The 68770-nt window shown below is 45.2% G+C and overlaps 9 protein-coding genes and 1 pseudogene across 10 annotated transcripts in view; 5 read left to right on the forward strand and 5 right to left on the reverse strand.

Annotated features, from left to right (window-relative positions):
* Positions 2661 to 10758, forward strand: LOC8055211 (something about silencing protein 10). Of its 2 annotated transcripts, none has more exons than XM_021465035.1 (17): positions 2661 to 3011; positions 3174 to 3295; positions 3413 to 3454; positions 3575 to 3624; positions 4982 to 5081; positions 5549 to 5802; positions 6838 to 6914; positions 7236 to 7320; positions 7946 to 8119; positions 8417 to 8569; positions 8644 to 8721; positions 8809 to 8948; positions 9051 to 9159; positions 9716 to 9978; positions 10064 to 10130; positions 10217 to 10285; positions 10380 to 10758. In XM_021465035.1, the coding sequence occupies exons 2-17, from the start codon at positions 3187 to 3189 to the stop codon at positions 10509 to 10511; spliced, it is 1902 nt and encodes a 633-aa protein (XP_021320710.1). In that variant the 5' UTR covers positions 2661 to 3011; positions 3174 to 3186; the 3' UTR covers positions 10512 to 10758. The 2 variants fall into 2 exon arrangements, with proteins under 2 accessions (XP_021320710.1, XP_021320711.1); XM_021465036.1 differs by having other exon boundaries at positions 9054 to 9159; positions 10380 to 10670.
* On the reverse strand, positions 10976 to 13608 carry LOC8067009 (annotated as a pseudogene).
* Positions 13477 to 14928, forward strand: LOC8055212 (small heat shock protein, chloroplastic). Its single transcript, XM_002444764.2, has 2 exons — positions 13477 to 13951; positions 14077 to 14928. Exons 1-2 carry the CDS (start codon positions 13675 to 13677, stop codon positions 14607 to 14609), a joined length of 810 nt encoding a protein of 269 aa, XP_002444809.2. The 5' UTR covers positions 13477 to 13674; the 3' UTR covers positions 14610 to 14928.
* Positions 18756 to 22287, forward strand: LOC8067010 (COP9 signalosome complex subunit 6a). The gene is made up of 9 exons (XM_002444765.2): positions 18756 to 19216; positions 19345 to 19433; positions 20157 to 20250; positions 20842 to 20903; positions 20976 to 21054; positions 21194 to 21286; positions 21485 to 21585; positions 21772 to 21827; positions 21939 to 22287. The coding sequence occupies exons 1-9, from the start codon at positions 18877 to 18879 to the stop codon at positions 22021 to 22023; spliced, it is 999 nt and encodes a 332-aa protein (XP_002444810.1). The 5' UTR covers positions 18756 to 18876; the 3' UTR covers positions 22024 to 22287.
* On the reverse strand, positions 22596 to 25315 carry LOC8067011 (F-box protein At-B). Its single transcript, XM_021465087.1, has 4 exons — positions 24940 to 25315; positions 24611 to 24813; positions 24396 to 24501; positions 22596 to 24164 (listed from the first exon to the last, which is right to left on the reverse strand). Exons 1-4 carry the CDS (start codon positions 25192 to 25194, stop codon positions 22839 to 22841), a joined length of 1890 nt encoding a protein of 629 aa, XP_021320762.1. The 5' UTR covers positions 25195 to 25315; the 3' UTR covers positions 22596 to 22838.
* Positions 26584 to 30393, reverse strand: LOC8055213 (pentatricopeptide repeat-containing protein At1g80150, mitochondrial). Its single transcript, XM_002445894.2, has one exon. It carries the CDS (start codon positions 30200 to 30202, stop codon positions 28805 to 28807), a length of 1398 nt encoding a protein of 465 aa, XP_002445939.1. The 5' UTR covers positions 30203 to 30393; the 3' UTR covers positions 26584 to 28804.
* Positions 46916 to 57018, forward strand: LOC8067012 (probable WRKY transcription factor 3). The gene is made up of 6 exons (XM_002444767.2): positions 46916 to 47508; positions 48274 to 48741; positions 48959 to 49129; positions 55118 to 55869; positions 55957 to 56142; positions 56248 to 57018. The coding sequence occupies exons 2-6, from the start codon at positions 48328 to 48330 to the stop codon at positions 56780 to 56782; spliced, it is 2058 nt and encodes a 685-aa protein (XP_002444812.2). The 5' UTR covers positions 46916 to 47508; positions 48274 to 48327; the 3' UTR covers positions 56783 to 57018.
* On the reverse strand, positions 57610 to 60346 carry LOC8067013. The gene is made up of 3 exons (XM_002445896.2): positions 59116 to 60346; positions 58083 to 58243; positions 57610 to 57941 (listed from the first exon to the last, which is right to left on the reverse strand). The coding sequence occupies exons 1-2, from the start codon at positions 60239 to 60241 to the stop codon at positions 58122 to 58124; spliced, it is 1248 nt and encodes a 415-aa protein (XP_002445941.1). The 5' UTR covers positions 60242 to 60346; the 3' UTR covers positions 57610 to 57941; positions 58083 to 58121.
* LOC8055216 lies at positions 61292 to 65060 on the forward strand. The gene is made up of 4 exons (XM_021465750.1): positions 61292 to 61902; positions 62364 to 63013; positions 64503 to 64667; positions 64789 to 65060. Exons 1-3 carry the CDS (start codon positions 61292 to 61294, stop codon positions 64619 to 64621), a joined length of 1380 nt encoding a protein of 459 aa, XP_021321425.1. The 3' UTR covers positions 64622 to 64667; positions 64789 to 65060.
* Positions 66167 to 68770, reverse strand: part of LOC8067014 (chloride channel protein CLC-f) — a 5961-nt gene continuing 3357 nt past the window's right edge. The window contains exons 4-9 of the mRNA XM_002445897.2: positions 68359 to 68770; positions 68178 to 68282; positions 67870 to 68103; positions 67540 to 67758; positions 67211 to 67443; positions 66167 to 66617 (exon numbers count right to left, since the gene is read on the reverse strand). The exon at positions 68359 to 68770 is cut by the window's right edge and continues 43 nt beyond it. Of these exons, the coding sequence (XP_002445942.1) occupies positions 66545 to 66617; positions 67211 to 67443; positions 67540 to 67758; positions 67870 to 68103; positions 68178 to 68282; positions 68359 to 68770 (1276 nt within the window). The 3' untranslated portion in view covers positions 66167 to 66544. The remainder of the gene's footprint in view (positions 66618 to 67210; positions 67444 to 67539; positions 67759 to 67869; positions 68104 to 68177; positions 68283 to 68358) is intronic.

Below are 68770 nucleotides of genomic sequence, written 5' to 3' on the forward strand. Positions count from 1 at the left end.
AATCCATACCTAAAGGTAATTGTTTACGTTGGGTTCATTAGTTGTTCATGATCTACATTTTCTCTCACTCACTTGTCTGGTTTTAGGATTGTCTTGGTGCCATTGTGCTGGCAAGGGTGCCTAGGCGCATGCAGCAAGCCCTCCATTGTTTCTTCATTTGCATCTAGACACAATGCACAGTCAAAAGTGCATATGTTTTCTTCTCAGGATGTTTCTAGTGCTCAATCTATCCTTCAATAGTAGCCAGAAGAATACTTTGTACTTGGTCTAATAAAAAGTTTCCCATAACCAGTTGAAAGCCCGGGGGATTTGAGTATGACCAATGAGGGATCTGTAGGTGCGTGATGGAGAGAATTTACCCCAAGTGGCAGTCGAGACGTTTGGTTGGAATGATCTCATCTTTGATGATTTGCAAGGTTTGTAGTTGTTGGCAAGCTTCAATAGAAAGAGGCAGGCTGAACAGACCTTGCAGTGAGTCTTGAGAAAGAAAACTTGAGACTGTTAAAGTCATTCTTTTTTTGCAAAGGAGCACAATTTAGGGATTTGAGTTTGAAGAGGCTGGGTGTTCCAATTATTTGACCACAATAGACAAGATTGATCATTCTTTACTTCAACCAAGGAGAAGTCCTTATAGCAGTTGAGAAGTTTGAGGACATCCCTCCACCAGAAAGAATCTTTTTTGATGTGATTTGGTAATTTGCCATTCGGGTAATGTTTTTCCCAAACCAGAGAGACCCAAGGGGTATCAACTCTGTTGAAAAATTTATCCAGGTTCTTCAGGAGAAGAGCTTCATTTTGTTTTTGAAGATCAATAACTCTTAGGCCACCTTCCTCCCTCGGTCTACAAACCATTTGCCAAGCTGCTTTTGGAGGCTTCTTGGAATTGATATCAGCACCTCTTCATAGGCAGTGTTTTCTATACTTATCAATGAGTTTGATGACACCGTTGGGAAGAAAGAAGAACACACATCTAAGAAGTTGGTAAGGCAGACATCACAACATTTGTGAGTTCTAGTTTACCAGCCTAATTAAGGAAACAAGAACATTGTTTTCAATTGTGAGTACATCAGCAATTTACCTCACTGGTAAGCTTTCCTAAGTTCTTGATGGCATCCTTCAACTCAGACAACAAGCTAAGGAGTTCAGGGGCAGAACTGATGAGTTCAGAAGCATAAGTGCACAAAAATAGTATATAGATGTCACCATCTATTGCAGTTAAACACATAACGACAACGTCACTTCAAGTAGTACATAATTTAGATGCTAATAAGCATTACAAATCTCAATTTTTTTTATTAATGGACATGCATATTTAAGGTTGATTTGAGTGGAACTAACCATTACAATGATCATTGTTAAAGGTAAAAAAGTTTCTTCATGCACTGGTGAACAGTAGATACATTATGTCATGAGGATAAACTTTGTGAAGGAACTAGACATATAGTACAAAATCAAATAACAGACCTGTATCCATTTTGTAATCTCATATTTGACTAGATTTATACAAAGTAGCATTAACATTTGTATATCTTAAGTAGATTTGCTATGAATTGCATGATTAATCTAATGATATTTATTTGATCATAAGTACTAGTACTTTTATATCTTATTTAGTTTAAAAACTTTTGATTGATTGACTTCTCGAAGCGTGAAATGTACACTTATAGCATAAAAACTTAATCTTTGATGAATTTTGACTTCGGATCGGCCCATGAATTTCAATTTGAAGTTGAATCTCAAACACACACATAATTCATGAGACTATAATAAGTAAGGTTATTTTAATTTTAATAAAAACTCAAAAAAGAATGCAGTTATAGCTCGTTATTCACCAGGGCGGTCTGCGATTGAGGCCTTGTTTAGTTGCAAAAAATTTCAAGATTTCCTGTCACATCGAATCTTGCGGCACATGCATAGAGTATTAAATTTAGACGAAAACAAAAACTAATTACACAGTTTGCCTGTAAATCGCGAGATGAATTTTTTGACCCTAATTAGTCTTTGATTGGACAATATTTGCCATAAACAAATAAAATGCTACAGTACCTAAAATCTAAAATTTTTGCCAACTAAACAAGGCCTGAGCTCTAGTGGCCTAGCCCCACCTAGAAGGCCAGTCTCTAGAATCGAGTTTTGCCAAGACCTTGTTTAGGCCTTGTTTAGATGTAAAAATTTTTAGATTTCGCTACTGTAGCACTTTCGTTTGTTTGTGGTAAATATTATCCAATCATAGGCTAATTAGAGTCAAAAGATTTGTCTCATGATTTACATGTGTGACAAGAAATTTTGAAAACTTTTTGGTTTTCGGGGTAAACTAAACAAAGTCTTAGTTCACTCCGAAAACCAAAAACTTTTCAAGATTTCCCGTTACATCAAATCTTGGAGCACATGCATGAAGCATTAGATATAGACAAAAATAAAAACTAATTGTACAGTTTTCTGTAAATCATGAGATGAATCTTTTGAGCCTAGTTAATCTATGATTGGATAATATTTGTCAAATAAAAACGAAAATGCTACGGTATCGAAATCCGAATTTTTTTCGGAACTAAACAAGGCCCAAGTGGGAAACTCAGCCCACGGAGACAAGCCCAAGCCTAAGCCCACTACTCCATACACCCGGGGCACCACCCCTCGCCACGAGTCACACGACTCTAACGGACGCAGCAGGCACCGCAATCCGCACGCCGCCAAACCCCATTTTCGTCCCTAAAAACCCTACTACCCGGTGGCGGGGCTCCTCGCTCCAGGCATCCGACCGGCGGCGGGGCTCCTCGCTCCAGGCAGCTGCGGGCGGCAGGGCTACTGGGTGCTTTGCTGGCTCCTAGTGGGGCTCCTAGACACATCTGGTTGTCCGGCTGGGGCTGAGGCCGAGGCCCGAGGGGCGAGGGCAGTCGGCCGGCGGTGGCCACCGGGGAAGGCCGGAGGGGCCGAGTGGCGGCGGCAGGCAGCAGACAGGACATCGGGTGGTCAGCAGGCAAGGGCAGCGGACTGCAGCCAGCACAGCAAAGGTGACGATTCACTGATTTTTTTTTAGTTAATAGTAGTGTGCATATATCTTTCAGGTAAATTTCTTTTGCGTTGAAACTTAGGACAAATCAGTTAATTTGTGAAGTTAAAGCAAAAACTATGTTTTGGTCCTTTGTATCGATTATTGAACCTTTTCTTATTAGGAAGTAGCCTAGCATGGGGAAGAGGCAGAGGAAGACTCCCGGGCGCGCACAGGCACCAAAGTCCAAGCGGACCGATGAGCTAGCGGCTATGTCTGATTCTGACAACGACGAAATTGATGCCTGTAAGATGGAGGAGCTATGAGCCCCCCTCCCTTCGTTTCTGAAGAGCATGCATTTGGTTGTTCCTGTTGGCTGATGCGTGCTTTGTCGTTGTTTTGTCTCTGATTTCTGTTTCGCAGTCCACAAGCAGCGGGACATGATCCCCTTTGACACCAGTGATGGTTAGTGCTCTAGTCTTGGTGCTATTGTGGGAATTTCGATTTTCTTCGTCCATCTGCGTGCAGTTCACCAAGACGTTTTGATTCTCTTTCCTTTTGCTGTTTTTTTCCCCTGTGATTCAGTAAGGGAGTCGGAGGACGACGATGTGGAGCAGCCTGTGTTTGACCTTGAGGTAATTTTACCCATTACTGACTGAGTTCTCCACGAGTTCACATTGTATGTAGAAAGCTACAAATTATATAGGTGGTAACTTTCAAGGGTTTTGGATGATTAAATGCAAGTATTGATGTTTGGCTGGATACCACAACTGCATTTTACCTTGTTTCCAGCCATTTATTTTGCTCATTTAGCCTAGACTAGTGCTGCAACAGTGGATTTGTTGTGTGCTGCTGGCTCATATGATTTGTTATTGATGTGTTCTTTCCATTTTTATTTGATGATAGCTTATTTTGGGGGTAACATGTTGCCACCATATTTCTGGGTTCTGGGTTGACATTGGTATACACTACAGAGTGCTGCCTTCTCCCTTGTAAGGGGTACTGTGGGTCAAATGGCTAGTATCAAACACGATATTGGCTTGATTTCTCATCATTGTGTTGCTAATGTGAATGGAATCTGCTTTGATAATACAACTACAACACATTACTGGCTTTACATTATGCTGTACTGCTGGCCCCTATGTAATGTAAATGAACCTGACATGTTAAGTGCCAAATGGTTAAAAATCAGTGTTCCAAAAAAGGTATTAAACGTACGCCTAGACACGAGTAGCTGGTAATTGGAACCCTTACAACTTACAAGAGAAGCAAAGTGCCATTGCTCCTCGCATTGCTGCCAGCTGCCGAGCTGCGAGACCTCCTCACCACTTCATGTTGCCGCCAACGTAGCCTCGTCTCAGTTCCCTTCTCCTTCATCCTGTTAGTTCTCAGCTTCCCATCGATTGTGTACGAGTGCGCATGTGAGTCAGCTAAGCGTGGTGGGGCTGTTGGGCTTTGGGGTGTCAGTGTTCGCAGTTCATGTGCCCCCTCGTGTGAAACTGGTGGATAGAGCACGTCTTTGCAGTGTGTTTGTGTGTTGTGCATGAACAGCGCTGAGCTGTCTCTGTAAGATACATTTCTATTGTTTTCTCTTGAACTTGCTTCTATTTGCAAAACTCATTAGTCATTACTTCCCTGTTGTCGTAATTTTCTTCTGATACTCTGTTCTCAAATGCTAATAACCTGATAAATGTCCCTTGTTTGTGCTGTTTTGTGCCGTGTTTGCTCTGAAATTGTTTCTGTTAATACTCTATTTTTTTTTCATCTGTGCTGGTGCCTCCTGAATTTGGCTCCCAGCAGCAAATAATCTAATAAATTATAAAAAAAGCAGAAACACTTAATCACTTTTAATCTGCACTTAGGCGCTCTAGGTACTAGGCCGTGGCCACTGCCTAGCATCTTTTGGAACCTTGGTAAAAACCTGTACTTCTTACCAGTTGATGTTATTCTTATCTTCTATCTGTTTGACTTATTCTATGATCTTATATTTAGGGTGTTTCTGATAGCGAAAGTGATGACAGCAAAGGAGAAGAGTCTGGTGACATGGCTGAAGCTGATTATGAAGAATGGGACAAAGGGTATATTTCAAAATGTGAGTTTGTGAATAGCTCTTACACAATATCTATTGGCACAGTACTATCCTGTTAGTGTATTTCTTTGTTTCTGTTTAGCAATATGTTTCTGTGGCTTAAATAATTAGGTCCACATATTGATATAGGTGAACTATTACAAATATATACTTAGCCGCCAACAAAGGTGATGCTATTTTTAAGTTTAATTGCAGAAATTACATAAATGTACAATGTTTTGTAACTGTAAAGGGCATACTGACTTTCCTCTTCAGTGTTGAATAAATCCGTTGGTACATAAAATGCTAGTGCTGATTTCTTATACTTTCAGAATTTATGTAGTGCTTCAATGCAAGCTTTGGCTCAATTGTTACAATTTGCATTACCGTTAATGAAATGAATAAGAAAATTACTGAACCTCTTATTTAGCTGTTCCTATTTCTTCTGATATGTGGTGTTTGCATATCAATAACTTAGTGTGTTTGAACAGTAAAAAGGGCACAGAGGGCTGTCAAACAAATTGCTGGAGGTGATGATAGCATGGATGAGCAGGAGGATGAAACAAAAGAAAATGTTTGGGGCAGAGGTAAAAATGCATACTATGCTGCTGGTGAACAGTCTGGTGATGATGAGGTGGATTACGAGGAGGCTCAAAGGATCCAAAAAAATCAGGAAAAAAAACTGTCTATGAAAGATTTTGGACTAGAAGATGGTGAAAGTGATGAAGAGAATAATGTCACAAAGGTGATCGTCTTTTTTCTTTTTCTTTTTCTTGTTACTATCTTGTTTGCTTCAACCATGGGATGGCTTTGAGAACCATCTAAACTTTCCTCAGGACATCTTCTTATCACATAATAAGTTATTCTCCATTATACAACTATACAATTTTAGTCTATTTTAGGAAACCGTCCATGTTTCCAACCCTCAACTCTGAGACTTTTCTGTTTTCAATCCTCAACTATTGAAACTTGATTTTAGGTGATGTCTTGTTGGTGTGCAAAGTGACCTAAGGTCAAAATAGTTTTTGAATTCTAAAATTAGTAAATATTTTTGAATAGTTCTGGAATTATTCTCACTTGCATTATGGGGTATTGCCAACCTGCATATGCAAGACAATCAGGCTAGCATGTCGGGCCATGGTGGCAGAACAGGCCTGGAATACAATCCCAAGGGTCATTTATGTTGGGTGGTTATGTAGACCTTTTACTATTGTTTGCTTACTCACATCCATTTTATCATTCACGTAATATGCTATGCCAGAAACACTGTCTTCAAAACCATCATGAGGCATTATTTAGGCAGTTTTCAATACTTTAAGGGGTAAAATTCTTTGGTTATTTAGGGGTTCTGATTTAGTACTCCCTCCGTCCTTATTTAAGTGTCATTATTGGGTGCATGCCGGTCATTTTTTTTAAGTTTGACTAGATTTGTAGAAAATGTTAGCAACATTTGTATCTCCAAATAAGTTTATTACAAAAATAGATTCAGCAATCTATTGAACGATACTAAGTATAGTATATATTAATATTTTTTTTAATATTTGGTCAAAGTTCAGTATCTTTGACTTCTCGTGAAGTGAGAATGACCCTTTAAAAGGGATAGAGGGAGTAAAAGTTTTCCTTTATTATATTCACTATCTTTGCCTTGTTCAGTGATGAGGATTCGAATTTCTATTGTCTTCTACCTGCTCATTTGGCTAATACTTTTTCTGAGTATATATGTTTGTTGATGTATACATCGGATAATACCCTCTGCAATTATTTACCCATTGACTAGCAGGTATCCAACCATGAAACCAAAATGAAAGAAGACTTTGCTGTCTTATCAGGCGATGACAAAATGGATGTGGTATACAGGTCTGTCATTTCACTTCTGTGCTGTATGTTTAGTTCCTTCACAATGTTTATCCTCATGACATAATGTATCTACCGTTCACCAGTGCATGAAGAAACTTTTTACCCATTGAAAACGATCATTGTAATGGTTAGTTCCACTCAAGTAAAGCTTAAATTGGCATGTCCATTAATGAAATTTTGAGATTTGTAATGCTTGTAGCATCTAAATTGTGTACTACTTGAACTGACATTGTCATTATGTGTTTAAGTGCAATGGATGGTGACATCTATATATTAATTTTCTGCACTTCTGCTTCTGAACTCTGCTTCTGAACTCATCAGTTCTGCCCCTGAACTCGTTAGCTTGTTGTCTGAGTTGAAGGATGCCCATGAAGAACTTAGGGCTATAGGACAGCTTACCAGTGAGGTAAATTACTGCTGCACTCACAATTGAAACAAAATAGTGTTCGCTGAACAATTGTGTAGCCTGAAGACTTTAACTTGCATGTGTGGAAGAACTGTGAAACTTAAAACATCAGTATTTGTTAGCTTACCAGTCTTTGCTTGTTTGCCTTCAGAGTAACCCTTTATTGCATACTATTCATGAAGCTTAGATGTTATGTGCTATTGTACAAAATTTCAAATATGGTGATTCAAACAGGACCTATCCTTGTCCCTACAATAAAGCTAAAGAGTGTTGCAAATAGCCTAATGGGTGAAAGTACTCATACTTTCATTTTGTTTTTCATCTACTATGCCATCTTTGGCACTATTCTCCATGCCACTATGATGATTTCTTGCTTAGTGACTGCCACACACAAGCTTGGGCTTGCTCTAGTATGGTTTGGTTCGTGATTATCATTCATTCCTGGTTCATGTTGGTGATTCATGGAATTTTGTGACTTATGTTATATCACATTAGTTGAGTTGCCTTGTTTCACTACTGTGATTCACTGCTAATTTTTGTGGTTCGTGATCTTAGTGCCTGTAGCCTGTTTAGTCTTCCTTCTCTATATCTTGCTGCCTTTGATAATTGATGAATATTTTTGCAGGTCACGTCTTGTCTAGGCAAAGATAAAATGCAACCTTTTGAAGTGAAGAAAGCTTGTTTGCTTGCTCATTGTCAAGCTATTACCTTCTATCTCCTTATGAAATCTGAGGGGTTGTCCGTACAGGATCATCCTGTAATTTCTCGCTTGATAGAGACCAAGAATATGGTAGAGAAGGTTTGTTCTTAGTAAACCTTATTCCTGTATGTACTGAATTCAGAAGGCATGCCATGCTGCTCTTTACCTGCCAGATGACCCCCTCCTTTTCCTCCTCATCTTTGTGTTGATGGTTATTGGGTTGGTGTTCTAATTAGTCTTGGTAGACCAAAAGGAAGTTTAGTAGAATCGGTAGCATGGAAGAATTTGTTCTGTTATTGAATATCATTATTTTAGGGCTTGTTAGATAATTTCTCTTTGAGTCGTTTGGAAAGTTGTTTGGACTGTGAGATATGTTCAATGTCCTCTCTATTACAGATAAAGCAAGTCACCATGAATTCAGCGAGGCAAAAAGGGAGCACTGATGACCATATTATGCATAGCGGCACCATCCAAACAGATAAGAATGTCGCACTGGACAAACAGGAAGGCAAATTTAGCAATGTACTAGCACTGGATAAAGTGATCCAAGTACTGTTTCTGCTCTGTTGTGTCTATTACTTTATTACCTAGGTGCTCCAAATAACACATGATTGATAATTTAGGGTGCTGAAGTCTCTGAATCAAGAAAGAGTGAGCCTTCTAAAAATGATTTCCATGAAGTCAACGAACAGAAGAACAAGGTTAATCTGATATGAGCATGCAGTTTTCATTGTTTTCCTGTTAAATAAGAGTGTATTTGCCTGAAATCTGTAATCTACAAATGACAGGATGAACATATGGGTTTGCATAGCCTGGAAATGTTGAAGGTAAGAGCAGATCTTGAGGAAAGATTAAAGAAAAAAGGGCTCTATAATTTGAAAAAGTCGAAGCCAGAGAAGTTGTCAAAAACCAGGACAACTAGTAATAAGTGAGTTATCCGTTATGTATTTCTTCTGTAGTTCTGTACTTCTGTTACATAATAATGTTTTTCTTTCTTTGTGGTTTGGTAATATTTGTTTTTTATATGTAGAAGGGGCCTGCAGACATTGGATGACTTTGATGATGAAGTGCTGAAGAATAATCAAATAATGAAACCTAGCAAGCTTGTTGCAGCTGCTGCTAAATCAAATAAAAGCATGGTATGCTACACTGTTCAGTTACAGGCTGTTTGTTTTTGTTGTATTAGTTCATATCTAATTGTTTCCTATGGCCCTAGGTTTTTGTAACGTGATAATATGTAAATTCCCCATGCATCATCAATGGTCTTAGTCATCTTAGGTTGGGAATAATTTCATGCGGCTATATTTTGAACATTATAATATCAAGAATATCTGTAGTTCCAAAGTAATTAGTCTACTGAGTTTGAAAATGCTGGTGAATTTTACATTCTGATTTGGGGTTCTTGTAAATTTGTTTCAGTTTTATGCGGCTCACCTAAAAAAAGTATAAGAAAAAGTATAAGAAAAAGGGTGTGTTTTCATGTGATGGTAAACTTTTGTGATACATCTAGGTTTTGCCCCCCTCCCTTCCCCTGGAAACTGTTGCCCTTAGTATGATATTTTGAAAAGGAGAAAAAGGAATTTCAGTGAGCTGCATATATGCTCAGTATAAGCTATGATGTGTCTTAAGCTTTATTCGGAGTTATAAGCTTTTGGTTGTCTGATTGTGTCTAACCCCTTGTTTTGTATGTTCAAGTTTGTTTCTGGTGATGATGACCTTCCGAAGAGAGACAATATTGGAGAAAGACGGAGAAAACACGAGCTTCGCGTTCTATCAAGAGTAGGAGCTAACTCAGTGGAAGATCATGAGTTGCCAGATGGTGACGCTTCTGAAGATGACGCTTCTGAAGATGACCATGAGTCTTCAGAAGGTGGTGATGCTTCTGAAGATGGCTTCTATGAGGATGTTAAAAGACAGAGGACTGAAAAACTATCAATCAAGAATGCTCTGTACTCGAGGTAAGTTCCACTGAATATACCAGGTAATAAATATGGGGTTTCTGGTGAAATGCTCTATTGCTGCTTACTTTTTCCTGTATGACAGAACTCCGGGCATTGAACCTCCAGAGGAAGAAACTGAAGGCGACGGCAAGAGGACGATTTCATACCAGGTTAATCTTCACCTAGTGCATCATGTAACATACTATAGATTTTGATTTCCTGTTATGTGCTTCTAACTAAATCCAAACCCTTGCAGATCTTGAAGAACCGGGGGTTGACTCGTTCCAGGAACAAGAAAAAGAAGAATCCGAGAAAGAACTACAGGGTAAGTAACATAACTCAGTTGTATATGTGACTTGTTTGCCATTTGAACTGCTAGGGCCATAACTCAGTTGCTCTTTTTTTACTTGTCTTTTCAGGATAAACATAAAAACAAGCTTGTCAAGCGGAAAGGCCAAGTGCGTGATATCAAGAAGCCGTCTGGTCCATATGGAGGTGAAATGTCTGGCATCAACCCGAATGTCAGCCGAAGTGTTCGGTTCAAGAGTTGATTCCAGTAGTGTATTCAGGTTGGCCATGTTGGACATGAAAGGGTTGTTTCTGGTCGTAATGTGGCATGTTTTGCTTATTAGAATGGCTTAACTCCTTAATTTGTCTAACAATATTATATATGAGTAAAATTTTGCCTGCGAAAAATACAATTTTCACCATTGCCTGTGTGGCTGTGTGTGTGAAAGCGTGCTTATGAGAAACCAAGTATAAATTAGCACGGAAGTTCGTTTACTATTTTGGATCATATATATAGTACACTGTACCATATGGAGGTCCTCATTGTCATGTTTTCAAGATATACAGGTCGTTATTGTGAGATACTGAGTTATTTTGTTTATTATATTACACAAAGGAGCTAGTAGCATATGACAATATACATGGCGATAGATATTCTGGGAGAGTCCGTGATAGTAATAACAAGTAATGGATCGGAACTAGTAGAAGAACATCGCTGTGCCGATGATCACACGAGGCGGCGGCAGATGGTGACGCCGTCGCCGATGGTGAGCTGGCACACGTCCACGCGCTCGTCGGCGGCGAGCATGGCGTTGAGGTCTCGCATAACAGCCGATGTCCGGCGGTCAAATTCCGACAGTGGCGCGTCGGGCGGCATCATATCGCCACCATGCCCGCCCACAGCGTGTCGTCGTACACGATGACTCCCCCGAGACCCGCACCAGGCGGAGCAGCTGCTCGTGGTAGTTAGGCTTATCAGCGTCGACGAACACGAAGTCGAACGCGCCGACGTTCCCCTCGTCGGCGAGCAGCGCGTCCAGGTGCTCCCCTCGTCGGCGTGCAGCACGTCCAGGTGCTCCCCTCGTCGGCGAGCAGCGCGTCCAGGTGCTCCAGCGCGCGGTGCCCTCGGAACTCCACCTTGCCCGTGACGCCGGCGCGTTCGATGAAGGGCCGGCCGACGTCGTAGTACTCGCGGCTCACGTCGACGGCGATGACCTTGCCGTCGTCGGGGAGAGCTAGCGCCGTCGCCAGAAGGGAGTAGCCCGTGAACATGCCGACTTCGAGCGTGTTGCGGGCGCCGGTGAGCTTGATTATATATTCACTGTATTATTTTCTATAAAATATACAACAAAAATATTGTACTAAGTCTGTCTCCAATAGGAGACTCATTTGGGAACCCAAACCCAAAATAGGTTTCCAACACAATACCTATAGTCTCCAACAGAGATAGAAGACCCATTTTGGATATCAGGAGAGGCATAACCCAAATTTGGGTATCCTCTCTCCTCGAGACTCATTTGCAGAGAGTGTTGTCTATTAGGTCTTGTTGTTGGAGAAGATTAAAAATATGTATGGAACCTTTTAGCTGTAGCGCTATCTAAAGCACAAATGAGTCTTGTATTTTGGGTGACGATTGTTGGAGATAGTTTAAAGTATGTCATATTATATATTCACTGTATAGATCTTACTCATGTGGACTTCAAGAAAATTGGATTTTTTATTTTATGATTTTTATATGATTTTTCAAAAATTCAACTGAAATAAATAAAAAGGAAAAAAAGATAAAACCGCTGTTACTGTAGCAAAACATAGTGATCATAGCAAAACCACCACCGAAAACCGTCTCGATGGTTATTTGAACGGTTTTTAAAAAGTTTAGGAAGTAAAACGTTCAGTTTTAAAATTAAGGGGGTTAATTAGTCCACCCCATAATTAGAGGGTAAAGTATATTTTTTCAGCTAAATATTGTATACTTGAACTATAATAAAAATTTTATACTCACTAGATCATATATACCTTCCGCCCGCTTATAACCTAACAAACCATTTTTAAAATTCAGTGGAGTGGTTTACCCAGTTTTAAATTTCATTGACCGAAAATAGACTTTAAGGCCCTATTTGGTTCTCCTTGTTAAATCTTAGCCAGCTAAAATTATTTTAGTTACCCTTAGATAGCTAGTGAGACTAAAATATTTTAGCTTTTTTTCAATCAGTGTGTTTGAAAGTTTAGCTACTAAGACTCCGTTTTATTAAATTATTTGGCAAAATAGCTTGTTCTTTAAAATATGCTCTTACATAATACCACGTAGGCTAAGATGATGCTAAGAGAAGTTATTATTTTTGGCTCTTTCACACCTCAAACCTATGTGAGAACATGTTTTTAGGAGCTCTATTGATAGAGTCATTTCGTTTTATCTTATTTGGCAGAAAACGGATTGTGAAAGCCGTTGAAAAAACCCAGCCAAATAAGGCCTAAGAGCATCTCCAACAACTTGGTATTTCAACATGTTATCCTACCAAATTTGCTAAAAGCATAAAAATCCTCCTCCAACAACTCCTTATCTCAACTTGCTAAATTTCCCAAGTTGCTATCCAGAGGTTTCTACTGCCGAGATTTGTCAAGTTGCTATCCCAAGTTGCTATCCCGAGCGCAACTTGTTGGAGACACATATTCTTTTACCAAGTGAGCGGGTCCCATCTGTCATCCTCTATTTTTACCAAGTGAGAATAGCAACTTATTGGAGACACATCTTTTTTTTCTTTTGTTAAACAAATTAGCAACTTGCTATAACTCAAGATTTGATAAGTGAATTTTACCAAGTTGTTGGAGATGCTCTAATATAACTAAACTTTAGTTAGCTAATATTTAGTAAGCGAACAAGACCTAAATTGGAGCAGGTAACGTGAACTTTGGCCTTGTTTAGCACACCAAAACCCAAAACTTTACAAGATTCCCCATCACATCGAATCTTGCGGCACATGCATGGAGTATTAAATATAGATAAAAATAAAAACTAGTTACACAGTTTGTCTGTAAATCGCGAGACGAATCTTTTAAACCTAGTTACTCCATAATTAAACAATGTTTGTCAAATAAAAATGAAAGTGCTACAATGTCAAAATCCAGTAAACAAGCCCTTCCTCTGGCCGTTGTGGTTGGCATGGACCCGGCTGAGCGCGGGGAGGTGAGCCTGACCCTGATGCAAATATCCAGCTACCGAATGTCCAGTACGGTCCAGAGCGCTCTGGAACACCGCACCACTCTCCAGAAACCACCACGTCCTTCTCTTCTTCCTCCCCTCCCTTCCCTCGTGACCTCACCTGAATTTAAGCACGCGCCACCGCCACCATTTCCCTGCATCTGCACTGATCACCGTCTCACCTCACCACTGCTTCCATCAGCTACTACGACTCCGGAGCACGAACGATGCAGCACGCCGCCGCGGTCTCTAACAACCTTCACCCTGCCGTCGCCACCACATCGTCCCCTGCTCCTCGTCGTGCGAGCTGGCCCAATGCTCGACCCTCGTCGTCGGTAAGGGTACGTTCCTCCTCCTCCTCCTCCATGAGGAACGGCGGCGGCGGCAATGGCTCTGCCTCCACGGATAGCCTGGACCACCTGCAGAGGGCGTCCATGGCCAGGCAGCGTCAGCAGCAGCAGCAGCAGCCGAGGCCTAGAAGGGTCATCCACACCACACCGTTCGGTGAGTGCGTGCGCGCGTGTCCTCAACTTTTCTCATGACGATGATACTCCGATCCGGTAACAATTCGTCACCAAATTGAATTCGTTCTTGATTGCGTGCGTTCTTGATCGATGCTTGCTTGACAGGGCTGTGGGACAGCTTCCCGGAAGCGAGGACGCTGGACCAGATGGTGCGGACCATGGAGCGCCTCATGGACGGCGACGACGACGTCCGCTTCGGCGTCGTCGTGCCGGCAGCGGACGCGGCGGCGGCGGGGGCTCCCACCGCCGTGCCGCGCGCCGACCACGGGCGGCGGGGGCGGACGCCGTGGGAGGTCAGGGATCGCGCGGGGGAGTACCTGGTCCGGTTCGACATGCCGGGGATGGCGCGGGACGACGTGCGCGTCAGCGTGCAGGACCGGACGCTCGTCGTGGTCGCCGAGAAGAAGCAACCTGCTGCTGGCGCTGATGAGAAGCAGGAAGCGGCTGGCAGTGGCTACGAGGAGGAGGAGGGGGAGGCGTGGCCGGCGGCGAGCTTCGGGCGGTACAGGACGCGGGTGGAGCTGCCGGAGAACGTGGACGTGGAGAGGATCGCCGCCGAGGTGAAGGACGGCGTGCTGTACCTCACCATACCCAAGCTGTCGGCGGGCGGCAAGGTCGTCAACATCCAGGTGCACTGAAGTCACAGTCGCGAGCTCTGCCTCTGATGAATTCTGAGGCGGATCAGGATCAGATTCAGGACGGACGACGAGCACCTGCTTCGTGCTTCTGGATGGGACGAGAAGCGACAGCGATCTACTACTACCACTCTTCGTCGTCTTTCTATTTTGTTTTTGTTTGCTAGCTACACATGGTGGATTTTGGTACTACAAGGTGGAGTTTTTGAGCTGTTTGGAACAAATTCCAGAATGAAAGCAAGAGCTTTTAATCAAAAGCTCTATCAATTATCAAACGTGTGTGCACGAGAACAAGAGCCTTTTTATTCAAGAAAGATCAAAACAGCCACGCTGCAAATTAGGCATATCGCGTTTTATTGCCTAGACATCAATCAAACAGGCTCTGAAACCAAAAAAAAAAAATGGTTGAAGGGCAATTCATAAGCACTCAAACGGTGGAAATAGGTATTTCTTTGATGGATTTTCTTAGGCAGAGGGGTTAGATTCCAATTTTTTTTTGTCTTATAATAACACAAAGCTCTGCCCATGAGCATCTCTCTAGCAGGACCGTAAGCAAGATCCTAGAGAAAAACACTTAATCCAACGGTGCCTTAACTCACGTTTCTATTTTACGTAGACCTCCATGTCTCCCCCTCATTCACATCTTGTATATCTTTTATGGGTGCATAGGGAAACCCTTTCTGTTTCTTGGGATTTTTTCAAATCAACTCAAGTGCCGTAGGTTTTTTTTTTTTTGCCCCAACTCTGTTTTGCGTTGCAGCCGGCATGGTGGCTCCACGGCGGAGCCCTTGGGACTGAGGCAGTTCTCAAATATTTTCAAGAATTCTCGTATCGTATAGTATTAAATATAGATCAAAATATAGACGAAAATAAAAACTAATTATATATTTTATCTATAGTTTACGAGATGAATTTTTTAAGTCTAGTAACTGTGATTGGACAATAATTGTGCTACAGTAGTCAAAGCTAAAATTTTTAGGAAACAATGTACACTCAACCGCACCCAATTTTTTACAATTTGGCCCTTTTCTTGAAAAAAGTTCACAATTGGACCCCTGGAAAACTTAAATGCAGAAATGGACCCCGGGGTCGGCGCCATGCATCATGGCGTCGAGGTTTCACGTCTCGGCGCCGTGGATCACGGCGCCGAGGTGCCTGGCTGCCTTCTAACGTGGATCTGACGTGGCAGGGAGCTCGGCGCCATAGATCACGGCGCCGAGCTCGGCGCCGCAGATCACGGCGCCGAGCCTTGAACTACAAACCAGGAGACGCCCTTCGCTAACTGTGGACGCATTTCATATTTTCTTCTCCCCTCTCGGCTCTTCCTCTCTAAAAACCGAACACGAACATTGGATTCAATATTTCGACCATCAAAAGTTTGATTTGATCCATATATATTGAAGAGCCAGTTATACTCGCATTGCGTGATGGCGAGGTGCACAACAGTTGACGGTAGAGAAATGATATGGACAACGAAAGGCCTTCTTCCAAAACTTTTGTCCTCGACAAGTTTTAGCCATAGAATCTTGGTCTCTTAGAAGGGAAGGAAGACCTGGATTTGATTTGAGTTTCAGTTCGGTCGTCCAATTAACCTGACTGGCCTGTTTCCTTTTGATTAACTCTCTTAACTTTATGTCTTTGTTTATAGTCCATGATGCTCTGCAGGCTGCAATTCATTCGCTTCTTTTCAGAAACATGATGAATATGCAGCCGAAAGAGACACGGTTGGCAGATACGTACATTATCATTGGCAAATACTGTTGACCGACATGAAAATAGTACAGTTTATAAATAATGAACAAATTGTCTTCGGAAACATCAAAGCCAAGCCTGTCTCAGCTGTTCTTTATTTCTTTGTGTATCGGTCAGAACCACCTCCTAACTTCTCCATCTCCAGTGTTTATATACACGCACAGAACTAATACTAATACTAATTTGATTTGGAGGGGACTTGAGGCGTTGATGCAGTTCATAGTAGCTATGCACCAAAACCTACGAGATCAAGGGGCAACAACTCTCAGTCTCACCTAAAAGGAATATTTTACCACAAGCGATCGATTAGCTCAGCACCTGCTGCAGTAGTGCAGTGCCAGTGCACTCACGGCTCACCTACCTGCGCATGCAGTGCCGGTGCTTGCGAGCAACCGCCGGAGCCGGACGCTGCAAATAAAGTTCCTCGGCCCCGATCGACGTCGTCGTCCCAGGTGGAAACATGACCGATTACACCCCGCCGCGGAAGGGGCGGATCTCGGCCGGCGCCGACGCCGGCGCTGACGCACTCGAGGAGGCGTGGCTGGTGTCGGAGCCGCCGGCGAAGAAGCCCCACGGAAGGGCGGCGGCGTGGGGCGTCACCGTCAGCTTCGGCCTCCGCCGCGGCCACTTCAACTCGTTCGTGCTGCTGCTCCTCGTCTTGTTCGTCGTCCTCGCCGTTTCTGTCACCACCACCAAGAACGACAGCGGTGGCGGCCGGGGGCACCGGCGGGGGCCGCGGCGGCCGGGGGCAACGGCGGGGCGCGCAGCGGCGGGCCGGCCGGGGGGGCGTGGTGGGCGGGCGGGCGCGAAATGCGGCGGGCGCGTGGAGGGGCAGGAGAACGATGAGGCGGCCGCGGGCGAGCAACGTCGGGTGGGTGTTTTGTTTCAGTACCTCGGCGCCGTGATCTGCGGCGCCGAGCTCGGCGCCGTGATCTGTGGCGCCGAGCTCCCTGCCACGTCAGATCCACGTCAGATCCACGTTAGAAGGCAGCCAGGCACCTCGGCGCCGTGATCCACGGCGCCGAGACGTGAAACCTCGACGCCATGATGCATGGCGCCGACCCCGGGGTCCATTTCTGCATTTAAGTTTTCCAGGGGTCCAATTGTGAACTTTTTTCAAGAAAAGGGCCAAATTGTAAAAAATTGGGTCAACCGCACATCCTATCCATTGCTCCTTGTGTTTGGGCCCATTGCGCACCCGTAGCTCAGTCGATTGAAATGATGATAGATATGGCTGAATGATGAGTGGGCTTCACGTGCCAATATCACAATGAAATGGATTTGAGGACTCCTCATGAAGTAGATAACAAATAGACCTTCAAAAGTAAAAGGACAAGGAAAGGGGTCATCTTTTCAAGCTTCTTGCATATATGAGGTTATAATTATGTCATCCTTTTTCTTCCAAATCTGTAATGCATATCATTTGTTTTTTCACGTATATAATAAGTCACACAAAAGTCACTTAAGTGATTTTTTTTGTATTTTAATTATCACGTTACAACAAAATAAAGTTATAATAATTTAATTCTAAGGATCACTTCTTTTTTCTTTTTCATGGTGTAGAAAGAAGTAAATAGGTGTTTGTATCTCATTCATCTCCAACCTCTACCCTCCTTTTTTTTCACTCTTCTCCTCTCTTCTCTATTCCTCTCTATTCATTTCGCGGTTCCTCGACGCATGCGGAGAGGGCTTGAGACTCGCAACACCCACATATGATCCACCCATAGTGACACTCTTCCAACCTTACATACCTATAAATACTCGCTCGTCCACTTTCCATAGATCAACAAATACTAATCGGCCAGCTAGAACGGCTGAGTTCGCTGCAGCCACTCTACAACAACCACTCTAGCTGTGACTATCTGCACAGCAGTCACTCAAAAAGTTGTGAAAGTGAGATTTAGAAAACAACCACAATGACAGCTGGGGGACTCACAGAATCCCTGCTTAATTCTCGTCAGCATAGAGACTCAAGCACTATTGGATATATTATTCGGAGGTATCACCTTGGCTCAGACACCATACCACACGATTCCAACATAGGACTAAACACAAAAGATCTATTAGCCCTCGTGTTCACAACACTTATTTTTATCTTGATTCAGCACTAGGGTGGAGCCAAGAAATTGATTTTTTGAATGTTAGAGGGGCGAGTGTTAAGTTTTCAAACTTTATTTAAATTTCAGAAAATGAGTGAAAATTTCAGCATACATCTTCTCCGAGATTCAGCACTTATTGGGCCATCAATTACATTTTATCATATCAGGCCGTTTTCTAGACGTCCGTGACGGCCCATCTGGACCATTGCACTTCTCTTCCACAAAAGCGCCACATAAAGCCCAGTAAGCCCACATAGCGCCTCTCTCTCTCGCACGCACGCAACCCGCAAGCCCCACCCATAGCGCAAAACCCCCAACCCCACCTGCGCATCCTCCCCGTCCCCGTCGCAATCGCAACTCCCCCCGCCGGCGCACGCTACCTAGGTCACGCCACGCCACCTCTCCCCCCGGCTCCGACGATGTCGGCGCCCTCCGATGCCGCAGCGGCAGTAGCCGCGCCCGCGCCCACGACGACCGCCGCCGCCTCCTCCAGCGGCGGCTTCACCTTCAAGCTCCACCCGCTCGTCATCGTGAACGTCTCCGACCACCACACCCGCGTCAAGGCCCAGGCCGCCTGCTCCGGGGACAGCTCCTCCTCCTCGTCTGCGGCGGGGTCCGGGCAGCCGCCGAGGGTGTTCGGGTGCGTGATCGGGGTGCAGCGCGGGCGGACCGTGGAGATCTTCAACAGCTTCGAGCTCGTGCTCGACCCCGTCTCCGGCACCCTCGACCGCGCCTTCCTCGAGAAGAAGCAGGAGCTCTGTAAGCTCCTACTCGAATCTGGGGGATTTTTTTAGGGTTTTACCTTTTACGACGCCTGGAATCATAAGGGAGTGCTAGGGTTTCGTGGATGGTTTGATGAGTGTTTTGTTATGGCTGTGGATGTGCAGATAAGAAGGTGTTCCCCGACTTTTACGTGCTTGGTTGGTACTCCACTGGAAGTGATGTGCACGAGACCGACATGCAAATCCACAAAGCCGTGAGTTCTTAATCTGTCTCACGATGTCACATTGTGTTTGGACATTGGTGTTTGCTCATGCTATGGAGAAAATGTGTCTGTTTCATATTGTAATTTACCATTCGTTTACTTGATGCCACCTAACAGTAGGTGGCACCTAGGATTCTTATTATTTCTATACATGTTTGACCTATTTAAAGTGCCTAATAGTTTAGTAAGTGAAGCAAGTGAAGAGACTGCTTCAATGTTTCTGGAATTTGGGAATTCTCTCACTGTACACATTTGATTGGTACTGAAGCAGGTGTCTAGTAACTATAGCTGCCAATAACCTAATAATGTAACCCATTATGCTTCTAATAAGGTTTCTTTTGAGTTTTCACGTTTATAAACAGTATACTGTAGCATAATTAACACATGAAAATGTCAAGAAAGTTGCATCTTTCAAAGCCTAACTTCAAGGCAGAATTAAGTAACAAGAAGTAGCTTTGGATGTTTGATAATTTTCACAGTATTAACTTATTAAGTTTCCCTCTTATATGCAAAAATCGCTTATCTTCTGTGCAGCAAAACCATATATTACTTACCTCTATATAACTTTACCTGAGTTCGTGTGACTGAATGGAATGGCAGATATATGATTTTGGCTTGAGAGAGTTGAGAAATTACCTGCCTGCAGACTTGTTTGATCTGTGATGTATATATTCATTTGACTCTGCCTAACCTTCTTTTATCTGTATTATCCAGTTGATGGATGTTAACGAAAGCCCTGTTTATCTTCTATTAAATCCTACAATCAACCTCTCCCAGAAGGATCTCCCTGTGACTATCTATGAGAGTGGTAAGTGAATATGGATTAAAGTTTTGAATCTTTAATGTATTGCAACTTGTTTCTCCTGTGTTTGGTTCTACCCTGAACCTGTTTATGCGACTTCGATGATTTTTATGTGCTTGAATGCTTTTGACTATTAGTGCTTGATTTTGTGTGTACTTCGGTTTCAGTTATGCTACATGTAACTCCGAATCTTGATCAGTCTTAGATTGCCAAGTCGCTTTGATATCCTAGTTATCATATTGCTCTTTAAATTCATGGTTCAGAGCAAGAAAGGATATTTATGAATTTATGAAGTTTGTTGCTGATGTATTAATAAGTCTAAACTTTTTTATTTCTTGTCTTTGATTCTCTGACACATTGCCTTTTTTTATGTAAATGTAAATGCTCTTTTTTCTTTAACTTTTTATCCAGCAACCCCTAAAGTTTATTTCCAGGTGCCATTATTAACTACATAAGCCATTAGGTTCTGCCATATACAAGTATAACATGAATAGCCCCTGAACTTATCCCAGTTTTATCAATGCTTTCTTGTCACACTCTCACTTTTCTTTTGTCTGTTTGTCTGCTGATTGTTTCTTTATTTTCTGTAATTTTAAGAGTTGCATGTCATCGATGGGAGTCCTCAGCTCATTTTTGTAAGATCCAATTATACAATTGAGGTAAGTGTTCCCCCTTGTGTTTGTCTAGCTATATATGGTTTTTGTTTTTGACATCAGTATTGTTTATCAAAGACTGTAGAGGCTGAGAGGATATCTGTCGACCATGTTGCCCATCTCAAACCTTCTGATGGTGGCTCAGCAGCAACTCAGTGTAAGTATTATACTTTGAAGACCTCTCATCAGACAGCCCTGGGGGTGCCTTCCCTGTGGCTTTGCTTTCTTAACATTATTAGTCACACTATGTGAGGTATTTTCTGGACAGAATTGTACTAATTGATGCTTTTGTGCAGTGGCTGCTCATCTTACAGGAATACACAGTGCCATCAAGATGCTCAATAGCAGGGTCCGTGTTATCCATCAGTATCTTGTTGCCATGCAAAAAGGTCCGTACATATATGAAGTGCTACATTGCTTCATCTCCCACTTCTGAGACAATGCTCTATAGTGCTTGTTGTCCAAAACATGCTTCCATTCTTCTTTAAACCTAAACATTTTAGAACTTTAATTTCCCAAACTTGTTAATGACCCTGTTGGACTTTTGGCTTAAGAACTTAACTGCAAAGCCTTTTCTTCAACTGCAGGTGACATTCCAGTGGATAATTCACTGCTTAGGCAAGTCTCAAGCCTCGTAAGAAGGCTACCAGCTATGGAGTCACAGAAATTCCAAGATGACTTCTTAATGGTATGCTAGTTTCATTTCTCATCTTAGACAAGTGCTTTCTCTTTTGCTGTGGAAAGATATTCCCTATATGAATGTATTATTTGGCATACCAGCTATGTTGCCAGTAAAGATCGATTTTCTGTAGTTTTCTCACTGGTGCATATTTAACCCTGTATGAGTAATTATGATGCCATTCATTCATTCCAGGAATACAACGACACTCTCCTCATGACTTACTTGGCAATGTTCACTAACTGTTCAAGGTATGCTCTCACGTCTTTCACAGATGAAGTTTCTTAATTCTTCTATACCCAAGATCGTTTTTTGTTGTAAATTTCACTTGTGTTGATTTCAACTTTATGATTAATTTGCAGCACAATGAACGAGTTGGTCGAGAAGATCAACACAAGCTATGAAAGACCGACTGCCAGGAGAGGAGGCCGAGGTGCTTTCATGTAGCTCACCTGCCGTGATCCTGCTGCTGCTTTCATCTGTGGAGATTTTTGGAAATAGCTTATGTTCCTGAGGCATTTTTTTGGCATGCAATCTATTATGCGCAATCGTCTATACGGCAGCTCTGAGTCACTTAAAACTTTCTAGGCAAAAAATGATGATTTGCTCGAACTGTATCACATCCCACTTGTGCTGAAGTTGATCTGTAAAGTTTCTCTCCCTAGTTATTCTATTTGACTGGCAAATGGATATTGATCCTGGTTTGCGTCATGCTCATGGTCCACAAAACTTGAAACGTAACGCTATGATCGATGGGCACGGCAGAACGCAGCTGAGCCGATCCTATAGGCAGAATTATATATTATTTGAAGATTTGAATATACATGTAATTATTCAAAACAATACAGAAGAAATTGGCTGTGATGTAATCAGCCACTCTTCCTACTGGGCTGATGGGCTGACTTAATTAGTTATCGTCAAAAATATCAAATCAAAATAAGAAAAGGCACCATAGAATCCTGAAGAAATCGGCCAAAAAAAAAAGGTGCCATAGAAGAGTTCTTTGACACAAGGAACCATAGAGCACAAATGGTACATGTTTAATCAAAAGTAAAATTGGGCATTACAGTATCAATTCAAATGGCAATAACAACACATACTGAAGAAAATGAATGTTCTGTCGACACTTATACTGCAACCCATGTTGCTGCCTCGCAGGCACTACCACAGATGGTTTGGTTAATCCTGCACATCTACTGAAGAAAACGAATGGCTAGATGACACTTGTTCCTGCAGCCGATGTTGCAGGCATTGCAGCACATCTACTGAAGAAAACGAATGTCTGGATGGCACTTGTTCCTGCAGCCCATGTCGCAGGCGTTGCAGCAGATGGTTAATCCAGGCTTTCGCTCCAGAACCTCGGCAACTGTCGGGCTGCAGCCACGGCGTTGCACCACATTCTTACCGACGCCAAGCCACCGCAGCCCTCGGAACAGTGGTGGCTCAAAGTGTCTCAGGAAGTTACGAGACAGCTTACTGCAGTAGGCAAGATCAAGCATTCTCAGGGAACATTTACTGGAGTCACATCTCATAGAACCTAGCACCTCGAGAGACGAATCGGTTATGAGGAGGCAATTCCGCAGGCACAGGCTGCTTATCTGCTCACAATTTCTGGCAATCACTGTTACAGCTCGACATGATATTCTTGGTACATTCCCAATGTCAAGCGAAACCAATGTTTTGTTGATGGTGCCAGTCCCGCACAACAGTGAAGCTATTCCATTACTGCCGATCCTTCTGCACCCTCTCAAGCACAAAGAAGATATCAGGCACCTCCCATTACCGAGTGCTGATAAACCAGCATCAGTAATGTCAGCTCCAGCAAGATCCAGTAGAGTTAGATTGGGAAGCTGTGAGATGGAAACCAAGCCAGAGTCTGCAATGCTCTTGCAACCAGAGAGATCGAGAACCTTCAAGTTAGTGCAGGGTGCTAGAGATATGGCTGTATCACTAGTTAGGAGAGCACAGTTAAGCAACCTCACTTCTGAAATGTTTGGAGCTGCCTTATCAAGATCTAGGCATGCCAAGTCTGACAGGCATGAGCCATTGCTGACCTCAAACTTCTTCAGGTCTTTTCCAGAGTGGAGAAGGGCTGCATACCCTGCATCACTTACTTTAGAAAACCCACCAAATCTAATGGTTCTCAGTTGCTTGCATCCATCAGCAAGCATCAGTATCCCAAAGTCATTTACCCGTCTGAAGTCACAGCAACGCCGTGTCAGAGACAAATGTCTCAAGTTGTGGCACAAGCCAAGTGCTTGAAGCCCGACATTTGTCAAATCTTCAGGCAAATTTGGTTGGGTAACAGGTTCATCTTCCAGGCACAGCTCAACCAACTTGTGGACATTACTGGTGATCAACGTAACAAGTTCATCTGTTATCGTGTCAAGAACTAGAGAGAGTGATTCCAAATTGTCAGTGATGTGTTTGTTCAGACTCGTGGTTTTCACGAAGACTGTCTTTGCCCTCAAATGAGATACAGGTTGTAGCAACAGGTCTTTGATGTTACTAGGAATGAGAGGCAATCCAGTTCCAGTCTCATAATCAGCTGTGCGTGGATCTAGCAGAGGGAACTTCACCCAAAGAGTCTGTATTGAATGTTGAAAAAAAGACTGCTTAGAGCAAGCAACCAAATTAACTGAATTTTTTCTAAAAGCTCCATAAAATTATTCTAAGACAATGGTTAATCTTATTTGATTCTATGTATGCTTGGAAATCAAAAGACAATGAAAGCAAACAAATTTTTTAATATACAAAATAGCTATGTTTCTAAGTGAGGAAGAATATCATATTCGTACCAGACAAATCTAATCTCTCACCTCCAAGTAAACACATCCCGTATAGATAGGCGCTAGGCAAGTACCGAATCCAGAATAGCGAGAATATAGAATGTCTGGAGCAACTGCCATCTCCAGCTTCAACGACCTGAATCCAAATTCGGGTTAAAGCATGCTTGGACTTCTCAATCACTCTAAAGAAATATATTCGCGTGCATAAGCTAAGGCATGAACAAGAGAGAGCTGAAGAACCGCACCTTAAATTGCAGCATGCACCACCGAGAGCCACAAAGAAGCTCATGGAGAAGGAGCACTTGAGCAGCGAGAGCTCGCGCAGGCTACCCCTGGCGATGACGGAGGCGGCGGAGTCGTCAAGGAGGCTGCAGTTGACGGTGAGGCTGCGGACCGCGCCGTTCCCCGCGAGAATCCTGCCTAGGATGGCATTCGACGGGGCAAAGTCCTGCGGCGGGCGACCGGACGACCGACCGAAGCGAAGCGAAACCCCAGAGGAAGGGTTAGTGGAGGAGTGAAGGGAAAGGAACCCGTTTGGCGGGCGGTGAGAAGGGGAGGGGAGGGTGAAGCTCACGGAGAGGTCGAGGGCGGTGAGAGCGGAGAGGGCAGCGTTGGCGGCGGCGTGGAGCGAGCGGCAGGACGCGGCGGAGGAGCAGGCGTCGTCGAGGTCGAGACGGCCCAGCACCTCCACCAGGAGCGCCTCGGGGAGCCTCTCGACAAGGCCGCCGCCGCCGCCGCTCTCTGCGGTGCCGGACGGCTCGCCGTTGCAGCCGTCTCCATCTCCGTCGCCGGCGGTCCGGGGCTTCTTCTCCGCTACTGTGTCCTCCATCCCCTTCGCTTCTGAGCCTGGCCCCGCCGCCTGCAGCGGAGCGATTGCGAAGTGCACAGATTTGCAGGGAGGAAGAGGAACGGGGGCGAGAGTCACATGATATGCCGCTGACACCTAGGGCCCACACGAGCACGGTGTTCGGATGCCTGGGGTTAGGAGAAAACTGTGTCTATGACATGTGGGCCCTCCCCACAGCCACCGACTAACAAAAGATTTGGATTTCGGTAGCTTAAAGGAATTATTCCTATATAAGTACTAACGTCCAATCCGCGCGCCTTCTAAAGTTAAATTTTTTTTGACCCATCATGTGATGAAAGATAGATATGTAGAGAAAAGATGCGCGTTTGGTACAGAAAAATTATGTTTGCTGAAGTTAGCAGAATACAGTTCGGAATACCATACGAAATGCTCCACCTGTGGGTTTAAATCTAACCCGTGCGTATCCAGATGGGAGGGTTTAAGTAAAAAAAACTTCAAACGTTGGATCTAGATCTTGCGGCTTTAATTGATGGTTGCATAGGTTGCACACGAAGCTGGGTTGCATAGAGTACGTTCCCTACTTCATCAGTATTCAACAGTTGCTATGTTTTGAAGCGTTCTAATGTTTATTTCTTTTGAACACAAAAAACCTGTTTAATAGATTTTAAAAAAATAGTCCGTATGGTACAGGTATTTCTTCAGCTCTTAAAGTCACTGTGATAATTTTTTGCTACACGTAAAGGTATCATGTAGCATTGTAACTTATAGTAGCATCTACTAAGCAGCTGAACAATTGCCATCTGAGTCCAAAAAGATTATCATGACAACATTCAAGAACCCTCTCAATCTTCTTTTTTTCAACTTGACAGAAAAAAAACAAAAGAATACAACAACAGTTTTACACTACATATGGTGGATTCAGAACTTCCAAATCAAGCTGTAAACATATCTTCCATAACCCCATGAAACAACAATGTCGACCTCCATTTCATCATCTGAATATGAAGGTTTCTCCAGGTAACCTTCATTACCTCCTCAAATTCCTATTCTTTTCTAATCGCTGTGAGGCCTTCTAACGGTTGGTTGATAGTAACTACACTGGAGGAACCCCCCCCCCCCCCCCCCCCACCGACCACCACCCAAAAAAAAAAGTCTTCTCCATCATAAAGAAACCAAATCGTGTACTATTGCACTCCCTTTCAAATTATAAGATATTTTGCCTTTTTTTAATTATATAGCTTTTACTATACATTTAGATATACACTATGTCTAGATACATAAGTAAAACGATGCATCTAGAAAAATCAAAATGTTTTATAATTTGAAACGGAGGGAGTACTTCCCACTGGCAGTCAAAGTTCTGTGGTAGATGGAGATAAGCAAGGTAGAGTATCAAAGTTTTCTGAGCAGTGAAGGTAAATATGACCAAGTTTGCTGAGAAGGGAGGTTATGAAATACCTCAAGTGGCTCAAGTATCAATTACACCAGTTTCCTCATGCCTCAGTACATATATTAGTTCTCAATTCTTCTTCTGCAGCTGCTAACATAAAAGTATTTGAAAACTAATTTAACTATCATAAAAGCTCACAAAAAATAATTCAAATGACCGTCTCATGTACCTTCTTACTGGTATCAAAAGAATCATCAATCCTAGATTAAACTTCTACAGCACTGAGCTTGCAGAACTAAAAGGGAAAAGTGATAAAAGGGAAAAATGATAATATTCCAGTCTTCTTATGAGACAAGGTGTCTTTGAAGACCATCAGTTTCATCATCTGAATACGAAGGTTTTCTCCCAGTAATCAACTTCATTATCTCTCTTGCATTCTTAGAGATCACCACGAGGCCTTTCAACACTGGCAAACCAGTTCTTCTCCATGCTATCCTTGCACAACCTGAATGCCAAATCAAAGTCTCCTCCCAATTCCCATCGTTTCTCATAATTTGTTTCAAGAACAGTGAAAAACAACTAGGATTTTAAGATAAGCACTATTGAAATGTTTTTAAAGTAGGGTTTCATATAGATAGCCTAGATTTATTTGATTTTTTTAACTTTCAGTTATTCGCTGATATTTCACATTTTTTCAGCGGAATACAGGATTCTCTCTGAGATCGCTCATGTGAAACCTTTTAACAATATTTAACAAATAATGTAGCAGACATTAGAACTTAAAAGCTACATGGTTATCAACAGGTGGAAGGGGGGTAAAAGAGCTGTGCCCATATTAGCAAAAATATGATGAAATGTCCAGTGTAGATTTAAATTTAATGATATTTTTTCAAAAAAAAAGATTTAAATTTAATGATGACTGAATGAAAATAATCAACTAAAATAATCAGAAGAGTAATGTATAATTGTAAAGGTCATGTCCATCATTTCAATCATGTTAAGAATCACAACATTTCACTCATATCGCATACCCTAGGTGCAAAGTTTTCACAGGTCTAAGAGATATTATCTTAGTCACATTAGTCTATTTTACTTTTAGCAATGTACATGACTAACTAATAATCTGAACTAATGCATCATAGAGGTGTATACACCAAGTAGCATGCAATGTTAGTTACTTTTTGGTCATTCAGTGATGACTGATGAAAAGTAGTAACTATATGGTAACCAAAAACTGTTATTGATCAATCACAAATTTGAACATTGCTGTGAAGGAAATTAATATTTTTAACAGGAAACATGCAGCACAGATTTAAAAAGCTGTACTATCATATGGCTCCTACAAAATGGAAACAAATCCAGTTGATTTTGTTTTGGTTTGTCCCACGCCTTTTCACCAATGTCAAAAGAATCATCAATCTTAGGGTAGAGAAACTTTGCGGCACAGTTAAAATATTTCTTCTTCTTAACAAGTAGACAATTCTATCTTGGTGAGATGACATAATAGAAAAATAAAAAATAATAATAAGATCATATTTTCCCCAAACATAGGTTTAAATACTGCACAGAATACTTCATTACTTCATCAACACTGACACCGAAGATAAATATGGTATACTCGCCCTCATAAGGGGGCTCTGAGCAACCTGTTTAGATGGAATCAAATTTGTTTCTTCTTGGTTACAACTGGAACGCCTCTGATGTTAAGTAGGTGCAGCTAAATAACAAACTCTTATTTTTCTCCAACTAAAAGTATAAAACAAAGTCTAGACTCTAACTGAATAAGAACAAACCATTACTGAACTGATATGATAATACTCCTGACCAAACTCTATCCTCAACACCTGTGGCACCACTGATTCCTTCTTCCAGCCACACTCATATGTTTTCCCGATGAATGCTCCAACAACACATTCTTATGTAGTTATGTTGAATTATTATGATTGCAACCTTTTTAGAAAATTTCTAAACATTAGCTAACGGAAAGTATAAAACAGAACCTTCAGCTCTTAAAGTCCTTGTCATCCGTGATATTTCTGCTAGAGGTAAAGGAATTTCTATAACTTATACTAACTTCTTCTTGTTATCTGAGGAGGCCGACAGGATGGTTCAACATAAGAAACCCTTTGATCTACCTCATTTCAACTTTGACTATGAAAACAAAGTGATGAAAGAATGTCAACAACAGCCTTACAGTTACAAGTGGTGGATTTACAGCAACATTTCCTATCCAGATATCAATTATCTTCCAGTCTTCCTATGAGATAATATGTCTTTGAAGACCTTCATTTCACCATCTGAATACGGAGGTTTTCTCCCAGTAACCAACTTCATTATCTCTCTCGCATTCCTATCCTTTGAGATAGCCATGAGGCCTTTCAACAGCTGGTTAATAGTATTGACACTTGGAAACCAATTTTTCTCCATACTATCCTTGCAGAACCTGAATGCCAAATCGAAGTCCCTTCTCTCACAGAGGTAATGGACCATTGTCTGGTAAACCTTACTGTTTGGCTTGCATCCCCTCCCATGCATCGCGCCAAAGACTGTCTTGGCCATCTCATGCTCACCCATCATGAAGAAACCCTTGATAATTAGATTGTATGTGATCTCATCTGGTTTGATCCCCACCGCATACATTTTCCGCACCAACTCATTCGCCTGCCACCCCCTTTCCCTGTTAATCAGGAACTGGATCCTCACATTGTAGGTAGCAAGTGTCGGCTCACAACCCCTCAGCCTCATGAGGTTCCACAAACCATCCCCAACCTCGCGCTGGCCACACTTATAGAACGCAGCCATGAGCGTCGTGTACGTGACGACATCCGGTTGCACACCAGCCCCCTCCATCCCCTGCATAACCCGGTATGCCGCACGCAAGTCCCCCATATCGCAGTAAATCTTCACCACCGTGTTACACGAGATGTCGTCCAGCTCAACCCCGTACTTCTCCGGCCCCTCCTCAAACAGCCACAGAGCCTCATCAAACATCTGTGCCCGCAGCAGCACCTTCATGGTGGCATTGAGCGACTTGGCGGTGCGTGGGCACCCGTACATCCCCATCTCCTGGAACGTCCGCAGCGCGTGGCTCGGCATTCCAGCCTTCCCGTACAGGCCGATGATCCTGACCACGAACCCCTCCCGCCTCCCCTGGGGCAGCGCCTTGTGCTGCTCGAGGATCTCCTCGACGAGGTCATTCCGCCGAGCACCAGCCAGGCGCGCCACCGCGTCCTCGAACGCGAAGCGGTTCTCCACCAGGAGGCGGTTGTGCGCATTGGTCCTGAACAGCTGGTACAGCCGCTCCGGGTCCCGCTCGTGCTTGATCTTGACCAGCACCGGTTGCTGCTGCTGCTGCTCCTCCTCCGCCTTCTCCTCGGCTGCGGCGGCTGCGGGGGAGGAAGAGGGGGAGGGCTGGCCGCCGCCGGGTCGGCGGCGGCGGCGGCGGTCACCCTTGGAGGCGGAGACCGCAGCGCGGCAGGCAGCGATGGTGGGGAAGTCGACGGGGTGCGGGGAGTGCGCGTGCGCGGAGGAGAAAGGGTGGCGGCCCGAGGGCGGGCGCGAGAGTCCCGCCGCGATGACGGTGAGCGCGACGGCGTCGAAGGCTGCGCAGAGCTTGTGGAGGGCGCCCAGGGAGAGCATCTGGCCTCGCTCGATCCCGGGGCTCGAGCCTAGTGCGCGGAGGCGGCTGCGGCGGCCATGGGCGTGGTGGGCGGCGAAGTGAGGAGGGGACAAGAGCGGGGAAGAGGAGTGCGCGGCGGCGGCGTCGGCGTGGAGGCGCAACGCACCGCTCCGTCCAGCGGACTCGCGAGCGGTGGGCGAGAGCCCACGGTTTCCCCCAACCAAAAGCCTGCAACTGGGCTGGATGGGCCTTTTGGGGAAGGAAAGGCCAGTTACGCCTTGTATGGGCCTTGAGCCCAGCAATACATATTAGCTCGGCGTGAGAGTTTTTGTGGACGAGCTCGGGCGCATTCCACAATCTTTGGCTCGTTTAGAAGTTTAGCTACTAAAGTGACTAAAATTTACTTAGCTAAAATTTAGTAAGGGAAACCAAAGAGAGCCTTTATCTTTTATTAGTGGACGGTGGTCCTTCACTTTTTACTGGTACAAGTTTCTCACTCTCTTCTTCACTTTATTCACCGGTACAAGCTATAAATTCTGTTCCATATAAAAAAGGATACTATACAAATTAGTAATAAAAGAAATTATGTGTTAATTTATTCAATCTCAAGATCATTGAGTTTTTTTAGAAGATGAAGTTACTCTTCGAGACAACCCGGTGGAATTTAGCACTGGAATGGCCTTACAGCCACAAAGTGTGTATATGTGTTTATAGGGAAGAGTGTTTACGATACATATATATTGAGTTTGAAAAAAAAAGATAAGATCAACCTGCTATTGACTGTCTCCTTGCTTAAGCTAACTGACAAATGCTCTCTTGCTTCCAAACCATTCTCTCTTGTTCTCAGCTCGTTGCATGATGGCTACTTGTTTTCCTGCAGATTAGCCAAAAGGGAGATAATCCAATTTTTTGCCGGCCAGATAAGCAAGGATCCGATGCCACGTACGTAAACACAGCCAAAAGCTAGCAATGAGCGCAAAAGTTAAATATCAAATCAAGAGGCCAATCAAATAGGTGGACAAAGCGCTGCTGTCCACAGATAAAGCTCGCTTTGGCCTTTGTTGGATGCTAATCATGAGAAGAGGAGGCCACAAATATATACAATAATTTCCTCGAAACAAAGATTAGGGGATGAATTGGTCAGGATGCTATCATGCTGTTTATGGACTGACAACAAGCTAGGTTACAAGTAGTGCTAATTATTGCCTTTCATTTTTTTTTGAAAAGTCTGCGCTTTATTATATCTGGAGAGAATCATTTACATCATGAGACACCAGTTCTTGTACAAACTCTGGGAGGGGATCAATCCAAACATGCGACCGATCCGGGTCCCAATTCAACCCAATTCGAGCAAGCTCATGTGCACACCTATTGCTAGAGCGTGGCACATGAACAACATCAGCTCGAATAAAATTCATAGACATCAGAAACTTTGCTTCTCTAAACAACACGCCACAAGCTGAAAAATCATAAGAGCGGGATTGTAGAGCATCAACAAGAGTTGTCGAATCAGTCTCCAAGATGATCTGGGACAAACCATGAATTATTGCTACATACAAGGCAGCAAGACAAGCCTGGGACTCAGCACTCAATGCATCATGTACCACATTGATTCTACCTGCTCCAGCCACCACTGAAGCACCTGTGTGATCCCTCACAATAAAACCCCAAGCACCTTTCTTCTCAGCCTTTAAAAAGGCTCCATCAAAATTAATCTTTAGAACATCAGTTGTAGGGGGAACCCAACAAGAAATCCCACTTTTCCTCTTAATTGGTCTGTCCTGTGTATGAAGAGTATCAACATATTTCATAGAAAGCACCTTGTGAACCATCTCCTCAGTAGATATGATTTTATCCCCAACATTCGCCTTATTACGAGCATCCCACCAAAGCCAAAGAAAACCAATCACTAACAATGTTTTATCCTCCTCGAGAGAAAGAATTTTGATGGCAACCTGTTTTGCAGAGTTAAGATCAATCAAAGTTAGACGAAGCTCCTCTAAGTTTAAAGCTCTCCAACATTTCTTGACAAATTTGCATCTAAGAAAACAATGTCCACCATCCTCATTTAGCCTCCAACAGACAGGACAACGTGTATCAATATCCATTCCCCGACGAAGAATATTCATGCGAAGGGGCAAGCTATTATGTGTAAACCTCCAGAAAAAAAGTTTCACCTTCGGTGGACAATGAAGCTTCCAGATCTTGTGCCAATTGTTGTTACAGGGAGAAATCAAGCTAGCACTAGCTTCTCCAATTTGCCTTCTTTTTGATAGTTCTTTCATATCTGTAAGAACATGATATGCAGATTTGACTGAGAAGTCTCCCTTAGGATCATAATGCCAGGCCAAAGTATCCTCCATTCCATTTTTCAGCGGTATAGAAAGAATGTTTTTTACATCTGCTTCCCAGAATATATCAGTTACCAGATTTCTGTCCCATTCACTAGAAATTGGATCAATTAGTTCAGAGACCTTATTTAAAATTGTTTGTCCCCTAGGCGTACAAGGTCTTCTAGTAACACCCTGTGGGATCCAAGGATCTGTCCAAATATTGATTTGAGTGCCATCACCAACCCTCCAAATAAGTCCATCTTTTAGTGCTTGTACCCCCCGAACAATGCTTCTCCATGCATAAGAAATTCCCGGCTTCTCCACTACTAACAAGAGATCACCATCTGAAAAATATTTAGATCACAGAACCCGAGCACATAGAGAATCAGGATTTAGAAGAAGGTGCCACCCTTGTCTTGCGAGCATAGCTAAATTGAAAAGGTGCAGGTCCCTATAACTGTGGGGGTATAAACCCCTATACCCTTACGGCTAGACTTCGGCCAGGAGGCTTGGCCCATTACGAGACGAGTTCAAGGCTTGATCCGACAACCTGGAGTTTCGCGCAAGGAAACAAGATGTGGAGATCAAGCAGGATTCTAGTCGGTTAGAATAGGAATTGATATCGAACTATCTATGACAATTGTAACCGACTAGGATTAGTTTCCAGATCTGTAACCCTGCCCTTCAGACTATATAAGGAGAGGCAAGGGACCCCCCTAGGACATACGATTCTCTCAACACAAATCAATACAACCAGACGCAGGACGTAGGTATTACGCCAACTCGGCGGCCGAACCTGGATAAAAAGCTTGTCCGAGTCTCGCGTCACCATCGAGTTCGTAGTTTGCGCACCGTCTACCGATAAACTACTACCGTGGGTATACCCCAAGGTAGACTGCCGACCAGCTTTCGTCGACAGTGGCGCGCCAGGTAGGGAATGTGCGTGCAACTTTTCCGGCGAACAAGATGGTCACGATTCCAGCTTCCGCGACCGTGCCTGAAGGCCTCACGTTCACCGTTGGCCAGATCACGTGGACGACGTGCAGCGGCGGCCTCACGACCACGGTTTCGAAAGAGACCCAGATCCAATCTGAGGTCACGCCGTCTCCGACCACACACGTGGCGGCACCGAGCGCCCGACCACCGTTCCCGCTCTACAAGGGAAAGAAGATCGACAGCTCGGACCTTCTCCAAGCGCTTGATCGCGCCGACTCCAAGCTACTCGAAGTTTCCCAACTAGTAGGCGGAGTTCTGCGTCGGCCCGACCAAGCTGCTCCAGCGGATTTTTTCAAATCCCGCCGGCCAACTCGTGTCGCCACACACGAACGGCTGGGAACGTCTCTGACGATAACCTCAACACCCTCAGGACGATCCGTCGAGCTCAAGAAGGAAGATTATCCTTGGGGCCTGAACAACTCGGCCTCTGTTTACTCACAGCACACCCAATCCGTTTTCAGCAAGGCGGGTTGGTCGCCGACAAGGAACAATCGTCACTACGTCAACATGGTGACAATCCGAGAACTACGGGACGGCCAGGTTTCCAACACCAACTCAAGCACCGGTTCCGTCCCCACCGAGGTTATAAACACCGAAGACGAGGACTACGACCTGGATTTTCCTTCACACCCTCCGGGTTTCAACCGATTCCCGATATTTCCCCCCCGGCGAGGGGATATTGTGTTCAATGTCAGCGCCGACGAACCGGTCGTTGATGGAGAAACAGATGACCAGAGGCAACTCCGCGAACAGCGCAACGCCGATCGCGCCCGACGACGCGCAGACGAGCAACAACAAATGCCACCAAATAATCTCAACGATGCCTTTGACATGGTCGGGGACCAGCCAGTCTACAAAACGCCAAGCGCCAACGTGGCTGTCGCCATGGCTAACCTAGATCGGCTTCCTGATACCCCCGAATGCCAGGGAGTCCGGACCAGCATCCGAGCACACCTGATCGCTGCAATAGGACAGACAGCCACTCTGCTCAAGAGAGTGCAGGACGTCTCTTATACGGAAGCCGCCTCCGACCAGACTAATCGTAGCCGGGCCTCACCCAGCAGGCGTCACCGCAGCCGCTCCCCCGATAACCGTCGAGGGGACTCACGGCGCGACGATGGTGGTCGGGACGCCGACGGTCGCCGCAAGCAGAACCGCGTACGCGGCCAAGAAGTAAATCAGCACAGGGATCTCCGCCACAACATCCCTCCCAAAGATGCCCGGGACCGCATCAACAGGCGCGCCGCAGAGAGAGCAGTCCACGAAAACCTGCGCCGCATCGAGTACGATGCAACGCACGGTCCTCCGGGCCTAAGACAGTTCTCCTCACACCTCCGCCAGGTCGTGTGGCCCCGCAATTTCAAGCTCGAAAAACTTAAAAAATACGACGGCAAGGAAAATCCAGAGAACTGGATCACCCTCTATGAAATCGCCGTCCGATCAGCGGCAGGGGATGAGCACGTCATGGCTAACTACTTCCCCGTAGTCCTCGACCAGGCTGGTCATCAGTGGCTTCTCGGCTTGCCCGAGGACTCCTTCGACTCTTGGGAAGAGCTACGCCAGGCTTTCATCGACAACTTCATCGCCACATGCGAGCAGCCTGGAAACAAGTATGACCTTGAAAGGATAAGGGACAGGAAGAACGAACCTCTGCGCGATTACATCCGACGATTCTCGGATATGCGCCTCAAAATCCCGAAGATTTCCCACGACGAGGCCATCTCAACCTTCATCAAGGGCCTGCGTTTCCACGAAGCGCTGAGGAACAAGCTGTTGCGTAAACGTCCAACAACGGTAGCAGAGCTCCTCGCCACGGCCAAAAATTACGCCGATGCCGATGACGCAGAAAAACTAATCCGAGACGATGCGAGAGGTCCCGACCAGCCTCCCCGGCGAGATGACGGTCGTGGTCGCTACGACAGCAGAAACCACCGCCGCTCCGACAACCGCGATCACCGAGAGGGTTGGGATCGGCGGCGCGACAACCGCGACGATTTCAAAGGAAAGCGCCCTCGCGACTACGACCACGAAGTAAACACGGTCAAGCATCCCAACGGACGACGGGACTACCAAGAAGACTACAACAAAACGTTGAAGGGACCATGCCAACTGCACCCAAAGTCTAATCATACCATGGAAGAGTGCCGCGTCCTCAAAAGCATCTATACACGGCGGGCCGCCCAAGACGATTCCGCCAAGAAAAACAACAAGCGAGACGGGCACGACCACGAAGATGAGGACGAGGACCAAGATAGGGACCCCCGACACCAGTACGTCAGCCCCACTGACGTGGTCCACTCCATTTTCGGGGGCAAGGTCTCCATTGAATCTAAGCGAGAAAGAAAGCTGTTAAAGAGAGCTTGCCTCAACATAGACAGCACGGACGGGCTGATCGCAGACCCAAAATTCCCCCCGTGGTCCCACAGGGAGATCTCGTTCAGCAGGAAGGACCAGTGGGCCGCTATCCCAGAGCCGGGTCGTTTCCCCCTGATTCTGGACCCTTGCATCAACAGCATCAGATTCGAGCGCGTGCTCGTGGACGGGGGAAGCTCCATTGACATCCTCTTTCGCAACAGCCTGCCCGCCCTCAAGATATCTCCTGCACAACTAAAACCTTACGACGCCCAATTCTGGGGGGTTTTGCCGGGTCAAAGTTCAGTGCCTCTCGGACAGATAACATTGTCTGTCCAATTCGGCACACCCGACCACTTCCGGACGGAGTTCATCAACTTCGTGGTCGCCGATTTCGACGGGACCTATCACGCTATACTGGGCCGACCATCGCTGACAAAGTTCATGGCAGTCCCGCACTACTCATACCTGGTCCTTAAGATGCCTACGGAGAAGGGCGTCCTAACCGTCAGAGGCAATGTTTACACTGCGTATACCTGCGAAGAGGAGAGCTTCAAGGTCACTGAAGCAATCGACCTCTCAATCCGCATGGCAGAAACAGCAACTCAAGCCGCGCAGCTGCTTCCCGACCAGCTCCGATTACCTGAGCAGGAGACAGCCAGAAAGAACTCAAAATCCAAGGAGCACAAAGAAGTACAACTGGTCGATGGCAGCCCCGAGAAGACGGCCCTCATCGGGGCCAACCTGGATCCAAAATAGGAAGACGCGCTCGTCAGGTTTCTAAGGGACAACGTAAGCGTTTTCGCATGGAAACCCGCAGACATGCCCGGCGTCCCACGAAACCTGATTGAGCACTCCTTAAATGTCTCGAAGACCGCAAGACCAATCAAGCAAAAGCTGCGACGGTTCGCTCGTGACAAAAAGGAGGCTATTAGGACAGAAATCACACGGCTTCTAGCAGCCGGATTCATAAAAGAAGTGTATCACCCCGATTGGCTCGCCAATCCGGTTCTTGTACGCAAAAAGAATAATGAATGGAGAATGTGCGTTGATTACACTGATCTCAATAAACACTGTCCTAAAGATCCTTTTGGTCTCCCTCGCATCGACGAGGTGGTCGACTCAACGGCCGGATGCGAACTCCTCTCCTTTCTAGACTGCTACTCTGGTTATCACCAGATTTCGCTAAAGGAAGAAGATCAGATCAAAACGTCTTTTATTACACCTTTCGGCGCATACTGCTACACGACCATGTCTTTCGGACTCAAAAATGCCGGAGCCACTTATCAAAGGGTCATCCAGCAATGCCTCCACGACGAGATTCGTGATGACCTCGTCGAGGCCTATGTGGACGACGTGGTCATAAAAACAAGGGACGCGAGCACCCTAATCGACAACTTAGACCGAACTTTCAAGGCACTCAATAGGTACAAGTGGAAGCTCAACCCCAAGAAATGCATTTTCGGCGTTCCTTCCGGTCTACTGCTCGGCAACGTTGTCCGCCGCGACGGCATACGACCAAACCCTTCAAAAGTAAAAGCGGTACTCGACATGCGACCACCGAAGAAAAACTGGTTCGACATTGCGAAGGATGTCAGTTTTTCGCTAAGAGGACCCACGTACCTGCCCACGAAATTCAAACCATCCCGTCGTCTTGGCCCTTTGCTTGCTGGGGGCTTGACATGATCGGGCCATTTAAACCAGCCCCGGGCAATTTCAAGTTTGTTTTCGTGTTAATCGACAAGTTTTCCAAGTGGATTGAGTACATGCCTCTGGTCAAGGCAACCCGAACAGCATAATCACCGACCTGGGCACTCAGTTTACTGGCACCACTTTTTGGGACTTCTGCGATGACAGAGGCATAGTCATAAAATACGTGTCAGTGGCACATCCACGTGCCAACGGTCAAGTTGAACGTGCTAACGGAATGATCGTTGACGCCCTAAAGAAAAGATTGTACACCGAAAACGACAGAGCACCCGGTCGATGGATGAAAGAATTGCCGGCAGTGGTCTGGGGCCTCCGAACTCAGACCAGTCGAAACACAGGGGTGTCTCCCTACTTCATGGTGTACGGTGCAGAGGCGGTCCTGCCGTCTGACATACACTTCGGATCTCCTAGAATCGAACACTTCGACCAGGCGACCGCCGACAACGCCAGAGAACTCGAAATCAATTGCATGGAGGAAAAGCGTTTAGATTCTTGTCTCCGAACAGCAAAATATCTCGCGGCAGTCAGGCGATACTACAACAGGAACGTCAAGGACCGTTCCTTCGTGGTCGGCGATCTGGTACTTCGATGGAAAACAAGCCAGGAGGGAATGCACAAGCTATCCACTCCCTGGGAAGGACCCTTCGTGGTGACCGAGGTCACACGACCTACGTCCTACATATTGGCATACCCAGACGGAACACGAGTGCCTAACTCTTGGCACATAGACAAACTGCGACGTTTCTATCCATAAAGTTTTAATAACTTTCCTTTGTAAGTATCTTATAATTGTTGATAATGAAATTCTCTATTTTTTGCCTATACCTTGTCGCACACAGCACTCGGCAAAACTCCTGCAATGGATGCTCTTAACGACTACCAAGACGAATACGGTGACACGTCACTCAGATAATCTTACAGCGCTCAAAACAACAGTCATGACAAAAAGCAAACTTTATTACAAAGTTTACATACAAAGTTTACAATAAATACCCTGACGGGCAGACACTAGTCTATTCCTACAGACTACTCTATTGGCCTAGCTGCTCGGGCTGATCACCCGCCTGGCCCTGCTGCCCGGACGAAGGGGTCGGGGCCACCGGCGTCTGGCTGGTCGAGACCGCAGGCGTCGACCGCCCATCTCCCGCAACGGACGCGCCCGACAACTCCTTGGCCGACCTATCTGAACTCGGCTGGTCTAGGGGAGTGGCCGTTCCGCACAGATTGATGTCGCTGATCACTGTCGACGACAAGTCCAGCAGACTACCCTGAAGCTCGTCCGCTTCCTGTGGGCCGACCTCCTTCGGGTACCCCTTCTCCAGCCTGCTCAAGTCGACCAGGGGGTAGTGGGCGCGCACCATGCTGAGGACGTGCGGGCCGGCAAACTCCCCGGCGTCCTTCACGAACTGCTGGAGCCAGTCCCATGCCCGTTGCGCCTTCTCGACCGGGGTCAACTGTGGCGCACGGGGCTGGCTCTCCGGGAGCTCGGGACTGATCAGGTCTAGGACCGGGGACACTCCTTTCGAGATCCTGCAACAGTTGACCTTCCAGGAGTCCCGGTCCTTGATCAGATCATCCAGGTGCTTCTTGGCGTTCACCTTGAGCACTGCAAACGAAACAAAGCGTTATTTTCGGCATACCAAACAAACAAAGGGGCGACAAGCAGCAGCTAACAAGGCGGCACCCATTACCAGATAATTCCCGGTCCTTTCGACCCAATTCCTCTCCTGCTCGCCGCCCGGACTCCAGCGCACCGGCAAGCTGTTGGCTGAGCTGCTCCTTCTCTTGTCGGAGGCGTGCCACCTCCTCCTCCAAGTCTGCGTGAATCATAAACTGGTCAGTAAAGCAAGCTACACAAGTACGCAAAGCTGCTCGGAGCGTGTGACTAACCTTCTCGCTGTCGGTACTAGTCGGCCAAGCGACGAGTGAGGTCGAGACGACGCTCCTCTTGGGCGCTCATCTCGGCCACCTTCTCCCCGACTTCCGATCGCAGCCGGTCTACCTCCGCGGCCAGGGCCTTGTTCTCGGCCACGACGCCTTCTATCTGGTCAAAGCACCGTTTCCGGTACTTTGCCGTTTTCATTGCGCCCTACAAAGCGAACATATAACGACCATGCAAGACAAGGCATAGAATGTACAGCAGTACAAAAAGTCGCTTACCTTGACTTCGTCGACGAGGCGCTTGGCCGCGCGCTCCACCCTGGCGGCCTCCTCGGTCTCGGCGAGCTCCTCATGCCCGATAAAGTGATCCCCGCGTTGGCGCCACACATACACGTGTTGGCGGCCATCACGGGGACGACCCTCAATCTCCTCCACCTCGTCCTCGGAGGCCGCCTGAGCTCCCTCCTCCCGCGCTGTGTTGCTCCCGGTAGCGGTCCCAGGCATTACTGGTCCCCGGACCAGACCTGGGGAGCCTGCAGTCGAAGCGGCCCCTGCTCGGGGCGGTGTGGAGACTTCACCCTCCCCGGCGGGAGGGGGGGTCGGGGCCCTTCCCTCCCTTTCCGTGGTGCTGGCTGGGGGAGGCGTCCCCATAGCCTCCTCAACCCTGGGCGGGCTGCTCGACGTAGCCGGTGCCGCGGCCGGGGACTCCTCGGCGCTCTCAGGCACGGCTGCAGCCGTAGGCTGCTCTGTGGTCTGGGGGGCCGTATCTTCAGCAGCGCGGACAGGCTCGCCCGTCCCCTGGCTGGCAGCCTGGCTGGCGTCGACATCCGACGCCGCACTACAGGAACAAAAGTGTAAAAAAAAAGCAAAGAGGATTCCAAAATACGTAAGTCGAACACTTACAGGTCTGATCGACGGTGGGTCGCGGTGAACCTCCTCCTCGCCCGGCCGGTCGGCACCTGTGCCCCCATCTCGACAACTTGCGGTGCAGGGGGGTCGCTGGCCACTCGATCAGTAGCGGCCGGCGCATTATCTGGGCGGCTCCGAGGCCGTCGGACTAACGACGGTGCAGCCTCCTCCTCGTCGTCGTCGTCGTCAACGATCCGCACGAGCCGACGACGCTTCGGCGCTTGGCTGCTCTCCGCCGGTAGATCTGCCGGCAACATCGGTGTCGGCAAGGGATCTGCCGGCAATGGCCTTTTCCCCGCTACCCTCTCCTCGGTGGTCGGGACGGGGCGGGTTTGTTCCTCCTCACTGCTGGTGTAACGAGTACACCTAGCAGCATCGTCTTCTGGCAGATCTTCTCCCGCAGGATTCTCCATCCCCGGTGCCAGTGATACATACACTGTGCACCGGTCGACATCGTCGATCTGCAAAAGCAACAAAGATGAGTCAGCTACAGACGATATACGAATGCTAAAACAAAATACTCTGCAACATACCTTTGGTGCTGGTCGGCCTAACTTGAAGGCTTGCACTCGATCACTGCCGCGGATGAAGCCTCCGTCCGCAAAGTTGAACAGCTCGTTCAACAGCCATTGTACCTCCGCCTTCTCCAAGATCTCCGGTCGCATCCTGGTCGGGTCCACGCTTCCGGAATACTCGTACGCCGAGTGCACCCTCTTCTGGCAGGGCATCACCCGACGACAAATGAAGTTGCCGACCACGCCAAGCCCATCCAGGCGCGACCAGTCGATCAGCTTCATCAGATCTGCCACTTGACCGTCGAACTCCGGGCGGTCGGTCCAGCTTACCCTCTTCTCGGGAATGTACCCCACGTCGCAGAACGTGGAGCTGCCCGGTTCCTCCCTGACGTAGAACCACTTCCTATACCATTCGGTCAAGGAAGTGTTCCATGTACAGTGCAGGTAGTGATTCTTCATTCCATCACGAAGGTTGAGGTACACTCCACCTGCAACCTTGGAGCCTCCAACTGCTCCCTTCTTCCTCAAGCAGAAAAGGTAACGAAAAAGATCGAAGTGCGGCTCTATGCCAACATAGGCCTCGCACAGATGAATAAACGTGGAAATAAGGAGAATTGAGTTCGGGTGCAGATTGCAAATCCCGATCTCATAATACAGAAGAAGACCTTGGAGAAAAGGATGAACCGGAACCCCAAAGCCCCTCTTAACGAAATCTTCGAACACGACGATCTCACCGGCACGAGGGTCGGGGAAGCTTTCTCCTTCCGGTGCTCTCCAGCCGCCGAGCTCCGAGCTGTGCAGGAGTCCCATGTCGACGAGGTCACCGAGGGATTTGGTGGTGCTGCGGGACTTCTTCCACTCCTTGGCCATCAGTTCAGCCCTCTTCTTGGCGTTGCTCTTCGCCATTGGAGGTGAGAAGTGGATTTGGGTTACGAAGATGCAGGTGAATGAAGGAGGCGAAAATGGAAGGCTTGAGGGCAATGGCAGGGTAAGGAGTACAGGCGGAACTGTCAGGCTTTTATAACCCGCAACTCCACCTCTCCCACTTCCCGTATTCTCGGGAAGTGGGCGGGTCATGCGGCGGATGCGGCGTTTCGGTTTATAATGATTATAGACAATTAATGCGGCGGAGTTTTCGTACCAATTGATGGTTCCCTTTTTCTCAAACCACGCAAAGGGCGGCTGTACAGTTGCCAGACGCAACTTTTCATGCGTCCATCTGACAACCCATCAGGAGGTCTCGTCATGTCAACTTTAACTGAAAAGATCGTTTCAATAAAAAGAAGACAAATATGCCAGAGAGTCAACAATCCGGGGACTGCACCGACCACCGAGCACTTGACGCTCGGGGACTGGTCGCCCAGTCTATCAGCTCGGAACTTCAAGGACTGCACCGACCACCGAGCACTCGAGGCTCGGGGACTGGTCGCCCAGTCTATCAGCTCGGAACTTCAAGGACTGCACCGACCACCGAGCACTCGACGCTCGGGGACTGGTCGCCCAGTCTATCAGCTCGGAACTTCAAAGACTGCACCAACCACCGAGCACTCGATGCTCGGGGACTGGTCGTACAGTATAGCAACGCAGAATTCTAAGGAGCGCACTTGGTGCTTGGGGACTGGTCGTCATACACCCAGGGACTGGTCGATTAGTCTATTCAATTGCAGACGGACTGGTAAATTCAATTTTTTAGACCTTGCTACAAGGCTCATACTTCGCCTTCCAGCAAGCTCGGGGACTACATCGGTACGATGCATCTGGCGATGCATCTCAGTTTCAGAATTTCTTTGAGGACTTTTCTTTTGACCCTGGCACCACGTGCCTACGTCACCTACTACCAGGCTCGGGGACTAAGTGGGCACACTTCACCTTGCGGTGAATATGCTTGCTTTCTTGAGGTCTATACTTTTCAGAAAAGTAAAGTGGACACACTTCACGAGGAAAGAAATCTTTTTAATTTAGAGCACCATGCATTCTTCGAACAACTCGCTTCTTCGATGTCAATGTTGATCAACTATCTTTTGAGCTGGTCAAAGAACTGTTGCAACTGTTTGGGCGACTTTCCCACTTATTGAAGACGTCAAGTCTCACTGATCGAAGAAGCTCAAGACGGCGTGTTACATCACAATACATGGTGCTCGGGGACTAGCTGTGGGGGTATAAACCCCTATACCCTTACGGCTAGACTTCGGCCAGGAGGCTTGGCCCATTACGAGACGAGTTCAAGGCTTGATCCGACAACCTGAAGTTTCGCGCAAGGAAACAAGATGTGGAGATCAAGCAGGATTCTAGTCGGTTAGAATAGGAATTGATATCGAACTATCTATGACAATTGTAACCGACTAGGATTAGTTTCCAGATCTGTAACCCTGCCCTTCAGACTATATAAGGAGAGGCAAGGGACCCCCCTAGGACATACGATTCTCTCAACACAAATCAATACAACCAGACGCAGGACGTAGGTATTACGCCAACTCGGCGGCCGAACCTGGATAAAAAGCTTGTCCGAGTCTCGCGTCACCATCGAGTTCGTAGTTTGCGCACCGTCTACCGATAAACTACTACCGTGGGTATACCCCAAGGTAGACTGCCGACCAGCTTTCGTCGACAATAACCCAAACCACCTTTTTCCTTCCTGCAACATAGTAATTCCCAAGATAACCAATGCATTTTATTTTCCTTATCCTGCTGAGCCCACCAAAATCTACTTATCATGTTACTGATTTCATCACATAGAGACTTTGTCAGATCAAAACAGGACATTGCATAGCTTGGAATAGCCTGTGCGACAGCCTTAATAAGAACACCTTTGCCTGCCTTCGATAAAAGCTTCTCTTTCCACCCTTGTATTCTTTTCCAAACTCTTTCCTTCAAATATTCAAAAGTTCTTTTTTTTGACCGCCCCATATAAATTGGGAGTCCCAAATACTTCTCATTTCGTGCTTCTGATGTAATGCCAAGAACTGACATCAATTGATTTCTCTCTGCACTTCTGGAATTTGAACTAAACATGACTGAAGATTTCTCTTTGTTAATAGTTTGCCCCGAGCAATCCTCGTAGAATGAAAGAATATTTTGCAGATGATATGCACTCCATTCATCAGTTTTCAGGAGTAGCAGAGAATCATCAGCAAACAAAAGATGATTTATACTCGGTGCATTTTGGCACACTTTAACCCCAGTCAACTCCCCTCTAACTTCGGCTTCATGTAGCAAACAAGAAAACGCCTCAGCACAAATCAGGAAAAGGTAGGGAGAAAGGGGATCACCTTGTCTGAGTCCACGTTGGGGGGAAATCTTCTCTGTTAGTTCACCGCTGACCTTGATGCGATAAGTAACACTTGAGACACAATTCATAATAACCTGGATCCATTCAGCATGAAAGCCCAACTTAAATAACATCTTCTCCAGGAAGGACCATTCAACACGGTCATACGCTTTACTCATATCTAATTTGACAGCTGCATAACCATCTGATCCCCTCTTTTTTGTCTTCATAAAATGTGTCATTTCATAAGCTAGAAGGATATTATCTGTAATAAGACGCCCAGGTACAAAAGCACTTTGATTCAAAGAAATAATCTCAGGTAAGATGACCTTCAGTCGATTTGATAGAACTTTCGATGCAATTTTATACACAACAGTACAGAGACTGATCGGTCTAAGGTCTTTTAACCTTTCTGGTTTTTGCACTTTTGGGATCAGCACTATAATAGTTTCAATCCAGCCCTCAGGCACAGTGCCACCATTTAGCAGATTCTTCACTTCTCTTACAACATCCTCCCCAACAATATTCCAATATTGCTTGTAAAAAAGGGCTGGCATACCATCCACCCCTGGAGCCTTTAGATCTCCCATACTATCAAGAACTTGGAACTAAAGGCTTAAGCAAATTCCAGAAGCTTTTTCCTATTTCTACCCTAATTGGACTGACCAGACAAGTCATCTAGGTCGGCAAGAAATATGGTTTATATATGCAGATAATCACCGCAAGTTGATCTTTAATGTAACAAGCAAGCAAGATGATCGCGCTCAAATCTGACTAGCTCGGTAACCAAATTTGTGCAGAGTTTATAATTATTTGACCACTGCACACACAACTAAATTTTGAGTTTCAGAAAAGGTAATGCAATTTAAAAACAAGATGGGCTACCTTTAAGGGGCCTAGATCAATGAAATAAAAATCTCAGCGCGTTGACAGTACAAAAAAACAAAAATTTCCAGGAACTGCAACAGGATAGAGACACCGTACTAGTATCATGTTACTCCTCCATCTTTTCCTCTCAGATTTTAGCTTAGGTCTTGTTTAGATCCAAAATCTTTTGGATTTTGACATCATAACATTTTCGTTTGTATTTAGTAATTATTGTCCAACCATAAACTAACTAGTCTTAAAAGATTCAGCTTGCAAATTATAGACAAACTGTACAATGAGTTATTTTTTAATTTATATTTAATATTCCATGCATGTGTCGTAAGATTTGATGTAAGAAATTTTAAAAAAAATTAGATTTTAGAATGAATTAGACAAGGCCATAGTATTAAGGCTAAGGGAGAATGGCTCCATTCCGCGGATCACAAATTCATAATGCCCATGCCTTCTGGGCCTTGATTATCAATTATATTTTTTAGTAAAGAAACATTATTTTTCTCTGATAATAAATCAATATTTATAAATTACGTTGCTGCATGAGTTCAGAGTTGAGAGTTTGCATACAGGATGCAGCCCACAGTTCTACGCAGGCAGGCGTTCCGAGTGCAGCAGTGCCTTTATTGGTTCAGACTTCAGAGTTCAGCTACTGCAGTTGGTTTATACTAGGACTTGTTTAGTCTAAAATCTATTTCTTTTCAAGATTTCTCGTCTCGAATCTTGCGGCACAAAATATTAAATATAGATAAAAATATAACTAATTACACAATTTACTTGTAATTTGTGAGATAAATCTTTTAAATTTAGCTAATCTATGATTAAATAATAATTGCTAAATAAAATAAAAATATTACTGTGTCAAAATCCAAAAACTAATTGATACCCTAGTTCACTTGTTCAGCTGCTGCAGTCGATCTTCATCGTGAGTGATCCAGGATGAATCCAATTATAAATCATGGTCTGCATGGTGCCAAAACTGGTGGTTAGCCCTAGGACTAGGAGATGGCTGCCGCCATGGGATTGGGATGAGACCACCGAGCCAGAAGAGAAGATGAACCTCGCCACCTCCTCTGCATCCCCTCCTTCTTTTGTTCAGTGTTCAGAGCACGGCACCACTTGCTAGAGCCGGGGAGTGAAGGAGTGGAGCTGTCAGCTCGGCTGCAACATGCAGGGTTGCGGCATCTCTGTCCTGTCCTCTTTAACCGGAGTACTACTGCACTTTTGTGTGTACCTGTAGGAAGATGCTTGGAACATGAAAAACAAAATGCAAAATATCTATCTCTGACGTGGAGTGGCATGATATTTAGGCATTGTTCAGTTTCTAAATTTTTTTTATCTTCGGGTACTGTAGTATTTTCATTTTTATTTGACAAACATTATCCAATCGTGGACTAACTAGGCTCAAAAAATTTATCTTGTGATTTATAGACAAACTGTGCAATTAGTTTTTGTTTTTATCTATATTTAATAGTTCATGCATGTGCTGTAAGTTTCGATGTGACGAGGAATCTTAAAATTTTTTGGGTAGTTTTGGAACTAAACAAGGCCTTATACGGTCTTCTTCGTTTTTTTAGTTTGCTAAAAATAGATGAGATGACAGTGGACGCTGGATATGTGTTGTTTAATAACTAACTAACCTAATGCACACGGTAACAGTGCTACTGCCACTCCCGAAAAGAACTGGACTCTATGATTTTTTTTTTAATTTTTTTTGTGGTTGAGAAAAGAAGCATCATTTTTCTATAAACATAAAAATATATAATGAGAACATGTCTTCTGGGGATAATGACGCATGTAAAGATGGTTATGGTTAAAGTTAAACCGCCAGACGGTTAAAGAGCAACCGCTTCCATAAAAGATGGGGGAAAGTGAGTGGGGAAGACGACAGCTCTGCAACTCGGCGAGCCTATCGCCTGCTGCAACGAATCCCTCCAGCTTCTCTTTCTCTGCCGCCGTTCCCTTCGCCTCCTCTCGGCCAACCGCGCTTGTCTCCTCCTCCTCCTCCTCTCTTCCATCTCCTCTCCCTTTCCTGGGAAAAAAAACTGCTTGCTCCCCATAAATATCAGCAAGCCACACACACAGAAAGAGAGAGAGAGGTGAATCCAATTCAGTCGTCTCGGAACAAATTCTTCTTCGTGGGGGGGCAAGAACCTGATTTCCACTGCCCCTGACAAGGTTTTTGCCGCCGTGGACGGTAGGTTCTTGCTGTGGTCATTTGGTGAGACAATTGCGGGGTGAAAAGGAGCCGGAAAAAGCCGTAGAAAGACGGCAATTTTTGTCCATAGTCAGAGGCCTGATTGTTCTGTTCTTATCCCCGCGGGCGAGCGATTTGACCAGCTTGCCGTCTCCGCAGCAGGCCATCCATCCACCGCCATTCGCACATCCGCCGCCTCGCCGCCTCTTCCTGTCCCGTCGCTTTGCTTTGTCAAGGAACAGCCGTATCGTTGCCGTCGACCGCTCCAGGCCTCCAGCCACCTCAGGTGCCCATTTCAATGCCGTGTCGCGTTTAATTCCTCCGTGTTTTTAAAAGTTTGTGGTAAAGGCCGCGCCTTTGTCATCGAAGCCGACGATTTGTGGCTTGTTCCTTGGATTGTTTGATTCGTGTGTCGAGTTCGAGGTTTATTTGGTTCATATAAAAAACTGCAAAATTGAGATGCTAGTTGCCTGTGGTTTGTGTAAGGGAATTGTGTTCGTGGATCGTTTTGCAAGAATTGGAGACCTGACGTTCTTTTCATTTTTACACCGTGGTTGTTGGCATGCTTGAGTCGAACTGCATCTTGCAGTGGTGTGCTTGGATTCAGTTAAAATGTCAGTGATTTAAGGTCAGCTGGTTTGGCTGTAATTTAGTTGCACATAGGACTACGAATTCGTTCAGTAGGCATGAAAGAACTCATGTTTATATGTTTACTCTGTATTTTCGTGTGCATGAACTCCATACCTTAAATAATCTCCTGGGTTTAGCAGTAAAGTAGTCTACTCTCAATTAAGTTACTTTACTGTTGCTGGATAGTATGTGCAAAGGTTGCCCCATTACCTGTCCATATCCTGAGCTCAAGTGTCTGTATATTAAATGACTGCTTCGATCTTCAGTTAGCTGTTCTCATTTCCAGCTGTGCTATCATGTGCCATGTCTAGCAATATCATTTGCTTTTTCCTATGCACAGTTGATAGAAATACTGCACTGGCTTGATCTTATTAACACGATTGTTTTGTGTTTCAACTAACATAATGGTTTTGCTTTTAAGGTTTAAGTCTGAGTTGCTTCCCTTATTGCTGGGACAGTCAACCGCAGCGCATTCATGGAGGATTGGATGCTTCCCTCACCCAGCCCAAGAACACTGATGCCAAGCTTCTTCAACGAAGAATTCAGCTCTGCTCCCTTCTCCAACATCTTCAGTGATGATAGAAGCAACAAACCCCTGGATGAAATCGAGAAGAGTAAAACTTTCATTGGCTCGAGTGCTCAAGAAACCTCTCAAGATACGAAAGACCATCCACAGACTGAATCAAACCTTTTCAGCGCAAATCAGAAATCAACCTCTCCAGGAGGTCTTGCAGAGAGGATGGCCGCAAGAGCGGGTTTTGGTGTCCTGAAAATTGACACGTCCCGTGTCAGTTCATCTGGTGCACCAATCCGGTCTCCGGTGACAATTCCACCTGGTGTGAGCCCAAGGGAACTTCTTGAGTCACCGGTTTTCCTTCCAAATGCCACTGTAAGTGTCTGTATTCATTGTGAGATTTTTGTCTGGGTGATACTGTGAAGGATAGGCTGGCCAGTAGCTTTGAACTATCTTCTAACCTGATAATCTAATTGGTTGTTTTTTTACCACTTTCCAATGTCTTATTGCGAAGGTGGAATTTTCGAAGATGAAAAAAAGGTGAACCAATCTTTATTGTCTGAACATTCCGTAACTGTTTATATCTCTGCAGTCGCAACCTTCTCCTACCACTGGTAAATTGCCATTCCTGATGCCTAATAATTTTAAATCAACAATGCCGTCCGTCCCCGAGAAGTCTGAAGATCACTCACATGAAGATTCTGCGTTTTCCTTCCAGCCCATTTTGAGGTCTAAACCATCAACCTTATGGACTGCAGAGAAGGTAATTTGCCTGATCACATATTTATTGCCATTGCTATTTCTTATAATTGCATTTCCTTTTTTTTTGACTAATTCAATCTGCAAAAGCATATCTAGCAGTTAATAATGCACTTATTTATTTTTTTTAGATAAAGGATAGTTCATACCCGGCTTCATCTACCAACTGGTAGAATCAGACCAATTATTACAAAGTTTAGCCCATAGGCTGGCATATGAGCCATAAAGTGATCTTAAAACGAAGTACAGTTTTTTGACTAAGCGAAACCAATAGACCTATTTGACAACCACCCCTTGGAAGCAAAGAAGTGCAAAGCTGATGTCTCCAGCAACAGCTGATCCTGATGATCATCACGCCGCTGCAGTCTTGCTCATTGACGGAGCCAGTGGGTTCCCCTGAAAAGAACCTGCAAAAAAGATTTTGGTTTACATTTGTCAAAAACCACCTCGTTTCTTGTTATCCAAACTGCCCAACACAAAGCTGATGCTGCAGTCAATAACAACGAATTATGTTTGTTACCACCCATCTTAGACCACCTGTTAAACAAGTCATCTATACTCTGAGGAGGTGGTATTCCAAACATTAAATGTACAGCGCGCCACAAGAATTTGGCATAAAAACAATCGAAAAAGAGATGTTGAATACTTTCTGGTGAGTGACATAAACTACACCTCGTATCGCCATTCCAATTTCGTCGAGCAAGGTTGTCTTTAGTTAAAGTCACACCTTTTTTTAGATACCACAAAAAAATTTTTATTCTTGTAGGAATTTTAATTTGCCATATTTCCTGTGACACTCTAACCCCATTGTTAATCAACGCATCATACATAGATTTGACGGAAAAAATTCCTGATGATTGTAAAGACCACACAAACACAACTGTACCCTCCTGTAAGCTCACATCATGTAAAGAGGCAACAATTCTGTGCCAATCCCTTAGGTTTCTGCCCACTAGATTCCGACAAAAAGAAATATTTAGTGGGATTGAGCTAAGTACTTTTGCTACAGAATCTTGTTTCCTTCTTACTATGTTGAACAACCCAGGGAATTTGTCCTTAAGTGGTTGATTGCCTAGCCAAGTGTCAACCCAGAATCGTGTTTGTGTTCCGTCTTTCACCTTGAAAGAACCAAGACTGAAAAAAGTGTCTTTAACATTCATCAGACTTTTCCAAAAATGAGAGTCCGTTGTTTTTTTGACGCAGCTCGCTACAGTTTTGTCTTTGACATATTTATTCCTCAAGAGTTCCTGCCACATACCATCTTCATTTAACAATTTAAAAAGCCATTTACTCAATAAACATTTATTTTGTAAATCTAGATTTTGTATTCCTAAGCCACCTTGTACTTTTGGCTGGCACAAAATTTCCCATTTAACTAATCTATATTTTCGTTTGTGTTGGTCATTCTGCCAATAAAATCTTGATCTGTAACATTCAATTTTTTCTAGCACCCCTCTTGGGATTTCAAAAAAAGACATCATAAACATCGGTAGACTAGAAAGCACCGAGTTTATTAAAACTAAACGGCCTCCTGTCGAGAGCAATTTTCCTTTCCAACCACTGAGTCTATTTTCAATTCTATTCTCAATTATTTGCCAATCTTTATTGCTTAATTTTCTAGTATGCATCGGTATGCCTAAATAACGAAAGGGGTATGTCCCAATATCACATCCAAATAGTTGTGAATAGAACATTTCTTGCTCTTTTGCTTTACCAAAACAAAAGATTTCACTTTTATGAAAGTTTATTTTAAGTCCTGATAGTTGCTCGAAGGTAATAAGAACCAGTTTCATATTTACTGCCTTCTCAACATCATGGCTCATAAAAATCACTGTGTCATCTGCGTACTGGAGGATAGACAAACCATCTTGAATAAGATGAGGGATGACCCCTTCTACTAGACCTGCTTCCTTTGCTCTAGCAATCAAAATGGCCAACATATCCACCACTATATTAAATAGTATCGGGGACATTGGATCTCCTTGTCGTAAACCTTTGTTTGTTTGGAAGTAGGATCCTAGATGATCGTTAACCTTGATATTAACATTCCCGCCTTGCGTGAACTGCTCAACCCAGGTACGAAACTTTTGTGAGAACCCTTTCATCCTTAGAGTTTGTTGTAGGAAGCTCCATTTTACCTTATCATATGCCTTTTCAAAATCTATTTTAAAAATGATCCCGTCCTGTTTTTTTGAATGTAACTCATGTATTGTTTCATGGAGAATTACCGCTCCCTCCATGATATTTCTTCCTGGAAGAAAGGCTGTTTGAGTTGGTCTAATGATCTTTTGGGCAATAGTATTCAGTCTATTGGTTGCTACTTTTGTGAAGATTTTGAAAGAGACATTCAACAAACAGATTGGTCTGTATTGCTGAATCACTTTCGCATCCTTCGTTTTTGGTACAAGGATTATTGTTCCAAAGTTTAAACTTTGTAAAGGCAAATGCCCCTGATGAAATTCCTTGAATAGAGCCATCAGATCAACTTTTATTAGATTCCAGAAAACCTGATAAAACTCAGGAGGAAAGCCATCTGGGCCAGGTGCCTAGTTATGTTCCATTTGGAAAATCGCAGCCCTTACTTCAGATTCAGAAAAATCATCTATCAAGTACTCATTTTCCAGTACAGATACCTGAGGGATATCCTCAATCTGTTGCTCATTGAGGAATATAGGAGAGCTTTCCGATGGGCCAAACAAATTCTTATAATAGTTAGTAATATGCTTTTTGAGTTGAGCATCACCACTAATTGTATTGTTTCCATCCTCCAACTGGAAAATATGAGTTTTTCGGTGTCTACCATTTGCCAACAGATGATAGTATTTAGTATTTGCATCCCCTTCCAACAGATGTTTCACCTTAGCCCTTTGGTACCATTTAAGTTCCTCCTCTCGAAGTAATTCAGCTAGCCTTTCATTTAAGACATGTTTTAAATTTAATTCCATTTCATCAAGCAAAGAACTTTCTGCCTTTTTATCTAATTCGTCAAGTTTATTTAATAACATTTGTTTTTCTTTTCTATATGCACCACTTATATTTTTAGCCCATCCTCTGAGATATTGGCGTAACCTTCTGATCTTAGCTTGCCACCTCTCTAAAGGAGTGCCTTCAACCAGCACACTTTCCCACACATCCCGTACCAAGTCACAAAATCCCTCCCTCAACAACCAACCCAATTCAAATTTAAATTGAGATTGGTAAGATGAGGATGCATTATTTGTGCTTAATAACAACGGAGTGTGGTCAGATATCTCTCTCGATAGAGCATGTACAGTGGTATGCGGGTATTTGGATTCAAACTCTGTACAAACCAAAATTCTATCTAGCTTCTCAAAAGTCTGGTTTTGTAAGTGGTTGGCCCAAGTAAAATTTCTACCTGACATTTCTATTTCTCTGAGATTCAAAGAATCAATTACCGCATTAAAAAGAAAAGGCCATCTATCATTGTAACTAACATTATTTTTCTCGTCAGGACTACGAATAATGTTAAAATCACCACCTATAACAATAGGTAGGGTGTCTTTTGAACATATTCGTACTGCTTCAGATAAGAATTTAGATTTCAGATCCACTTGAGCCGGCCCATAAACTGAAATCAGGTTAAACTTAAAATCGTCTTCCTTATGTCGAACCTTGAACCGAATAGAGAAGTCACCTTCCTCAATTTCACCAATATCAAAAGAAACCAAATTTATTCCTAGAAGCATGCCACCAGACCGACCCTTTGGCCCCATGCAATGCCACAAAAAATCTCTACCAGCGCAAATATTATTCAAGGTGGATTGCGAAAAATTGGCTCTGCCGGTTTCCGATAAAGCAATAAAATCTAGGCATTTTTCTTTTGTTAAGTCAGATAAAAATCTATACTTCTTAGTATCAGCAAAACCGTTACAATTCCAAAATATTCCTTTCATCTAGATTGCTTTGTATTATTTTTTTTCCTATTCTTTGAGCGTGCCTTTGTTTTTTGTGATACAGGGGTCTGTAAACACAATGAGTCACAGCCCCCATCACCTAGGCCTTCAGAAATTTCTGAGCAAATCAAATTCAAAGTTTGTAACTCCAGATTATCTTCTAAAGAACAAACTGAAGAGGCAACATCCAACACACAACTATTCCCAGCAGCTTGCTGGTCAACCTTTTCCAGTCTAAGAAATTCTAAATCTCTAAAAGTATTTATAGAGTGCGACACTTCTTGCTCATTATTACCAAGAACCACCCCTAAAGAATTAGCTCTAGCTAAAAAAGCAGAATCATCAAGAGTACTGAAAGAGAGAGGTTGAGATCCTTTACCTTTGCCTGAAGAAGAATCCAAATTCCTTCGGGCTTTCAATTTTGTTGCCTTCTCCAACGAGTCTTGATCCGAAGTTGACGCATTCCTTTTACTAGCTCTCACTGGCGAAGCTGTCCCACTGTTTTGAACCCGAGACTTACTGAAAAGGCCAGAGTCGTCCTTGGTAGGCATCAGATCAGCCATCCGATGTGCGGATCCATCTGATGTCACCCCACTTGGAGGAAGTATTATCATAGGTTTTTTACTAGACTTCACTGCTGCTGAGTTGGAACCGGGCTGCTGTCCACTTGACACGCCTGGACCAGGTGGCAGCTGATCAGAAGCATTAGCGTTATCAGTAGATGGATTCTCAAACTTCTTGCCATCTTCATCCATATTTTCAGGCTCTTTATCCTCTGCAGGTTTATCTTCATCCATATTAGTATCCATATCAATTACCTCTGGCTCACCGACGGTCATATCCGTCTCAACACGAAATTGTAGCTCATAAACAAAATCCCCAATAACTATATCCACTAGGTCTGGGATAAGATCAGGGTCAAGTACGGCTACTTTTATTCTTGACCTTCCAAATTTCTTTGTGAATTTCATGTCAACGGCACGAGATACACCTAAAATTGAGCCAATTGCCCAAAGAATAGGAAATTCTCGCAGTTCTTTTGGTAAGCCACGAAACTGAACCCAAACCTTGTCAATCTCATATTTATAAACTTCATTTTCAACTCCTTTTTCAAAACGAATTTTCCCTTTCACTGTCTTTGTATCCATAGGACCCCAGTTGACCATGTGATTCAACAATTCAGATGATGGGAAATTAGTGATAAAGACATTTGTGCCCTTCTCCTCAATTACCCACTTGTTTTTGCCTGGCAGAAGTTTTTCAAGTTCCACTGCCAATTGATCAGCAGTAAGAGAACCCTCCAAAACACGCACCATGGCTGATTTTTCCTCGGAATTTATCTTTGGATTTTCAGCGTGTGGAATGAAATAAAAGCCCAAACCTTCTACAGCATAACCACACGGAATTGCAGTAGTTTGCATGTTCTTCAAATTCGGACAAACCTTTGTAACATGGTCTCCAAAGCAAATATCACAGCTAAGAGTTGCAGTGCAAACAGATAAAGTGTGACCTTTAGTATGGCACCGATAACAATAAGGTTTACCCTTGCTTTTGTGTGCTCCCTGAAGAGATGACTCTGGCACTTCATTTTGCATTTTTGGGACAATTTTAATTTGTGGGACAGTAGCCAATGACATAGTTTCGGAGGTAGCTGGCACCGTAGTCGTTGTTGTCGTTGCTGTTGTCTGGAACGCATCAGTTCCCGCCACCTGAGTGTCGCCCTTGTGTCCTGTTGCCGGGGCGGCAGCAGAACCAAGCCCAGACTGTGTGCCTACTGCCGATGTCTCGGCCTGCACATTTGCAGCCGAAGCCCCCGTGAGCGTCCCTCCTGCCGAGGTCACCAGAGACGAACCAGGAGGTGCACCGTGACCCGCATGGTTCCCAGATGGAGTTGCGCCATGTCCCGCCTGGTTCACCACCACCTTTGCCTCGTGCTGACGCATCCTCGCCTCGAATGCACTTATTTATTGCCATTGCTATTTCTTATAATTACATATTCTTTTTTTCTACTAATTCAATCTGCAAAAGCATATCTAGCAGTTAATAATGCACTTGCCTTGATGAATTTGCACTGTCAGGGATCAAGTGTTGTTCACCAAACCCAGTCCTTAACGAAGGATAGTCAGGGGTTAAATGTTCATGCTAACCCAACTGCGACCAAGCATGAAACTGAGGAAAATCTAGTTAAACCTAAGACATGTGATTCCATGTTTGATGAACAGAGCGAGGAAATCCAAAATGGGGAAGATTCTTCAGCTCCAGACACTGGCACCGCCGATGATGGATATTTTTTGAGGGTAAACAGGAGGGGCATGCCCCTACTGGATGATGGATATAACTGGAGAAAATATGGAGAAAAGCAAGTGAAAAAAAGTGAACACCCAAGGAGCTACTACAAATGCACTCACCCAAAATGTCCTGTCAAGAAAATGGTGGAGCGTTCTCTAGAAGGTCATATAACGGAGATAGTCTACAGAGGTTCTCATAGTCACCCACTGCCTCTTCCCAACAGCCGGCCAAGTGTCCCTTTGTCGCATTTCAATGATTCAGAAGCTGATGGTAACTTCAGTTCCAAGCCTGGGCCTGGCTATGACTCGTCAACTTCACAGGGAATTGCTCCAAAAGGTCAGTTCCAAGATGTGCACAGCGGAGCTCTTGAAACAAAACTGTCTGGCTCTCTTACTACAACTGAGATTGCTGACACGTCTGTTATGGAGTCTATGGATGTCTCATCAACACTCTCCTCCAATGAGAAGGGTGATAGGGCCATGAATGGTGCCGTTCCTTCAACCAATGACATGAACGAAGACGAGACTGAATCTAAAAGAAGGTTTGGACCTTGTTACCAACCAAGTACATAATTATAACTACCATACTAGTCAACGAATTCTCATTTGTTCCTTTGACTCTTCTCCAGGAAAATGGAGGTTTCTGTCGCTAGTAACACTGCCAACATTGTCACTGATATGGCAGCTATGGCATCAAGGACTGCCCGGGAGCCTCGGATTGTTGTGCAAACAACAAGTGAGGTCGACATCCTTGACGATGGCTACCGCTGGCGCAAGTATGGACAGAAAGTTGTGAAAGGCAACCCAAACCCAAGGTCAGTCTTGGTGCCATTTCCGTCTCGCCCATCCTTTTATCAGGAAACCAAATGGAAATTTAGCCATTTCAATTGTTCAATACACACCCTTCTATTTGCATGCAGGAGCTACTACAAATGCACTTATGCTGGCTGCTCAGTGCGCAAACATGTGGAGAGGGCCTCAAATGATCTCAAGTCCGTGATCACAACATATGAGGGGAGACACAACCATGAAGTTCCAGCTGCCAGGAACAGCAATGGGCATCCGAGCTATGGCTCCAGTGCTGCACCACAGGGTAGCAGTCTTCACCGGAGGCCAGAGCCTCCACAATTCAGCATGCCTCACGCTGCTGCCGCCGCTGCCTACGGTTCACTTTGTCTCCCACCACAACTCAATGCAGCTTCAGGGGGTTTCTCCTTCGGAATGCTCCCCCCTGCAATGGCAATGGCAATTCCAGTACCATCTCTGGGTAACTTCATGCCAGCGCAGATGCCTGGCCATGGATCACCAATGCAGGGTTGTTCAGGCCTTATGCTGCCGAGAGGTGAGGAGAAGGTGAACCCAGAGCAGCAGTCCAGATTGCCGGTAGCGAATGGGAATGCGGCAGCAACTTACCAGCAGCTCATGGGAAGGTGGCCTCAGGGTCATCAGATGTAAATACTCCAGCAGGCACAAAGATGAAACGATAGGGTTTGTTTTTTGCTTGTGTACATACACAATGAAATTAGGTTTCTTCTACCGTAGCTCCTTTGTTTGCTTTCAGGCTTTAGTAAGATGATTCTGATAATAGTGAGGGAGAGGGAAAGGGGAAGGGATGAACTTGGGTGATCAGGCTTTGCTGTTGTGTTCATTGAATTATTCAGACTAAGGTCCTGGAGTAGTAACTAGCTTCAGCGGGTGTTTAGTTCCCCATAAAATACAAAATATCAACTATTTTGGAATTATGGAATGCAAAATGTCAAAATTTTCAGGATTTTATTTAGTTTCATCTAAAATGCAGAATTTATTACTCTCATGAGGGCCTCTTGAGGCTCTTTTGGGCTTTTTTTTTTGGGTCTTTTGAGATTAAAATCGAAAAGGAGAATAGCCACTTTTTGCCAAAAAAAAATGCATGGTGTTTGGTTCCATTATGCAAAATGATAGACCAAAACCCAAAATTGAAGGGGAACAAACACCCCCTCAATGTCTGCTCTTTCGCTGCGCTGTGACCATTCAAAGACAGTCCATCCCACAAATCGGCCAGTATTTTGCTGGTCATTTTTTTTAATAAAAAATAAAGCACTAATTATGTGATTGATTGACCTTCCCCACGTCCTGAGTTGTTTGTCAAGTCTGAGTTCACAGTTCAGATAGGAGTTGAACAATAATCAGTTCAGATGGCACTGCAGTCTGCAGCTTAAGTCACCGTAATCAGGCATGATCCAAGGCACACACGCTAACACTAATGAAAGAGTAAGGTTTCACAAACCACAAAGAGAACAACATGAAACAGCAAATGCAAGGGCCAATTCGTCACCCAGGATCGGGGCATATATCATAGCATAGCTTTGCGTTTCAAGTTACCGTAATCTGAGAGAGAAACAAAAGCCACAACATGGCGATCGAGTAGTGTTCCACTTCGACCTGACGAGGGTTCGATCAAAGAATACATTCAGGCAACATAGACAGTGTTCCAACGGCTAGCATGCCATATTGCCATCTGACGAAAGTAGCAGAGACGATGAGTTCATCTGCAGCATAACCCCCCAAAAGACAGACCGTCCCAGCCAAAACACGTCGCCATAACATAACTTGAGCCCATGCATTGCTGCTTAACCTGTATCAAAGGAAATTTGGGCAGAACAGAAATCAGCAGCTTGCATAGCCTGCATGCATGCATCAATTGTGGGAAGGTAGATATGCAGAGGAAATGAGACCACATATTCACATCAGTGTGGAGGAAACAATGCAAGTTCACCTAAAAGGAAATTAAACAGCTTCAAACCCCTTGCTCAGCTCATCCTATGAACGTCTGCTTGGTGTTGCCAACCAAGTGGTAACCGCCAGGGATTGGCCGGGACGGTGGTGCTGCTTCAGTTGGTTCAGTCAAGCCAATGTCACTCGACCAATTGCCTGGCCCTTCAAGCAAAACCAACACTTGTCAAAACTCAGCAGTCAAAACAAAGGCTTTACGCCAATTTGGATTTCTCTCCAACACTATTTGGATAGCCTAATTAATTGCTCCTAGGTACAAAATATATACTGCCTGCTAGCAACAGGAAATAAAATTCAAAAGCAGATGTGTAGGAACTAATAGGAAGCTTATGGTGATCAGATTCTAAAATGGTCCATTAAGAATGAAACATCACAATAACTTTGATGACTAGTGATTTCAGGTTCAACTTGTGATCGATCAACAAATTATTCTTGAATTTTGGTGATCAAATATGTGTTATGTGTAAGAAAAGGCATTGATGGATGCCTAACTAGATCCACCAATATACACAACACAAACATTTTATTCACAGATGAAGCATGCATGTGTTAATATGTACCATACAAAAACTTACTCCGTACTCTCAACTTGTGGTTAACAAAAACTATAATAAAGTAGTCTAATAGCATCAAGAAAACAAGTTAATCAATTTCAACACTCTAACCATCTAAGGAGGCAAGACATAATTGGTTTATTTATCGATCATCATGTGGATCACTTCAGGACCCCTTGCCCAAATATTAGCGTAGCTCTTACCTTGAGCACATCAAAGACAATTCTGCAGGGACATATAGTTTTAATCCTGAAACATCTACCGCTGCGAATGCACAATCAAGCAATGAACTTTTTTTCCTTTTCTCAGGGAGAAACATCAAGCCATGAACTAGTAGAGCAATTATAATGGAGGCACCAGACCAGGCAAATACAGAGAAGCGAACGATGAGTTAATGAGTCCAATTAACACACTGAGCAGCATAGCCAGAGATGGGATGAGATGATCAGGACGATGGTATACCTGATGAGACCGCTCGCGGCAGCTCCCAATCGCGGACGAATCGGTTGGCAATGCCGTACTCGCGGGGAGGCGCCACCAGGTGGTAGCGCTCGCAGTCGACCACTTTGCGGGCGGGCACGTCGACGGCGAAGAGGTGCTCCTCCTCCTCCAGGAAGAAGTAGACGACTGCGGGGTTGTGGGGGTGGATGAGCGCGAGCACGGGGGCCTTCTTGGGGAGGCCAGTGGCGCTGTAGGTGTCGTCGGCCCAGATGTCGGCGAAGGTGGCCTGGTGCTCCAGCGTCCACTCCGTGGCGTCCGGGTCGCGCAGCGTCCAGACGGTGACCTTGTTGGGGGCGCCTCCCCGGCGGTAGGTGTCGACGAAGCGCAGGCTGCCGGCGCTGACCCCGACGTAGCGGAGCTGGTCGAGCACCCCCCAGGCCTCCCTGCTCTTGAGCACGCAGGGGCGGGGCAGCGGGACGAAGCCGAGCACGGGGTCGTCGGCGAAGGGGTCGGCGGTGAGGACGCCCCAGGAGTAGTCGGCCCACCAGAGCCTGCCGTGGTGGGCGAGCGTGCGGAGCGGCGCGAACACGCGCGCTGGGAGCGGGTAGCGCACGCGCTTGTTGACCCACTCGCCGACGTCGGAGTCGAAGCAGCGGAGGTCGCCCTTGTCAGTGCCCATGAAGGGCAGGAGCTCGGCGACGACGTAGCGGCCGGCGCCGCTGGGGCAGGCGAGGACGCCGACGAGCGCCTGGTGCTGGATGGGCAACTTGGGGTCCGGGTCCGGGAGGCGGAGCGCGGAGCCCGTGGCGGCGTCGAGGACGAAGTAGCGAGGGTCGGAGTAGCTTAAGCGGACGGACTGCTCGCCCGGGCGGTCGACGTGGACGCGGGTGAGCGGGGCGTCGAGGATCGCGGAGAGGAGGAGCAGGCCCGAGGGGTCGGCGGCGAGCACGAACGGGAAGTTCCGCGGCGTGGGGCGGGCCGGGAAGACGCGCGGGGAGACGGCCAGGCGCGACACGCGCGGGGGCGCGGCCAGCGCCAGCGACACGTCGGCGCCGCCCTCGAGCTCGACGACGCGCGGGATGCTGCCGAGGATGACCCACGGCGACGTCGGCGGGGGTGGGGTGGGGTCGGGCGTGGCGGGCGCCATCGATCGGAGGGTGGTGGTACGCGGTGGCGGCGCCGGCGAGCGGGGAGAAAAGAGAGGGTTTTGGGCGTTTGGGTGTGGCCGCGCCGCGACGAGATCACAAGAAAGCGAGCGTGGAGTGGAGTGGAGTGGTGGAGCCCCCTGTCCGTACGAGCTTGAGCTGCTTCCCCTCGAGCATGTCACCGGTGCGGCCACGTGTCGGTGGTGGAGCGCCTACCGCCTAGTTCGTGGGTCCCACAAACAGGCCTGTTTGGTTCTCTCCAAAAAAAAAAAAAAAACTCTCCTCACCTCGCCGAACAAGAAACTGTGTGAATCCAAGCTGTTTGGTTTCCTTGCTCTGTTGCTTTGATTCCTGTGCAAGCAACGTGAATGTAAAATGGTTTCAATCAAAATTACCAACATATTCAGGTTCATAGCTTTGAAAGCAGCACAGGATGGGAGGAAGTGTTTGCAATTGTTTATTTCTTAATAGGTCAACACATTTTTCCCATACACGCATATGTGATTTTAGTTGCTCTTTCTAACTCTCCCACATTATGCATGCTGGCGTTTACGAATGCGTCTTTATTAATGCCAAAATTTCCTTTCGATCCAAGTTTAGCTAGTAGCGCTGGAGTCAGTTCGGTAACATATTTTGGGTGGGATATGGCATGCGCATGCTCTGCACTGCTTTGGGGGTTCAGTTGGCAGCTCCTCCATGGCATGCCGTTGGAACACTCACTACTTGTGCTATTTTGCTGATAGAACGTTACTTGACCATCAGTTGTGACTTGAATCATGCTCGATTCTAATGACTTCAGCTGCAATGCAATGTGATTCTATTATTGAAAATCGTACAATTTTTTTTCACAGGAGGCTGCTGGATTCACCGGATCGTTTGCCCGCCTACCACGGCACACCCCGGCCGTCCGGCCGAGGAGGTCAGAATCAGAGGGCACGTTCCAACCCTGCAAAAGCTGAAAGCTCAGCGACTGGCACCCGGTCAGGCTCAGGCCGTCCGGGTCTCCGGGTCTCCGTGGAGTGGTCTAGGTCTCCTCGGTGGAAGCGGCGGTGATGGGATTCCACCTGCACCGGCTTGCTTCCGCTGCGGCGGCCTGCAGGCGAGGCAGCGCCAAAACCTTCGCGCTCGCGCCGGCGCCAACCAAGACGCTCCTTTTCCCCGCTCGCCGCCAAAGCATCACCACCGCGGCCGACCCCGCCACGCCCCCGCCGACGTCGCCGTGGGTTATCCTCGGCAGCATCCCGCGCGTCGCCGAGATCGAGGGCGCCGCCGACGTGTCGCTGGCGCTGACGGCGCCCCCGCGCGTGTCGCGCCTGTCCATCTCCCCGCGCGTCTTCCCGGACCGCCCCACGCCACAGAGCTTCCCGTTCGTGCTCGCCACGGACCCCTCGGGCCTGCTCCTCCTCTCCGCGATCCTCGACGCGCCGCTCACCCGCGTCGACGTCGACCGCCCGGACGCCACGCGGCGGTCCATGTATTGGCGCGACGACGACCCGCGCTACTTCGTCCTCGACGCCGCCACGGGCTCCGCGCTCCGCCTCCCGGACCCGGCCTCGCAGGAGCCCGTCGAGCACCAGGCGCTCCTCGGCCTGCTCGCCTGCCCCGGCGGCGCCGGCCGCTACGTGGTTTCCGAGCTCCTGCCGCTCATCGGCAGCGACACGGTGTATTTTTTTTCGGTAGGAAAATTTTTTCGGCACCTGCCGATAAATAAGAAATTTCGGACATTTCGGAAATTTCGGATGAAATTTAAATAAATTCAAATTGATTTTTTTAAAAATTTGACATCATTTTACTAAAAAAGCTTTCTAATATATGACTCATCACAAATTTATATAATATTAACGAAATAACACAATATATTATTGCGGTAGTATAGCGGACTGACGGTGGGCGAGTTGCATATGCTAGTGTCACCAAATATGTGAGTGAGAAAATTAAATAATTTTGAAGAAATTTAGGGCTTTGATAAGACTAGAAGATATGGTGGGTCATTTTATTGTTGTTTGGAGTAATTTTGAAGCGAAACATGAATTTAACCGAAAAATTTGACCGATACAAAAAAAATTCGGACCTCACTGAAAAATGCGAAATTTCGGAAATTTCGACGAAATTTCGCCGAAAAAGAAAACCCTACACCGCCACCCTCCGCTGCTACTACTTCGACGTCGGCGAGTGGGTCCAGAAGAGCGTGCGTTACCCGCTCCCGCCGCGCCCGCTCGCGCCGCTCCGCACGCTCGCCCTCCACGGCAGGCTCTGGTGGGCCGACTACTCCTGGGGCGTCATCACCGCCGACCCCTTCGCCGACTACCCCGTGCTCAGCTTCGTCCCGCTGCCCCGCCCCTGCGTGCTCCAGAGCAGGGAGGCCTGGGGGGTGCTCGACCAGCTCCGCTACGTCGGGATCAGCGCCGGCAGCCTGCGCTTCGTCGACACCTACCGCCGGGAAGGCGCCCCCAACAAGGTCACCGTCTGGACCCTGCCCCACCCGTACGCCACGGAGTGGATGCTGGAGCATGAGGCCACCTTCGCCGACATCTGGGCTGACGACACGTACAAGGCCACTGGCCTCCCCAAGAAGATCCCCGTGCTCGCGCTCATCCACCCCCACAACCCCGCAGTGGTCTACTTCTTCCTCGAGGACTACCTCTTCGCCGTCGACGTGCCCGCCCGCAAGGTCGTGGAGTGCGACCGCTACCACCTGGTGGCACCTCCCCGCGACTACGAGATCGCCAACCGATTCGTCCGCGCGTGGGAGCTGCCTCGTGCAGTCTCCTCAGGTATATGCCGTGCCTTGCCTCATGCCCTGATCTCACTATCTCGGCTCATTCTCATCTCTGGCCCTGCTGTTTATTAGATGTTCATCTATATTGTTGTGAAAGGTGCTGCCTTTTCATCGATTGCGCTTGCCTCTGCCTGCCGCATTCACTTACTCTAGTTCATACCTTGGTCAATATGCAGTGGCCAATCGTAAGCTGCATGGTTTCGACATACATGTCTGCCAAATTCTCTTTCATGCTTGTGCAAGTTCATGATCTATGCTATATATTTTGTCCAGGCAGGGATCAGTGTTGCACAATTATACAGTATATCCGCAAAGGCATTGGCTTTTGACTGATTGCTTGCCTCTGCCTGCTGCATTTACTTACTACGGACATATATACTATTTAGTTTATTGAGTTCATGCATGGCGTGATCAGTTGTAGCTGTTTCAGGTCACTACTGATATGTGCTCAAGTTCAAGCGACGCACATGATAATCGTAGTACCAAGTTTATGCTGATTTGCTATACTTGATGTTTAATTTGGTTGGAGCGCATAAATTGGTTCGGCATATTCTCTTTAAAATTGATGACTGAGATATTATATTGATGCTAACACAAACTGAAACTAGCTACTGTAGGACATGCTTTACTTCAGCCTTGTGCTTTGTATGCAAATAATGTTATGTTGTAGTGGTATAAATGGTCGGATCAAGTTAGTTCGATGGCCAATGCCATTTGAAGTGAAGTTATTCCTGCTCAAATTCTTGGCTTTTGATTGATCACTTCTGCCTGCTGCATTCACTAACAACTGACATATATACTACTGCTGATAGCTTGATCGATGCATTCACCAGCTGTAGATGTTTCATGGTTACATGTCTGCAAAATATTCCTTCATGTGCTTAAGTTCAAGATCTATGCTGATATTTCTTGGCAAGGAGTACTAAAGTGATGTGCTTGATGATCAAAACCAATTATATGTCTATTTCTTGCACTGTACTTGATGATCAAGGAGTGCTAATTATATGTTCGGAGTCTATAGTGCTGACATATTTTCTTTCAATAGTTGATGCTGAGATACCTGTACTCTTCCTTCACTGGTGATGTGCTATTAGATTAGTTATTACTCTTGGTGCTACCACGAGTTGAGGCTACCTAACTTTAGGAAATGTGCACTTTTGGTTATGTGCTGTGGTTTTGTGTAGCGTAGGTGTTTACATCTTTTGGTCACATTATGTTGCATTGAGTTAGGCAGCCAAAGCTTTACCTAAATCCTTGATCACAATGAGACAAGTTATTTGTAGTCTCACTGCTTAATTTGTATATGAATATTGTAATGTTTATTCTAGCTTGTACATTTCATCTTAGTTATTTTGTAAAACATTTCATCTTTCTACACGCATGGCTATCCAAACAATGATTGAGCTTAGCTTGACCCACCATAAATAATCCACACTCGTGCAATGCCTTTTGTTGTATTCTGACAAGTATTGGTTCACTTGAAGGACTGGTGAATTGGTCGTCTGACATCGGCTCATCTGAACCAACCAAAGCGTTGCCATCGACGAAAATGCCCGGTGATTACCACTTGGTTGGTAACATGAGGATGAAATTCATTGGATGAGCTCAGGATGGGAGGAAGTGGTTGCAGCTGTTTAATTCCCTACTAGGTTAACTCATTTCCACACGCACATACATGGTTTCAGTTTGCTCTTTCTAACTCTCCCACATTATGCAAGGCAGGCGTTTACTAATGTGACTTTGTTTTGCCGAAATTTCCTTTTGATCCAGGTTTAGCTAGCAGTGCTGGACTCAGGCTGGTAACATGTTTTGGGTGGGATATGGCATGCTCAGCGCCGGTGACATGCTTTGGGGGTCTGGCTGCACGTTCAGTTTGCAGCTCCAATTCTGTCCATGGCATGCTGTTGGAACACTACTTGTGCTATTTTGCTGAATGTTACGATCGATCTTGGCCCTTCTCTGATGGAACATTACTTGATCATCAGGTGTGACTTGGATCATGCTTGATTCTGGTGACTTTCAGCTGCAATGTGATTCTATCATATATTGTCTTGGGCGACTGATTATATATTGTGCCTTGCATTTGGTGTTCCATGTTTTTTTTCGAGGAGGGGGGGGGGGGGGGGGTATCAGGTAAGTGATATCCATTCGCTTGGTTTGCGCATATATTAGTGACAACGTAGGGGGTCTCGGAGTCCTGCATGATCCAATCCAGACATCCAATCATAGTAGTTAGTAAGTAGGGGCCAGCAACACTAAGGTAATTGCATCCAATATGAGAGATCTTAATCTGACCGTGGTTTGGCATCTGAGCACCTCAAAATGATCAGATTCCAGGGCGCATGTTGTCTTGGCCTTAGTTTCTTTTTCTGGTTGACAAGTGTCTATTCGTTTGAGATTATTAACCGAATTTACTAATCATTTAACAGTATTTTTCCTCTCACAATAAATCAGCAAAAAAATACTTTCCATATCTTTTCGATAACAAAGCCGGTAGGTGCACGGATGCACGTGATTTTGTCCATACGTTTTCTTGGCGTGTTTTCGTTTCACGAAGATACAACTTTGGCCAGCAATTACCCTATTAAAACAAGTACTTTATTTATAAGACGAAAAAATCACCAGACGAAAATTTTGCCTGAAATTTTGCCTCTTTCGTATTAAGGTATAGATTAGGTATAGATGACAAAACTATAATTATAGCCAGTTTTGAACAAGGCTTTAATAACAATAATTATGCACCACAAGAAAATACGGTGTATGGATTACTCTAATTTTAAGTACTCCCTCTATACATATAAGAAAAGTTATTTTCGACAAGATTTGGATCAAATATTGAGAATATAAATTATGAATAACTTTTAAATTGTTAAGTTTAAAAATATAAAAACCATATAAATAGATTTATCTTGAAAAATACTTTTATAAAAATATACATATCACTTTTTGATAAATATGTTTATAAAAACAAAGAGTGAAAGTTACGCTTTTAAGACCATGTCGTCCTAAACGACTTTCTTTGCAGGCATAGAGAAAGTATATCATAGTAGAACAAACAAATTAGTTTATTTTGAACTACTAATTAAGTTTTCCAAACGCCATTTGTTTTGATCCAAGGAGTAATAACAAAGTAGGAAGATCAAATGACTGTCCTAACGAAAAGAATCCTTGTAATTTCTCTCTTCCAGCAACCATAATTTGAGTAGCAACCTCTTGCACTGAACAAGGGCGACCAAATCAGGTTTCTGTACAATACCATGTCCGAACTTCAGCACTTCACAACGAAATCTGATATGGCAGACCACACACATCGTCTCTTATATATGGATCATCACCTCTTAAACCTCTTATGTGTATGTTTGATACAAAATGCATATATTGGTAAGACTCGAGGCTTTACAGTTGACGAGGGGACTCTTTGACAGATGCGTTCTAAGTTAATCCTAGTTTTGTCGGAATGTCGCTTTATATATTTCGTATCTTCTTGGCTACAAGGCACGAACAAAATTTCAGCAGTTCCACATATTCAGTGCCCATTAACTGTTGACTGCTGGAAATTCTCTCTCTGGTATAGTGCCTTCCACCGCTCAAGCTCTTCCCTGCAGATGGATAACAGCCCAAACATTAGCATCAGACTATTTTTATTGTAAGGTACTAGGAAGCACAAGGATTCTCCTATGTCAGTCAATCAGTTACCTCGCACTTGTTCAGTTACAGTCAAATGCTGAAATGCTTCTACAATCAGGCTCTTAGGGAAAATGTGGTGGTTGGTAGTATTTAGTGCTAGAAACTTTAGGGCCCAGAAAACAGAATCCTAAGTTTTCAGTATTCTGTGTGAGGTATCTGGGTGCCAAAACAGTTTGTTCCTCTCAAATTCAATTTTAGATTTGCAAATTTCAAGGTTTTCTAAGAATTTTGGTGTAATTAATGATAAGAGAGGAGGTCTACAGGGTATCTGAGCCCTGAAGAATGGGTGCTGGAAAACCAAAACATGATCACCTCCAGTTTTTCATCTAGTTACTTTCAAGTTTTCCAAACCCTGGTTGTGTCACCGTACATGTGGAAGTCAACTACTCTTGGTTATATCTCATTAACAAAGCAAATATATGTTAACATAGAAAACAAGAAGCAGATTATTAAATAAGACAAGTAAAGTAATAAACCAAAAACATAAACAGGGAAAAGGTATCACCTTAAGCACCATCCTATTGAATCATAATGAAGAAGGCCAAGGACCTTACGCCTCCCATCATTTCTACGGCCAGCACCACGTTTGACTACTGGTAGTTGTTTAATCCCTTTAACTTCCATAAGAACCTTGGCAGTGCTCAGGTCTGTATCTGGAAAGCAGGTCACTAGCCCTCTTTCATTGCCATGGAACTGAAAACCTCGAGTGAGGCATGATGACACAAGAGAAGAATTTGCCTGCGAAGGTGCCAAGTAAATGTTTGTAGTGCTAACATAATGAGTAAATAACAGGAAGGACTAAAATTGCAGCGACAATATGAGCAGTTTACATACATCCAAGGTCGATGAATTTGCCTGGGTACTATCAGAGTTTTCACTTGGCACAAATCCTTTACGACGAAGGTCACCTAATGTTACAATTCCCTCAAGAAAATCTTCGTTATCTACAACAACAACACAGCTTTGCTGCTTCTCTTGCATAAGCCTTGTAGTCTCCTCGATAGTGAATGTAGCTGTGACCTTCAAATAATGCTTTGTCATTGCTTGTGATACCTGGAAAAGTGATGTTAGGAAGTTACAAAATAATTTGAGCATCACATTTCACAAATGTATTAATCATATAACTTTGTACAGACAAAAACGAGAATAACTTCAATTATCAACCTTCAAGTCATCAAGAAGCATCTCCTCATTGTTACTACCATAGTGGTAGGGATCAACGTCTAGAATTGCGAGTTCCACATCGTCTCCATCTTGTCGCCTCCAATCTGTCTCATTTCTATCTGTGGGAGGTAACAGTGACGAATAGCCATGACGAGGTGATGTTGCCTCGAATGTATCTTTGCTACCAGATTGATTTACAACAGATGGCACCCATATTGCTAAACCAACAGCTCCCTGTTAATCAGCACAAATAATGAATATATTGAATTACAGGGCAGTAAAAAAAATGCAAACCCAATGCACAGTACCATTAGAGGAAGTAGAATTCTGTAATCCTTAGTCAATTCAAAGAGCAGCAGCACAGACGTCAATGGAACAGAACACACTGAAGCCAGCGTAGCAGCCATTCCCACCTAAATCGTATGAAAATTTAGCACACTCTTGGAGTTATCAAGCGTTCAACTGAGTAACAAAAGATAAGAAACTTACCAGTGCATAAGCTTGAGGATGTGCGACAGCAGTGTTACCTGGAATCGCAGAGTTTATTAATTCTGCTGCTGAGCCTCCAAAAACAGCACCGACAGCAGCGCCAATCATCAAACTTGGAGCATAAAGGCCACCAACAAGACCAGAACCTTTGCAAAGTGCCGTTGCTACAACTTTCGCAGCAGCTAATTGAGCCAAGAGCCAGATTCCAGGGGCTGAAGCACTTTTACCCGTATGTAGAATCTCATCGACATTGGTGAAACCCCAATACAATATTCCAGGATACCTTAGAGCTATTAAACCAGCTCCAAGACCACCTAGAGCAGGACATACTACAGCAGGAAGGCCAAACTTCTTCCTTATCAAGTCAAAGGTCTTAGTGAACCAAACAACCAACTGCCTGAATGCCACGCTC

Source organism: Sorghum bicolor, chromosome 7 (genome assembly GCF_000003195.3).
Source record: "Sorghum bicolor cultivar BTx623 chromosome 7, Sorghum_bicolor_NCBIv3, whole genome shotgun sequence".
Taxonomy (NCBI): domain Eukaryota; kingdom Viridiplantae; phylum Streptophyta; class Magnoliopsida; order Poales; family Poaceae; genus Sorghum; species Sorghum bicolor.

Bases quoted from the DNA above. Each gene is read 5' to 3' on its own strand.
- LOC8055211 (XM_021465035.1), top strand. From the start codon at position 3,187: ATGGGGAAGAGGCAGAGGAAGACTCCCGGGCGCGCACAGGCACCAAAG. The intron at 8,120-8,416 runs GTTTGTTCTTAG...TCTCTATTACAG, and splicing joins CCAAGAATATGGTAGAGAAG to ATAAAGCAAGTCACCATGAA. The intron at 8,570-8,643 runs GTACTGTTTCTG...TTGATAATTTAG, and splicing joins CACTGGATAAAGTGATCCAA to GGTGCTGAAGTCTCTGAATC.
- LOC8055212 (XM_002444764.2), top strand. From the start codon at position 13,675: ATGCAGCACGCCGCCGCGGTCTCTAACAACCTTCACCCTGCCGTCGCC. The intron at 13,952-14,076 runs GTGAGTGCGTGC...CTTGCTTGACAG, and splicing joins CATCCACACCACACCGTTCG to GGCTGTGGGACAGCTTCCCG.
- LOC8067010 (XM_002444765.2), top strand. From the start codon at position 18,877: ATGTCGGCGCCCTCCGATGCCGCAGCGGCAGTAGCCGCGCCCGCGCCC. The intron at 19,217-19,344 runs GTAAGCTCCTAC...GTGGATGTGCAG, and splicing joins CGAGAAGAAGCAGGAGCTCT to ATAAGAAGGTGTTCCCCGAC. The intron at 21,586-21,771 runs GTATGCTAGTTT...CATTCATTCCAG, and splicing joins TCCAAGATGACTTCTTAATG to GAATACAACGACACTCTCCT.
- LOC8067011 (XM_021465087.1), bottom strand. From the start codon at position 25,194: ATGGAGGACACAGTAGCGGAGAAGAAGCCCCGGACCGCCGGCGACGGA. The intron at 24,814-24,939 runs GTGAGCTTCACC...CGCCCGCCGCAG, and splicing joins TCACCGCCCTCGACCTCTCC to GACTTTGCCCCGTCGAATGC. The intron at 24,502-24,610 runs GTGCGGTTCTTC...ATTTGGATTCAG, and splicing joins GGTGCATGCTGCAATTTAAG to GTCGTTGAAGCTGGAGATGG.
- LOC8055213 (XM_002445894.2), bottom strand. From the start codon at position 30,202: ATGCTCTCCCTGGGCGCCCTCCACAAGCTCTGCGCAGCCTTCGACGCC.
- LOC8067012 (XM_002444767.2), top strand. From the start codon at position 48,328: ATGGAGGATTGGATGCTTCCCTCACCCAGCCCAAGAACACTGATGCCA. The intron at 48,742-48,958 runs GTAAGTGTCTGT...ATATCTCTGCAG, and splicing joins TTTTCCTTCCAAATGCCACT to TCGCAACCTTCTCCTACCAC. The intron at 49,130-55,117 runs GTAATTTGCCTG...TTGCACTGTCAG, and splicing joins CCTTATGGACTGCAGAGAAG to GGATCAAGTGTTGTTCACCA.
- LOC8067013 (XM_002445896.2), bottom strand. From the start codon at position 60,241: ATGGCGCCCGCCACGCCCGACCCCACCCCACCCCCGCCGACGTCGCCG. The intron at 58,244-59,115 runs GTATACCATCGT...TTTTGCTTGAAG, and splicing joins GCCGCGAGCGGTCTCATCAG to GGCCAGGCAATTGGTCGAGT.
- LOC8055216 (XM_021465750.1), top strand. From the start codon at position 61,292: ATGGGATTCCACCTGCACCGGCTTGCTTCCGCTGCGGCGGCCTGCAGG. The intron at 61,903-62,363 runs GTATTTTTTTTC...TCGCCGAAAAAG, and splicing joins CTCATCGGCAGCGACACGGT to AAAACCCTACACCGCCACCC. The intron at 63,014-64,502 runs GTATATGCCGTG...GTTCACTTGAAG, and splicing joins GCCTCGTGCAGTCTCCTCAG to GACTGGTGAATTGGTCGTCT.